This window comes from Rissa tridactyla, chromosome 12 (assembly GCF_028500815.1).
Source record: "Rissa tridactyla isolate bRisTri1 chromosome 12, bRisTri1.patW.cur.20221130, whole genome shotgun sequence".
NCBI lineage: Eukaryota > Metazoa > Chordata > Aves > Charadriiformes > Laridae > Rissa > Rissa tridactyla.
In genome coordinates this window covers 2671527-2743119 of record NC_071477.1, presented here as the reverse complement: position 1 = coordinate 2743119, position 71593 = coordinate 2671527, and positions in this window count along the sequence as shown.

The following is a 71593-nucleotide window of genomic DNA, read 5'->3' as shown; positions in this document are numbered from 1 at the left end:
AACTAGACATTGTGTCGAGAGCTAAAATTTACAGCTGCAAACCCTGAAAATGAGTAGAAATTAGATGTAGAGTTCAGTTTCATTGTTAGAGCTGGTCTGGCTTTGTTTTTTTTTTAAAAAAAGTACCTTTTACGAGTTTGCAAACACAGAGCTGTTTCTGCATTCATCCCTCATGCATAAATATGCAGTGAGGGGAACCGGGGCTGGAAATGCACTATATGGGGCAGAGACACCGAATGCCCGGGGCCGTTGGCGTGAAACCCATCGCGTGTTGCCTTGCATCCCATGCATAACGGCAACATGGAGGTATAGCTGGAGAAGTCGTGCTCTCCATGCTTAAATACGCTGGGGTGGCTTAATCACCTCCTCTTCTTCATCTCCTCATCTCCCCTCTCTTGAAGTCACCAGGGAGCGTGACCCAGCAGCCACGTGCATAGCACTGGGCTCTCCAAAGAGGCACCTTCAGCACCCATATCTCCTCCGCTCCCTTCTGTCTTCAGCTCCCCAACAGGTAACTGGGTTCCAGTTGACCCGAATGACACAGCCACCAGTTCCTGGTGCGGGTCCTGGTTGTCCTTCCTCTCCATCGACAGCCCCGCCGCATCCCCGAGACTCGCCCAGTCTCTGCCGCTCCCAGCTCTCCCCTTCAGCTCATCCGAGTAAGCTGCAAAGTGGCACAAATCCAACGTGATCAAATGCTTTCTTAGTGTCAGTCTTTTCTTTCAGAGGACAGAAAGGAAAGGGTACGCGGTGGGATATATTTATGAGCCTGTCAAGCTCACTGCTCTCACCAGAAAGTGCTCTCAGGTTTCCTTCCTCGCCGGGGAAGGGACAGAGCAAGTGCCGTGGAAGGGCAGCCGCCTCCATGGGGGCTGAGCTGTCATCTGCAAGGTGTCTTCCCGTTTGTAACGGGCATGGTGGCATCACGCAGAGTCCCCCCCAGCTGCCAGCCTGGCCCCAGCACTGGCAGGTTGCAAATCTGGGGGTTTTTTTCAGCAGAAAGTGTTTGGGGACACAACAAGCACCACTCTTACCTTGCGTTCAACCATGGCATCCAAGCAGTTTCTGCAGGGCAGGAGGAGATGGGTCTGAATTTTGTCCCATCAGCGTCTCTTTCCTACTTCCCAGAGGACAAACACACCATGAAACGTTTCCTATTTGCTTTCTTTTTTGATGTAAAGTGTCACATAAACTTGAGATAAGGTGAGCAGGGGACTGCCTTCACGCTGCGGTGGGAAGGTGGAACAGTTGGCGTTGGGCTGTATCTCCTAACACGGTGACTGTACATCCCCTCCTTGTAAACCAACATGTTTAAACCTGTTTAGAAGTGGGGGAAATACTGTTTGCCTCTTCTCGCCTGCGTGCCGATAGTTTGCCATGTTGCTTCCCTGCAGGAAAATGACTGAAGCAAATTAAAAGTGGTGCCTCTAAAACCGAAGGCCGGATCCTCATCGGCTGCACACCAGCACAATTCCTTTGACTTAAATGTACGTTTATAATGCTGAGGAGCCTCCAAAATGAGAGGACTGTAATTACAACAGCATTATAATGCCTCTTGCCATGTCAAATGGAGGGCTATTGACAGCGAGCAAATACCTGAGAAACACTGATAAGAATGAAGTGCAAGTCCAGTCCTCCGATGCGATTCCCCACGATCCGTGATTTATAAGCCCAAATTAGCTGCCTCATCTTCAGGAGGAATTGGCCGAGGGTGGTTTTTCTTGGAGTGCCGTGCCAGCAGGGTGCCAATATCATACGTGTTTCTGAGTTGTATCTGACCTGCCATTGATTTTCCAGGGTCACAGATGTCCTCCGAAAGATTTCCTTTAGTCTCAAGGAGAGCGGCATAATTTGCTGTTGTGTTGGTTGTCCTGCTTGCTCCTCATCCCAGGAAAAACAGCTGCTCCTTTAGGGCCATCACCAGGAGATGTCAAAGCCTTCCCCTGACCCATTTTGACCCATCATCTACTTTCCATATCCTCAGAGAAGGTGGAAGGAGTGGGGTTTTGAGCAGTTCTGTTGGGTTTTTTTTGATGAAGAGGTTGTGAGTGTGCTGGATCTCTCAGCTGGCTATGGTCTTGGGCACATTGATCTGACATTTCACAAGGAGGAGATCAGGAGATCACTCCTCTGGTCCATGATGGGAGCTCACAGTTCCTCCTCTCAGGTTACCAGCAATGTTGAATCTCCTCAGTCAATTATAGGGGCAGATGAGATCTTCTGAGACAATCAAATGAACAGTTTCTAGTTTGAATGAAGAGGGTGATGGCAGGAAATTTGTGATGAGTGGTGACCTTGGACGCTGAAATTTTCTTCTCTTTTCATCCAAAACTGTCTGAAATGCTTGGCCTTGGTTTACCCCTCAAGGTTTTTCTTTTTCCCTTCCATTTTTAAGAAAAAGGTCAGTCAAGCCTTAGTTCTTACAGGCCAGGGAAGTAATAGCTTGTCATTTGATAGAGGTTTATGAGCGAAGATTAGTGACCCTTTCTATATTGTACATGTGCTTAGGGGGAAAGGCAGGACTTCGTGCGATGGCAGCAAAAAGGCTCACATTCATTTCGACAGAGCTGGCACTCTGCTGTGAAGAGGGAAAAACCCAAAACAGATAAAAGAGACCCTAATCAGTTATTCAGCATGTGATCATGCTGAGAAGACAGTCTCTCAGAAACACAAAGAGCAAAATTCCAAGATTTATTAGTGTTATCATCCTTTCCCTAAAAGGATAACCGATGTACCCAAAGTCTCTGAATCAATATTTGTCCTTCTCAAGCAGGGTATGGTAAAGAAATATTCCCAAAAGCACTCACTTCTGAGATTTTGGTTTGTTGCATAGCATTTCAGTCAACTGCAGAACGTCTCTGATAATGATGACAAATAAGTATCAAGCCTACAGTGGTCTTATCATATAGAGGAAGTATAATAGTTATCCTTTGTGCTTGGTAACAAAAGCTCAGCCCCAGGTAGACTTGACCTTGTGATCTTTTAAATGTATGGCAAAGACTTTATCCACTAGATTTAGGTTAACAGCTTTGGGAATTTGCAGGTGTTAAATTAACCACAAGAGACAGTTTTCTAAGTGCAGCAGAAACACACGGAGCATGATAAGGAATAATAATTAAAAATTGAATTAAAGGGCTGTAGAGTTTAAGGAAAAGTATGTGGCTTTGCTCATAAAAATGTGGCACATAGTCAGGAAATAGGTCTGAAGTTGTGTGATACCCCGGGGCAGGAGTTCAGGTACAACTCGTTCAGCTTCATCAGACACCTGACCATGGCCCATCTGCCGAGGCAGAGACCTATTTCACCCAATAGGTGTGAAATCTGGGCACCCCATAAACCCCAGGGTCCCCCAGGTGCTGTGCGGGCAGCGGGCAGCTCCCTTGGGAAGAGGACTGGGCTCTCCAAGCGATATGGGCTCCATCCCGTAGGAAAATTTTGCTGCAGTTCAGGCAGATCCAAAGCTTTAACTCCCACGTCCTTCCTCAGAGTTGGGCATAGTCCCTGATGCCTCTTAGCCATTTACTTGTTGACCCATTGACCTGGTTTCTCGGTTCACTAAACATACGAGTAATCAAATGTTGTTTCAGCCCAAGCACAAAGACTATAGTATGTGAAAATCCCCCAAATCATTATTCATTTCTTTTTTTCGCCCACACAGCCTTCTCGTTTTCCAGGTGTGCCACTTCTTGCAAGCGTGCTCAGCAGGAGAGATGAGACATTTACGCAAGTTTGGCCAAGATTTAGGCTTAGAGATAGTGCCCAGTGCTGTCTGCTGAGCTGTAGCTCTCCAGATGTAATTATTGCTTTAGCAGGGTGCTGAGTAAGGCTGCACAGAGATCTTCTGGCTCTTGGCTCCTTGCTCGGTTCCTCCAAAGCCATCAGACTAAGGCACTCGCAGGAGGCTGGAGCCAGAGGCCAGGGTGGCTGTTAGCCCCCCACGCTGTTGAGGAGTGCGGGACAGGGCTACAGGGATGAAGTTCAGCATTTCTCCTCCTGATGGGCAGAACCATCTCTCAGGGTCGGTTATGGAAGCCATCCTCTGAGGTGCACAAAACTACAACGGACAAAATTGGAAAATGACCTGGTGGGAACGGTGCTTGGAGCTGCCAGGTCAGTCTCCAGCGTCCATGATTCACATAGCCCCAGTACCTAACAGTCTCCTGTTCTTGGCAATCACTCAGTAACGATATCGGAAGCTGCCTGGTTATTGAAGCCATAATTACTACATAATTCGCAGCCGTAGGATCTCATGGTAACCCTCTCCCTCGCAGAGGGGAAAAAAATAACCTGGTATTTTATTTACCCTGTCAACATGTGGAACTTGCCTTACAGTGTAATTACATGGTCAGCAGTTACATGGCTCTCTGGTTGATGGTGTCCTGTAAACAAAGACAGACCCACAAATGCCACCTGTGGGGATTCAGGCACTACCTAAGAGTGACAGGGTTTCTAAAGCCTCCTCGGTGTGTGCAATACGGCACCCACGACGCTGCGTGCCCAGCTCTCGCCTGTTGCTCCTGGAGGCGTGTGGAGCCCTTGTGCCGTGCAGACGACTTCTCCTTTCAACACCACCTAATCCGCGTGCTCTGTACCTCGGGTGTTCAGTTAGTGTCGCAGCATCAGCTTCAGGGCCCAAACTGAGATCAGCACCCCTCTCTCTAACACATCTACACCTATGCTGTAGAATTGTAGAATCATTTAAGTTGGAAAAGACCCTTAAGATCGTCAAGTCCAAAATTTTTGTGTGTATTACACACACAATTCACTCGCAGCCTCTGCCCCAGCAAGCCAACAGCCTACCTAGTTTATCCCATTTACTGATGGAGAACAGAGTGGCTCCCTCATGGCCCCCAGGAAACTCAGAGTAGAATTGGGATGGAGTTGACTTTCTAGAAGCCCAGTCTAACATCCTGACCCCCAAATCCAATCTTTTTCTCTGCTGGGATATTGCTTTCGGTGACTCTACTCCTTGCATTTGAAATGTGCTGTGTTGCACACCCTGGGGATGTGCAGCGGGTGGCAGGGGGAGGGCCGAGATAAATATGAAGAGCTTTCCTGCTTTGTTTATTTATACGACCTTAAAGACGATGTCCATGCATAATGTTGAACATGACGGAGAGAAGCTGACAGGGCAGTAAGTTCTGGCTACTGCTGAGCAAAAACAAAATTACATAAAAATATCAATTGTAAAATTACTCAAATCCATTAGCTTAATTAGCATCGTTAATCAAGGCAAAACATTTGATACGTCATGTACTTTCATGAGAGAAAAATGAGCCTTTGATGAAAACCCAGCAGGTTGCCCTGCTTTTGGATCTGCCGGTGGCTGTCGGGCCGTGGAGGTGATGCTCAGCGGGGCACGCTGGCACCACGACACCAACGCCGTCCTCCGAGCAGGTTCCCAGCTCAGCCGGGGACTGGCACCATATTTGCCCAAATCTGGCCAGGGTTTCAAATTGTCAGGTCCATCTGCAGGAGCGTAAAACTGCCAAATGGGCTACCCTCACGCAAAATCATCCCCTGGACTTGACTGGTTTTGAGACAAGGTTAGCAAGGATATAGCAAGGATACTAATAATTCTTGTAGTAATTACAGTAATAAATTCAAAGACTGCTACGTTGTCTTACTTGAGGAAGGGAGGTTCCCTGAGCTCTCGCTTTTGCTTCCTTGGGGAATCTCTGGGGAGAGCAATATTTCTCTACCGGTAAACCGTTCCAAGGAGAAACACAAGAGAGATCTTGATAGCATGCGACGGCACATCTGCAGGCAACCCATCCCCAAGATTACGTCTGTCTTGGAGGACACTCTACGCTCGCATCTTTCTTTTTCTCTCTCTTGATTCAGGCTGTTGCGGTCAATCGGGTCTCCAGTGTGCAGTTCAGGGAACCGGTGATTACTGCATGACTTTCTTCCCTTTGCATCAGGACTCGGTTGTTGCTGGTCCCCTCTCCCTGTGCCGTGGCACATCACTGAATCTTCTCTCAGGCTCCTTGTAACAGGACCCAGCTACAGAGGCTAAATGCTTTATTCCCAAGAAAAGCCTTAGAGATAAGATTCACCAGCTGTGGCAGCACAGCGCGGGTCTCAGTAAGAGAAATAAATGTCCCTTCGCTCCACGACTGTCTTTCCAGCACTTTATCTGCAATGAGCCCAAACACAGTCCTCAGCTATTTGTATTGCTAAATATAATAACAGGGAAGTCAGCAGTTTCTGAGGGATACACTTCCATAAAAAACAGTTCGATGGCATTTTCTGCATTAAACACGTTATTCATGGGCTTTTCTCATTTCTAATATCCAGTTTCTGCTGGGTGTACATGTGGCCGAAGCTTCCTTCAACACAGAAGACACCCAGGATGTCATTGAACTGCAAAAAACTTACTCCAGTGGAAGAGCTGGAGTTGGATTTATTAGTCTAATTTGAGGATACCCTGGACAGTAATTGTCTGCATAGTGATTGGGAAAGGAGGAACCGACTGAGAGCCTTGCTGGCTCATTGCTTGTTTGCCTTTTTATTTTCCTGCCCAGTAGATGGTCCAGATGGGCATGTGGGGAGCCAGTAAGGAAAGCTAGACTGGAGAAACCCAGGGGGTTTAAATAACTCTGTTTCAACCTTGCAGGCGAAAGACCCACACGCAGCCTGTCCTTCCAAGATGAGCTTTCCTGACCACCACCTTTTTCCGAGGCTGGAAGGCAATGCCGCTTTTCTCCCTTGCCTGTGCCCGCCCTGGGAAAGGACACGGCGTTGGGAAGGGTGAGGCTGGGCTCTGGCCTGGGTGCGGAGAAAAGGTCTGGGTCTCACCACGGAGATCCAAGAGCGGATCTGGAGGCTGCAGGTACACGCAGCCCTGCAAAGGGCATCCCATCGCCGGCATCTGAACCTGCATCTGCAAATCATTTCTGGCTGGCAGACGGCGGGGCTCGGAGACACAGATCAGTTCTGGCCCGTGCTTCGCACGTTGATGTAAACACTGCGATGATAAAGTCATCAAAAATGGGCATACTTGATTGTAAGCCTTAATTAACTATTAATTAAGTTTTATTAACCCACTAGTAAAACCGATTCTACCAAGCAGTGAATAAAAGGGCTGCAGTCAAAGCAGTTAATGTATCACTCATTTTTATGTGGAAAGAAGGCTCGTCCTTTTCTTGAGGTGGCCAGTATGTAGGGATTCCTCCCTGCTAAATCAGTCTGGCCATTTTCCTATATGCCACTGATAAGGAAGTATTTATGAATTTATTCCTAAATTCAAAGTAAACTTCAGGCCTTAATTTACTGTCGTAATTATATCACTGGCTCAATTAGTCCCCAATAAAAACGTTATGCTATTGTATCAAAGAAATGTAGTACCTTTGAAGTAAATGGATTCACTTGCAGGGTAAGAAATCTTCCCTTTTATTGTGTTTTCTCATCTGCTACTTACAGCCACCCTTGTCTTAAATTGCCCTTTTTATTCTGTTCCTTGCAAGCGTGGTTTCTACCTGAGCTCCGGATGCTCCCGCAGCGTGAAATACACCTCTCCAGCCTTGGGGCTCCATCGGGGAGCTTGGTGGTGGGAACTTTCTCTCGTTAAAGCTTTGCCAGTCTCATTTGCACGGCAATTTACACATGCTGCTCCGATCTTTGCTCTGCCACACCTAGGCTAGTGGGCCTGTAGGTTTTTTCCTCGACTTTCCTGCTTTGTTTCCTTCTTGCCGGTGATGGGACCGTGTTATGGGTTATGGGCTTTGAGGAAATATGGCTGCGCTTTTTGTCCTATGGATTTTCTCCTACTGCATTTGACAAACGCCGGCAGTGCCCCCGGGTACCTACCCAAACCAGCTAGACCAACATAGAAATATAGTCGCCAGGGTCCCTGCAGAGAAATATAGTCACCAGGGTCCCTGCAGGGAAATCACGGCGGCACCCCAGGCTCCCCCATCCACGCAGCGTTCGGGTCGGGCGAGGGGACAACGCGGAGCTGCAATGGATGCAAAGTCCTTGTCTCGGAGCATTCACCCTCCAGACAGGGCAGGAAAAATGGTCGAATTGGAGAAGCGATGCGTCGGAGGGATGAGGTAATAGCACAGCAAGGAGAATTTGGCAGGAAATCTATGAGCTGGCTAGACAGCACAGGACAGAGATCCGTCTAAGAAATGGGAACGCATTGCCGTGAGCAGGATTCTTGTGGACACGGAGCTCTTTCAGACATCATTTGGCATCACTGCCTGTCCTCACTTCGGCAAGCCTCCCGAGGCCTCTGGGTTTGATTTTCAGACTCAGGAACTAAAGAACCATCCAACTATTCATCCAAAAAGTTGTTCAAGGTACCTTTGATTGACTTCTGAATGCGCAATAGCAAGACCCCCTCCAGACCAGAATCAGGCTCAAAAAACACCGGTAAAATTAACACTTTCTGAGAACCTCCTCTGAGCTGGGTGACCTTGGAGGGACATGTCCTTGGGGCAGCCACCAGCCGGAGATTTGCTGCTTTCCACTTCTAGCCTAAAGAAGGAAGGTTTTGCAATAAATCCATTAAAAGATGATTCTCCCCCACAGAATCACATCTTAAGTCTGGCAGGTGCTGGCCGCAGAGCTGGCTGAGGTGACAAGTACCAAATTTTGCCTTATCTGCACCTTCTCTCTATCAAGCGCTTCTGCCCGCAGTTCGATGCCTTCCAGCTGCCGGCTGAATGACCAACGGCGGTGTCACCATCTTCCTCCAGCTCTCGGCAGGGAATGCCACAGGAACACCAAGCCACGCACCAAACCCAAATTCCTCGTGCTCTCTGGATAATCAATCCAGCCGTATTCCCAGCCTTGGCTGGGTTTCTTTTTTATCCGTCTCTGGAGCCGACACACCAACGGGTGTGGTAGGTCTGTTCTCCCAGTCATGCTAGTGGAGATCTCCAGCCAACTTCTGCTGTTCCAACAGAAGGTTACCCCTGAACTCCTGCAGAAAACGGGGCTCAAGTCCCAGATGTCCCTCTTTATCCCTATAAAGTCCATTAAAAATGATCCACAGGTTTGTCCACTGGCAGTGAAGTTATAATGAGGGAATAGCCCCATGCGCAAGCGCACGGTACATGAGGTTCATACTTCTATTTATCAAAACGAACATATTTGACATTAAACATTAAAAACTCTTATATTTTGAACCCAGAGAATATTCTTCACCTCCTTTTCGCGTCTTTAAGGTAAATGAGGTTATTGGAGCCCACCATTTTCCCCCACCTCACATAAAAAATGCTAGAACCCAAAGTCGAAAGAAAGTGAAATTTCTCTGCGTGTACTGTATTCTTAACGTCTGACTTATTTATTTCAGCTGACAGTCTCTGTGCCCAGGTCCACGGCTGTTCTCTGTGTGCAACCTGTATTTATCCAGGTGGCTTTGTGCCTATTAAAAAATGGAATGTAGCAAAATTAATGTATCTTTTACAGCAGGAGAGCTGAATTTATTGGTCTCACCACGGAAATTAATTTAGCACTCCCAGCTCTCCCTCGCTGGACAATAAAGACACGAAATGAAACTGCCACACAAAGTTTTGACAAAATTCACAGTCATACGAGAGAAAAGAGAAAAAAAAAAAAGGCCACGGGTAATTCACCACCAAAACTGAATCAGCCTTTTATGCCAGTGATGCACGAGCGATACCATGAAGGGAATTGCCACCCAGTGACCAAAAAAACCTGCCTGGGTGAGTAAACAGAAATGCGGGGTGGAAAACAAACAAGCTCCTAAACACATCTGTCTTATTTTTCTTCAGTTTGAAAAGTAAACCTGGGTAATGAAGTAGACACCGCGGCTTGTGCAAGGCAGCATCCTTCGGCCTCCGGCACCTGCCGCCGTGCTCTTCGCCTCCGTGAGGCCGAAGGATGCTGCACATGGCGGTCCAGTGGTGCTGGAAACCACAGCTCGGAGGAGGCAGAGGTTGTTCTGTCTCCCGTCTGGTCCCACACCAGGGTGAATTAAGCCAGCACGTTGTCCAGATCGATACAGAATTTACATGTCAGTCCCCACCTATCTGTCTGCACCCTTGTTTTAATGTTTCCTGAATATAAAAAAAATCAAATACCTACTGGGGAAAAAAAATCAACAACCAAACAACAAAAACTTTTTTGTATTGGGGTTGATTGGGCAGCGGGTGGTGAGAGATTTATCTTGGCAGTAAAGCTGGAAAAGGGCTATAAACCTTAGCGGAGTGCCTCTGCGCCTGGGTCCGAGGGAGGCTAATTGTTTGTTTGTTCTTCGTGTTTATGGTTTATCTGCGGCTCGGCTGACAGGAAACCTAAACCTGAAGGAAAAAGCACATCAATCGCCATTATCTGCCTTCTGTGCACGCACTAAAAATAAAGGCAGGCAAAGGGGCGGCTCACACACCCAACCCCTCGCGACGCCAGCCGGAGCGGGCCTTGCTGGGGGATGCACTGAGGATGCAGGGGAAGGAGGGAGGGAAGAACATGGACTCTCCAGCAGTGAGCCCAGCTCCCTGCCGAGCCCACCGCTGCGGCGGGGACATCGGCGTCCAACTCGGTTGGACAAGGGAAAAGACAACGGGTTTTTCCTGCAGTACCGCCCCCAAAATAGAGGACATATTGATGCAAAAGCAACGTGCAAGGGCCACGAGCTCTGAAATCCCCTTGGGATTTCTCACCGGTGGTTTCTTTTACCCAGAAAGGTGCTTGGGTGGTGGAGTGAGATCTATAGATCGGTGCTTTTAGAGCGTGATCAGCATTAGTGCCGCCAGAGCAGCGCCGCTCGCTGTCCCAGGCACATCCCAGCCCGTGTCTCCTTCCCTCCCTGCCCGCCCGTGGGCTCTCTCCTCCGTCTGCCGGCGGGTTTTGTGCTGCTGTGGCACAGCAAGCCCACCTGGATGGAACCACCCTCCAGGGGGTGGGCACCCTGCGAGAACGACCACGACGCCCCTGCCCCGTGGGGGTGGGAAGCAGGGGAGGGGGTTCCTGGGGAGGGCAAGGTCCTGGCAGGGGACCCAAACCTGGGGAGGGGGGACATGGCACAAATGCCTTCCCTAAAATGGTCGAGCCTCATCATCTGAGTAGGTTTTTATCCCTGCCAGAAGCACTCAGTCCCCAAACCACCAGTGGCAGTCCTGTGCCTCTTGCACTGCTGCGGAGATGCTCCGGTCGGGCTGGGACACCCTCCTCCCCTGCCAGGGCAGTGAGGACAGAGGTCTTTTACTGTGCCATAAAATTCCCTTTAGATACAGTTCTCTGCCTCAGTTTCCCTGGTGCTTCCTTCCCTTCCTTCCCGTGCTTCATCGCTGCTAACACGGCTGTAAATGCTGAGTGGGGGCCGGATCCCGGAGCAGGGATGTACACCGCCCCGCACACCGGAGACCCAGAGACACTGTAATAATAATTATTATTGATTTTCCAGTTTACTTTATGTTTTGTAGGGTGTTTTGCTGGAAATGACATAAATAGCTGTCTCTGTCCCTATCCCAGGCCACGACGCAGCGATGTATTTTTTCACCGTCCAAGGAAATAAAATGCAAAGTTCATTTCGCAACGGTTTAAAAGTTATATTAAGGCCCAGCGCTGGACGAAGCGGGAGCAACGTGCTCGTAACTAGATAACTCCGAAGCTGGAGAGACGGTTCGGGTAAGTGACAGCTGTGACATTTGGTTTACCCCAGCCCATGGGCTCGATGGCTGCGCCCGGGGTTGAGTTACAGCGACTCCGTGCCCACCGCGAGCATCCTGCAGCAGAACCAACCCCGGTTACACTGCCAGGGCCAGCAAACCGCTCCACAGCCTCTCCCGGCAGCCCACTAGCAAAACCTTCAAGAAGCGGCCTTTGGGGAGAGCGGTTTCCATGTAGGAATGCATTTACTGTATCTGGGCTAAATATAGGAGCAGAGCGCGCCGGGAGTGTGGTCTCTCGCCCCTGCGAATTGCAGGAGAGATTATTCATTTTCAATTTGTTGTACCTTCACGCTGGCAGGAATTACTTTAGCCAAACAGGATTTAATAAATGATCCGTTCATAAACAACTGATCATTTATCCGGCCCCGGTGCCGCTCGTATTCTGAATTTGCGAAGGGCAGGAGAGCCCACTTGCTGGCAGGAGGGGTAAGAAGCGCCTACAAGCCATTGGGAGCTTCCTCAACGTTGCTCGTTATACACCCAAAGTATTAAAAGGTCCGGGTGTGATAAGGAAAAGGAGGCTGTAAAACTCCATCCTTATCTCCCAGATGGAGGACCTGATCTCGCTTTTATTTATGCTGGTGTAAAGCAAAAGTAATTCCATCAGTGCTGCTGGTGCAAAGCCCGAGCGGGCGATCTCAGAAGCGTGCCCGGACTCTCGGCTGGTGTTTTCTACTTTTAAATCTATTAATTTGACAAAGATTTTCTTGAGCTGCTGGAACTGCAGCTCCAGCCTGCAGGGCTCGGAGCGAAGCGGGGGGAGAATGGAGCCACGTGTGCGTCTTTTCTGCATCTTCCACCGCCTCCACCTGCATTGTTCTGCTCGGTGTGGTGTTAAAGGCAGCCGACCGGGTTTCCCGGGGGGGGCAAACGCAGATGGGGTGGGCATGCAGAGCCCCCAGCATCCTGCGGGGAAGCCCGGGTGTGTGCCGGGGGCTACCTCTGCCAGCGGTGGGCAAGTGGCTGGGGCTGGAACCAAAGCCCCCGCGTGTGCCCCGGCACGGGCATTTTGCCTGCTGCTGGGCTCATTCTCCTCTCACACTTCTTTTCCCAGCCCCTGGTGACAGGAGGAAAACGAGTCCAGATTTGAAAAAAAAAATCGAAAAAAAAAATCATCTCCTTCACTTAATGCAAATAATTCTAATTATTAGTCATCGTTGTTATGCTAATTATTATTACCATTGCACAAAAGGATTGTAAATAGATAACATCACCTTTTCTTTTGCACCATGTAGTGGGTTTTTTTCTTTTTTTTCTTTTTTTTTGTTTTTTTTTTTTTTTTTCTCCAGCATTTCCTTGATGGCACCAATTAAGAGACCGCAAGACAAATATTCAGGAACGAGATTGCGGGTGGTAATTTTCTTGCCAATGAGGAAGGCAGAGCGGAGCCCGCAGCCTGCTGCTCTGCAGGTACCGCCACGCTGCAGTGCTGACAGCAGTAAAAACCTGTCTCTGACAGTAAACTAAGCATGTATGACCCGGAAGACATAGAGAGCAGATAAGGGCAGTAACACAGACTCCATTTAGTGCTATTAAAACGGTTAAGTAGACTTACGATCAGAGATGCCAGGCTGAAATTTGAGAAGCTCTGAAAGTGAGGAGTGGGAGATGGATGGCCCGTGAGCCAGGCTGGGACTCGGGTTCCCTCAGCACAGACGACTTGTCCCCCATTTCCAGGCTAGGAAATTTAAAACAGATAAGAATAATTGACTATGAGGGGGGTTTTTTTTGGGTTTTTTTTTTTTGTTGTTTGCACAGCAGCATTTCTGAGAATGTAGTGCAGAAGGGAGAATCGCCTTCCGCATCACTTTGTGGGACTCTGCCAGTCATTGCAGTACGAGAAAAGGCTTTTTCTGATTAAAATACCCAGAGATGCTCACAGGCACTGACCCACAGCATTGCTCAGGGCGGGACACCCCAGTATTTTAAATATTCCAGTTTGGATCTCGGCTGTCTGGGGGGGTCTGCAGTGAGCAGCTGGCGCAGGGCTCGGTCCTCACCCCCCCCCCCCCGGTGCTGGGACACGACTGTGACCCTTGTGACACCAGTGATGCTTGGGAGAGTCCTTGACTCTTCCCCTCACACCCTCTGGTGCCACCAAGCCGTGACACCCTCCCGGGACCACCAGGGCAAGGACCACCGAGTCCAACGTCCCAGCACGGCTATAGCCATGCTGCAAGAGCCACTTGGATGTGGTGTTTAGGGGAACGAACACCTCTTGTTTTATTACCATCTACGTGACAAATTGATTTATGGTAGATAGTGACAGAAAGCGCCTGACACAGAAAAAATATTTTTTTTAATCAAGGAATGATCGCCATAAAGAATGTACTATATCAGTCAAATATATCCAGCTGCAAATACCCTATATGGTAGCATTAAGAAGATGTAAACTCTCAGATCTATTATAAACAACTTTTTAAGGGAGCTGAGGCTTGGAGGATTTTGACACGGGAAAGGATGAGGAGTATCATAATTCCATATGTGTCCAGGCATTGTGGACATCTTAATGAAATTTCCAGGGTTTGTGGGAGCTTTTGATATACGCCCGTTACAGCTGTCAGGAGCAGCACAGGTCCCGAAATATTTATTGTTGCCTTTTTTTTGCCCATCTCCCGATTACTTTCCTTGTGCTCCGTAACACTGAGGTTCCTCGACGCCTGTCACCCCGTGCACAACCACCGTGTCCCCATCTGATGGCTTCTGTCCCTTCTCCCGTTCTCAGCCTTCCATCTCCGCAGGAAACTCCAAGGTACTTTCAGAAGAAACCTCATGTCCCACAACTCATCAGCCTCCTCTCCTCGCTCCTTGGGTCGTTGGTCCCGTTTTCCCACCCCTTCCCCCTGTTACTTTCCATCCCGCTCTGTGGATGCCCCGAACCTCAGCTCCTCTGTCGGGACAGCAAGGAGAAAAAGAAGGAATAACGTTCTCCAAAGGGGTAACTCAGTGGGTGGATTTTCGCCTTTCCACCAGCATCTCCCTCCTACTCCTTCCAGCTGCGGGACCGTGTCTCCCTGCCTGCCACCTGTCACCCTCCACCCGGTTACGGACGCGGCCGTCCATCCTTTGGTTCTTGTCCTTGAGGCATTGCCAGCCTGTGACCCGCCGGGCTGGCTCCAACTCTTCACGCTCTTCCCCGCGGCTGGGTGTTTCCCCGTCTCCCTGTGCGATAGCGAACATACATCGTCCACGGCTTCGCTCCTCGCCTTTTATCCTCCGCCCCGTCTTCTGGAGGTGCGCTCATCTTTTAAACTCCCCTTTATGCAGGTTTTGAAGACGGTCTGTAGAAAAAAAAAGCTGGGGCTAGTTTATACCAGGGGGGTTTGCTCAGCAAAAGTATAAGAGTAAATGAAGCCACTGGGTATCAGCCAGAATCAGGACTAAGGTTAGGAAAGAGGAGGAGGAAAACCAGGCTCTTGCTCGGAAATTTTGACTCAAGAAGTTCTTTTTTGACCTTTTGCCCCTTCTAATTTTGGAGAATTTGTGTCCAAAGGAAAACAAAACTATCCTAATTCCTGGGAACAATTCACAGGCATAAAAGAAATGGGACAGCTGCTGCCTCCCCACTTACAGTGGTGTTCTGTTTCTTTTTTGTCCTCTCTTTGCTTTATATTGAAAAGAGTGTGGGTGATAAACAAGCAAGACGAGAAAGAAAACTGCTTTACACCTTTTTCTTTTTTTTTGCTCTTTTCCGAAGTTTTTTTTAAAAACTTTTGGATCAGTGTGTTCCTACCGGTGCATTTTCCCTGTGCCCAGCTGACTTAGTGCTACCTCCCCGAAAAGCAAAGCAGGAATGGCCCCAGGAGGGAGGAGAGGTGACTCTCCCCAGACGTTATCTGGCAAAGGCAAGAGCTGTTTTGGGGATAAACAATGATGAATTGGCTCCAGCTTCTTGCCAAAGCATTAGGTAAGCATCGTAGGACAGTGCAAAGCAGCCCTGCCCATTCCGGGGCGCGTTCGTGCCCCTTCACCTCCCGAATGTGATGGTGCCCGAGGTGCCCTTTGCCGGCCGGGCTGCTTTATGGGTGGCGTTGGCTTGAACTGGACGCAGCCAAAGGGAGAGAGACGGGGAAGCGCCGGCGATGACGGGCAGGGCTCTGATCCTCCCCTCCAGGCTCCGGACCGGGTTCTGCAGTGTCTGTATGTCCTTCGTTTTCTGCAACCTGCACTCAGCCCTGCATTGCAGCAGCAGAGGAGTCCCCTGCTCTCGGCTCCCGGCGCCTGGCGTGGGGCTGCACCCACCCTCGGCTCGCTCGGCCGCGCAGGGGGAGGCAGGGAAAGGCCCCCCAGGACCCCCAGAACCCCCTCATGCTGGAGCAGGTCTCCCCAACCCACCTCCAAAGGCTGCCCAAGGGGGTTGGGAAGCCCCTTCATACCAGAACAACTTCCTCAAGCAAAGCAACCCCTGTTTTCTGCCAGAGCTAGAGAGAAACAGCCTCTGTCAATGTTTCAGGGCAGATCGTCTGCGTTCCTGCGTGCTGCTCTGGACAGACAGACTGACACACACTCGTTCGGCAGAGTCACATCAGCAATGCGATCCTGGGCTGACGTGATTTAAAACTGTCATCCTAGATTTGGGGGGGGGCGTTTCCTTCCGATGTCCTTCTTCCACGCACGCACCCCCCAAATGGAAGAGGGAAAGGAGCAGAGTCAAACCTTTGGCACAGCCTCTCACTCCGTTGTGGCTCGAAGTGGAAAATGTTGGGTGCCAAATTTTTTACTGCAGTGTAAATTAAAATGCCTGGACTAAGATGACAGACACATCGCACGGAGATCGGCACAGCCTCCTGCCTGTTAAGAGACGTGTTAGAATAAAGAGCAAATGATTCCCGAGAGCAGGGTCTGCTTGAGAGAGACAAAAAAAAAAAAAATTAAATAAGACACGAGCTGGGGGGAAGGAGCAGGCTCATGCCAAGGTCTCTCAAAGCCTTCGGACGGCTCGGAGGGGCTGGAGGAGCCTGGCGGCTCTCGGGCATGAATCCTGCCCATGCAGACACGCTGCAGATATTCGTCTCTCCAAGTGTGATTACACTCGGAAAAGTGACTTGCCATTACTACCCTTGTGGGATTCTGGGCTTACAGACTCTAGTTCATTTTCCAGGTTAAAAAAAAAAAAAAAAAAAAAAAAAAAAAAAAACAAAAAACCAAACCACAACAGAAAAGAAGGGGGTTAGTTTCTTTCTTTTTGTTTCTTTGGAATTATTTTTTTTTTTTTCTTTGCTTGCTTGTTTTCTGGCCGGCAGCTCAGTCAGCTCGCCCCAGGCGCTGGGGATGAAGAGGAGCCATAGCTCATCCCATCACGGGGACACGGTGATGGGATGGGTGGCAGCTCCTGCCCTGGCGTCACTGCTGTAGCGGCTGTGCCGTGCTAAAAGGGGCAAAACGTAGTAAGAGACATATTTTCTTCCTAAAGTCAGCAGATCTGAGGAGGAATGTGCAGGTTTGTGGGGTAGGAAGCTGTTGTGGTCACACCTTTAACTTTAACCTGCTGGGATTCTACAGCAGGATGCGTGGGGACCAGCTCACCCCGTGGTCCAGGGGGGTGGCAATGGCACAGGCCACCGTGGGCTCCTTCCTGAGCCTGGCAGCTGCTAAACCTGCATCAACGCTTAACCAGAGCAAACCAGGGCCCAGCAGGGAAAGGGCCTTTCCTTCAGACAGGGGAGGAGTGAACTGGAGTCCCCAGGGCTCCTGCCTAAGTGTATCGCGGAGTTTGTGCCATTGCGGGTCATTTCTGTGATTTGACACTCAGGTTGCTCATGGACGGTGCTTGACTCACAGGATAACAGAATGGCCGGAGTGGGAAGGGCCCTCTGGAGATCACCCAGGCCAACCCCCTGCCAGAGCAGGGTCACCCAGAGCAGGTGGCACAGGAACGCGTCCAGGCGGGGTTGGAATGTCTCCAGAGACGGAGACTCCACCACCTCCCTGGGCAGCCTGTGCCAGGGCTCTGCCACCCTCACAGCAAAGAAGTTCCTTCTCCTGTTGAGATGGAACTTCCCATGGTCAAGTTTGTGCCCGTTACCCCTTGTCCTGTTGCTGGGCACCACTGAGAAGAGCCTGGCCCCATCCTCCTGGCACCCACCCTTCAAGTATTTATAAGCGTTGATAAGATCCCCCCTCAGTCGTCTTTTTTCCAGACTGAAGAGACCCAAATCCCTCAGCCTTTCCTCATAAGAGAGGTGTTCTAGTCCCCTCATCATCTTGGTAGCCCTCTGCTGTCCCCTCTCCAGCAGTTCCCTGTCCTTCTTGAACCGAGGAGCCCAGAACTGGACCCAGTGCTCCAGACGTGGCCTCCCCAGGGCAGGGCAGAGAGGGAGGATGACCCCCCTCCGCCTGCTGGCCACACTCTTCTTGATGCCCCCCAGGATGCCATTGGCCTCTTGGCCACAAGGGCCCATTGCTGGCTCATGGTCATCCTGTTGCCCACCAGGACTCCCAGGTCTCTTTCAGCTGAGCTGCTCTCCAGCAGGTCACCCCCAACCCGTCCTGGTGCGGGGGGTTATTCCTCCCCAGGGGCAGCGCCCTGCACTTGCCCTTGTTGAATTTCATAAGGCTCCTCTCTGCCCAAATCTCCAACCTGTCTGGGTCTCTCTGTATGGTGGCACGGCCTTCCAGCCAGAAGGACTTTCCACGGATCAGTTCAGGTCCGTGAGCTCTGACCGATGCCTGCAGCTCCCAGCACCCCCAGAGCACCCGTGCTGGTCTGAGCGCGGGTCTCGTCCCCCCCCAGGGCTGAGGACCAGCCTCTGGCGCAGCGGCTCAGCATCCCTTCATCGCCATTGCTAGCCCGGGCATGGCTCCTGCCTGGCACATTTGGAAACAAAGTCCCGTCTTGCAGCACTGCCTGCCGGTGAAATTCAGGCAACGGGAGCAAAGCAATTTGGCAGGAGTCATTTTTGGCAACCAAATTGTGTGTTTTTTTCATAATTGCACGCAGCCTGCTCTGTGCTCACGGGGTGTGTGTATTTATTAACGCACACCTGACGTGGTCGCCGCTCCTCGCTGCCAGGCCCAGTCGCGGGGGGGTCGGCACCAGACACCGGTTTCTAGTTTTATTCTGGTATTATTTCCTCCGGTCGTGTGCGAGCGGCACTCGCTATTGAGGCTGCGGCCTCACACTCCCAGTGAACTGTAAAACCAATTTAAAAACGACATTTCAGGAATTAATGCAATGCCCACTGCAATCACACGTTGTTGGGCTGCTGAGAAGGCATATTCCAGCCTGGAATTTGTTACCTGGCCAGGCCATTCGTCACCGCACAAGGAGCAAAAACTTCCTCGCCTTGTAGCCCCTTTGTGCAAGGACAAGTTAGAAACGGGGCCAGCCAAAGGGCAGCTCCTGCCATCCTCTGCCAGGATGTGTTTTTAACCCTGCTCCCAATTCCTTGGAGTCCGTGCCATGCTGTGCTCTAGGTTTGCAGGTAAAGGGGTTTGGTTTTTTTAACAATAAGTGCAATAATCAGCCCTTTGGTACCACCTCTCTCTGCGACGCGGCTCGGCGGCGGGGGATCTCAAAGGATTTCCCAAAGGCGTCTGGATAATTTAGCTGCTGGATGAGGAAACGGAGGCGGGAGAACCCTGCCAGGCGCCGGGGCGCGGGGACGGAGCCGCGGGCCATGGTGTCCCGCGGGGCCGGGGCTCGGCACAAGGCTGGGTGCTGGGGTGCCGCTGCTGGCAGCCGCCCCGCTCCCAGGAGCTGGGTTTCAGAGGCAATTAGGTGCCTAATGATGCAGGCAGACACCTGGTGGCATTTGGACTGGGAATGAGGTGCTTTACATGCCTGGGCACTTCTGAAAATCTCGCTAGGCATCTACCTGCAGCTGTAAGCGCATGCAAAAAGCTGGAATATTTTCAAACTGCTGCTCTGGGCTCTACCAAAGGCCGTTTCGGCTGCAGATGTTGGTTTTCAGCCTGGGGGGAAGGGCTGGAGGGCACCGCTTACTCAAACAGCCCCTCGAAAAGATCACCCATCGCCCCCCCCTTCCCCCCGGCCACCATCCCCGGGGTCCCAAAGCTCAGCCACTGCAGACAAGAACTGTCACCACCTTCCAGCATTGCCTTTGGGTGAGTTGAAGAGTTTTTAAAGAAGGGTTTAGCACAGTCTCTGATCCCTTTGTACAACCACACCATACCTGCACCCGCACATGCTCGTACCTCTTACAGCCCCAGGCGTGAGGTCCGCGTCCCTTTGCAGGGTAATAATCCCTGCGGATGTGCAGGTGCAGGGGGGCGCTGGCTGGACGCTGTGTCTGTACCTCCTTCACGAGCTCATAAGCATCTCATTGGGTTTATAAATACTGTAGCCAGAAATTTTGCCATAAGCTCTCAGGAGGCTCAGCTGGAGTTTGGTTTGGATAACAAACACTTGTAGCTTGGGGGATCAAATGGCTCAGGAGCATGGGGGTGTTAAATAAACGCTCTGATGTTTCTCCACTTCCCATCTGCTCCCACATTCCAGCAACAGGCAGCACCTGGAACCCCCCACCCAGGCTTTGCAAAGGCTCTCAGGGCTTTGGACCCACACTCTGCCCCCGCGCTGAGCCCCCCGGCAGACCCTGCCTTGCTGGAGCTTCCCTCAGCCTCGGAATTTGCACACACCGTCAAGCTGGGAAGGCAATAATCCAGTTATTTATTATTAAAACCAATATTTCTAGGTGACTCCCTTAATAAGGAATTTATTTCGATGCTGTTTGGCAAAAGGTAGAAGTCACGCCTCCTGGTATATGGTTTATATTCCACGTTTGTGGAAAGCAGGCAGAGAAAACAAATGGCTTCAGTAACTGTAAAATAATCTATAAGGCAGAGTGCGTCTCCTCATCTTCTTTCAGAAGGTTTTATTCAGCTCAGGCTTTCTATATGATACAGTGATGAATGAAATACCTGGGAACAGTACAAAGTAGCGTTATTTATGGAGAACAGTAAAAGAGCATCCCGTTTCTCAGCATGCAATTTTGGTAACGGCAGAATTTTGAGATTAAAATGAGATTCCCCTCAGATCGTTTCAATTCATCCCAAACTTTAAAAAAAGGTCTCGTGCAGAAGTGGTGTCGGCTCGGTCTTCCCAGTGTTCCCCGTGTCTTTCCAACACCCATCCCTTGGTAAAGTCAAGGCCTGGCAGCCCAGGAGCACAGAGTGAGCACCCCAGTCATCTTCTCCACTATGCAAATATTCTCCTCAGTGAGCCCTAATCACCCGTAAAGTCATACCCCACCATCGCCTGGGACATTTAAAACCAAACTGAGCAAAGAACCGGCCTCTATCACAGCTCAGGAGTTTGGTGAGCCCAGGTACCTCCATCTCTGCGAACTGCTGCCGTAGCTTCAAAGATAACGTGACCCATCACAGCAAGGATGCTGCCTCGCGACGGGTACCTGCCTTCCAAAACATCTCCTCCTGGCTCCGAATTCAATAAGGCCTTCGCAAACATGCTGAAAGGTTGAGCTGGGTGGTGCCAGCTGGCTTTGGTGGCATGTGGTACCTCGCGGAATCAGGGCCCCCGCCTGGCAGGGCTTTATTTAGAAAATACCTCATGCTTGCGAAGCTTGGGAGGAAAAACCTCTTGTTGTTGTTGTTGTTGTTGTTGTTGTTGTTGTTTAAAACGGTTTGTTTGCTAGTAAATTCACAGTATGGCTGAGATAGCACATTTGTGTTGTTAGGTACAAAGATAACGGAGGATTAAAACGCTGACAAGTGTGTAGAGAGGAGGATGATTTGGTTTCCTCGTAGCGATGCGGCAGCAGCTGGAGTGAGCCCCGCAGCTGTGGCTGCTCCCAGGCAATTACTGCTTCCCTCCCAGCGCTCCTGACAAATGCTTCTGCTCTCCCGCTTTGAATTGTCAAACGCAAAAGTTGCCGTGAGAAGTGGTTTCCCTCCTTTGGCCCTTCCTTGAGCTTTTGTCTCATCAGCCTGGAGTGTTTTCACCGGGAAAAACCCGAGCGTTTTTGCGGTGTGAAGCTCCCCCGTTGTCCGGGCAGGAGGGTGAGACGAGTCTCGGCACTCGGTGCCTTTGTGCACTTCACAATTTTTCTCATAAAATATCCCAAATGCCTTTAATAATATCTTCAATTCAAGAGCTTCCCGCATCTGGGGTCGGGTCTGGTTTAGCGTGGTTTTACCGGTGTCCCCCCGGGGGTGCCAAGAGCCCACCACACGGGGCGAATGGGCTCCCCCTTGGGCCAACCATCGCCTTCCCTCTGCCACCCCCAACTCTTGTAAAAACAAACAGGGGCTCCCTAAGTGCAATTAGCATCTGAGGAATGCCGAGAGAGGGAGATTAATCATTCATAAACTAAACAAATACTGTTCTGATCCCATTAGCCAACAGACAGCGTCTCCCGTTAATTTACTTCTGTTTGAGGTGTATCTATTAACCCCTTTTAATCAGCTATTATTCTGGTTAAACTCTTAGCTGGGCTTGGTTATCAGAGGAAGGTACCCTTCTGACATGAGATCAAATTAAGATTATGGAAAACTTGTCAGGAATGAAGAGCCTTGCATTTGTAATTGAGTTATAACCTAATTAAAAAAAACGAGGTATGCTTCTGAGGCGGGCCCCGCGAGCCCTGCCTCTCCTCCCGAGCATCCTCTTCCCTCCGCCGAGGTCTCTCTGCTGAATTTTGTCAGCCTAAACTCAACCAGACAGGTGTCATCATCGTCTGCCTTAATGTGCTCACCCCCTGACACCCGCAGCTTTGCTCTGTGTCTTCCTTTGTACCTCCGGCAGAGCCGAAAATCTAATTTTTTTTTTAAATGTCAGGGAGGCACATAAAGTTAATATACTTACCAGTTTGCAGCCCTCCACTTAAAGTCAATTACTGGCGGCGGATATGTACGCCCCGGCAGCGCGGCTGCCCGCTGCGGGACGGGCTCGCCTTTGCCTCCTCATTTAGGCAGTGTGCCATCTAGGGAAAATTCAATATTTTAGGCTACTGGTAGCTGTGTATTAGATCTCCAGGTTTCTGAGGTCATCTTCAGCGAGTGGCTTGTTTCTGCACACAGCCGTGAGCGGGAGGCAGCTGGGGAGCTGGAGGAGGTGTGTGGGTGCCCTGGAGATACTGCCGGCATCCAGCATCGGGCCACCTGGGTGTAGGAGTGATGCTGGGTCAGATGGAGCAGGGCAGGAGAAGACGCTCTCCTGCCTTGGGATCGCTGCTCTGTATTTAATGCCATGAGTGAAGCCCAACGGAGCAAGGGTCCCAGCCTTGGGGACCCTTGAGCGCCTTGGGGTCTGAGAGCACCCTGGGCTCGCTGGCTTCACTCCAGGGTTTATATCAGTCATTCATCCCAAAAGCGAGAGGGGGTGCGAGGAAAAGGGCAGGCATTGCTCACCCAGCGCCCAAATTTTCACCTTTTGGGTGTATAACGCAAAGCAGAGCTGGCTTTGCCTCTGTGGGCAGCCCCAAAGGGGGGGTTGTGCTGGGGCTGAGCCCCCTGGGCACCCACGGAGGCAGGAGAGCTGCTGCGGAAACCAGCATCTTGACAAAATTGCTCCCTTCCTATTTTGAAAAACCAGAACAGCTCAAATGGATTTCGCTTTCCTCCAATTCAGACCAGAATTTTAAGAAAAGTTTGCAATTCGAGCCTGAATATCTTGGTGCCAATTATATCCGTTTTCACCCCGGTGTTTCCACACCTCCACACAATAACCCAAATAAAGGAAAAGGAGGAAAGTCTCACCTGAGCTGCCCGGCTCCCAATTAGCGAAAGGTAAATAACTATTTTCTCTCTCTCGCTTCTTGGGCTGTGATGGCTGATGAGAGTTGTGAGCCGAGAGCCCTCCCTCCTCGCTTCAGTGCATAAATACTGCATCTTCGGGGATTCGCTTTGGTTAATTTAGGAGCTGCTTGAACTTTGCTTAAAGGCGCCTGCGTGTTGCTATCCCTTGGAGTCGCCCAATGTATTTGTCATAGCTGAACCTGCAGTTCATTAGAGGTACAGAGTCAGCTAATTATTCCCAGAAAATGTAGTATAATTTTATGAATTATGCATAAAATATTAACTAATTGTGAAGTTGCCAGATATATATGTAGACTGCAGGGCAAATGCTTCCCCACTTGAGGGCTATATACACAAACACGACACAAATAATACCTATATTTAATCTAGCGTTGCAGGCAGGGTGGCCGCACACCGAGGACACGAGCACCTGGGGGGCAGCATGATGGAGATGTGGGGTCCCCTCCCAGTCCTCTGCCCACAGAGTGGGGCTGCCAGGCACAGCACTGCCCCAGGCTGGAGTTTGCAATGAAGACCCTATGGACGGAGCCTTGATCTCCAAGCCAAGAGAGGGTCCATGCCTTGGATGGGGCTCTGAGCAAAGTGATCTAGTTGAAGATATCCCTCCTCATTGCAGGGGGATTGGACTAGATGACCTTGAAAGGTCCCTTCCAACCCGAACTATTCTATGATTCTATGATTCATGCTGAGTTTCATGGATATTGGCCAAAACACTGCCTTTTTCCAGCAGAGAGGTTGCGGAGCATCCCTCCCCACTGTACGTAGGTCTCAGCCCGGGTGCGGAGCCCGGAGCTGGGCGCAGGAAGGACAAACCCCACCACAATCTCGGCCCCCGGGGAGGCGCTGGGGAAGCCCTCCCCTCCCGGGGACACGGCAGTGACGGCGCCCCAGGGCTTGATCCATGGACAGTCACTTCAAAGATGCAGATCAGCAGCAGCGGTCCTCCTCCTCTGACAGATATTCATTTCAGAGTTTGCCAGCATGCTTTGGAGACATAAAAATCAATAGAACAGAGGGAACAATAAAGTTTCATTGTTCGGTAATGAGGTAGACGGCATCTATCACAAACTCCCAAAGTGCTGCTCACTGCAAGATTCTTCTCCACTGTCTCCTCCCGGCCAGAGATAAAGAGCCTCCGGCGCTGGAGCCGGACCTCAGCTAAATAAGAGACGGGCTTAAGCTGGGAGAAATCTGAATTCTGGAAGACGAGTGTCCTTCCATGGCAGACTTTATTGCTTCCTCCTCTTGTGTGCAAGATAGTAGCAGCATCCCAGTACTCTCAATTCAAGCGCTGGAGATGGTTGCCGAGTCCTGATCTTGACCTCCAAAGGCCCCAGGAGTTCATGCAATCATTTAGTCTATTCACACCATGAGGATGTCCCCATCGTCGTTGCAGCAGGTGGCACGGTGGCGTGACAGTCAGCCTAGTGCCAAAGGACCGGCAGTGGTGGGAAGCTGTGGCTCTCTGGAGGGAAAGGAGGACACCAGAGGAGCCACCTCAAACCCTTCGGCTCCAGGGATGCTAATGCAAGTTATTAAATTTCTTGAAACTTTTGAGAAACAAGAGATGGGAGAAAAGGGCGATGTTCGAAGAGCGGTTATAGAAGGGCGGCTGGGGACGGGGAGGCTTGGAAAGGAGGAAAAGCCTGAGGCAGCTCAGCAGCGGGGCCGGAGCAGCCGCCTGCAAAGGGATGGTGCAGGAAATGCAACGAACAGACCCAAGAATGACAGGAGGAACCGAGAGAATGCAGAGATATCGACCAGACCCAAGAATGACAGCAGGAACCGAGTTTGTCCTGAGGTGCAAAACCCTGGGTGCTGGCACAGAGGACTCCACTCTACAGCATTTGGGGGCCCACCAAGCCGCCTGGGTGGTGTTTCGGAGCACGGGGGTGAGGCTGGGGACAGCAATGGGGGTCGGGGTCTCAGCTCCAACCCCTGTGCGTCCCCTCCCGTCTTCACCAGAGGCATCACCCAGAAGAACATTTCTTCCCTGCACCCACAGCAGCTTTTCAGAAGCAAGTTGTGCTTCATTTAGTGCTATTTTAACATAACTTTAAATCACCTGCTTTTTTTCTCTTTTTCTGCTGAAGAAGGGGAAAGGAGCCGCTGGCTGCGTGGAAGCGTTTATGCTTTATCCAAGAAAACCCTTTAAAAGCTGAGACAAGGCACATGCTGCAGCGTCCGGGGGAACCCAGGCTTGTCCCTTCCCCGTGCCCAAGTCCCTTGTGCTGTCACGCTAGCAGGAAGAAATCGGCAGTCACCCTTGCTGCGTATTCTGGCGGGGTTATTGTCAACTTATTATTTTTTGACTCAAAGCCAAAAATGAAGGGCATTTGCATCTTGCAATTTTGCTGTTTGCTTGTCTTGCTCGTGTTGCTGGAAATGACCTACAAGGAGCCGACAGCGGGCAGCTAGGACAGTACGGGAGTGGAAAAGAGATGAAGCTGAAAAGTTCATGTCTCACCCTAAAACATCGCACACGATTTACTTAGTGGGAAGGCAGCAATTAAAAAGCACACGGACGTTTCATTTATAGATTTATTCCGAATTTGCAGAGGTTTGTGTCATAGGAGAGCACAAATGGGAACTGGATTTCTCCCTAAAAAAAAAAAAAAATCTACAATTAAAATAAATATAGCAACCAGGTGCTAGACCTGTACATGGAGATGACTCTCATTAACATCCATGCACTCAATGCAGAGAAAGGAGCCACCTTTCTTGCCTTTCCTTTGTTTTGTCTTATACCCTGCCTTAACAACATCATTTTGCATCTTAAAGTCTGGGGATACTTTACTGGAGGGCAGGAGAATTTACATAGACGTGATAATGAAACTGCACAAATATAATTTACTGTAAGTGGCACTGAATTATACAACAAAGAAAAGGTGAGGATCTTTGTGAAATACTGCCTCGCACCAAAAAAAAAAAAAAAAAAAAAAAGTCCTGAGAATAATATCTTCTTAAAGACAGTTTTGCATAATTGCTCTGTACATCTGACAGGGCTGGAATATACTTTTTCTTTTAGGTGTCAAAGACTCGGCATTGACGGAAGGAGTGGTGCACTCTGCAGTCTTTGGTGCAATGCCTGGTGCATTACGCTCACGTTGCGAGCCACCTCCTCTGCGCTTATGAAATGGTTAATTTTCCAAGATAAGAAGAGTTGCTGTACAGCAATCAAATGGAAGCTAATGCACACCTAAGACTGCAGGCAGCAGCTCCCCAAGCTGCCGGCATGGCATGAAGAGTGGGGAAAAAAAAAAGAAAAAAAAAAAAAAGAAAAAAAAAGAAAAGAAACCTGAATTTTAGCTATATGAAGAAAATATTCTCCATCCACACACCTCTCTGTTCTGGTGACAATAAAGCTGGACACACGCATCTGTATTGGCCCATTCTCTTCCAGCCTGATCATAAGCACCGGAGCACCTACAAAAGAAAGAGGAAAAAAAAGCCCCGGCTTTGTCAGACGGGGGTCTCGCCTGCCTCCTTCCCAGGAATAATCTTATCAAAGTCCCTGGAGTGATTTGCCTGCATGCAGGCAGCAGGGCTTGATGGAGGAGGAGAGCAATAGGGACAGGCAGCCTGCAAATAACGTGGGTGCAGGACGTATCGAAAGACCCAGCCCTGACTCGCTGCCTGGTTGGGATGCAATGAGCCACCCGTACAGGTGCAGAACACCTATAACTTCGTTTACTTCATTGGCTTTAGATGCCCCCAGTGAAAGCAAAAGCAGAATCCAACAGTGTCGCAAACACCCAAACCCCCGTTACCAGCAAATCTCTCCTTGAAATGTTTTATCCCATCAAAGGTTCATTTCCAAGCCGCTAGGGTTGTCCCCTGGTGCCACGACCCTGCCACCAAAGCCAGTGATGTTGTGGTGACCTATATCTCAAGGTCGCAGTTTTATGAACTTGGCAAATGTGCTTGTTATTCCTCCTCTCTTAAACACACTTCTAGGTGAAACCCCTGGAAGAAAGCCTTACGCTGCAGCTGTCTTTTGGGCTTAATCTGGAGGATTTTTCCGGTTGGACCGCCTTTCTCAGGGTACAGTGTTCTTGTTGGGTGGCATCTTCCTGGGTCACACCATTCCAAGGCAGGTCCCATCCTCTGTTCCAGGATGAAAGCAACTGGGAGCAGCATGGAACGAGAGGCTGCTAAACAAGTCTCTCACACTTCATTATCATCAGGCAAAATACAATAAAAGAGAAATGTTCGTGCAGTTAGTAATTACTGAGCACAACATTCAGCTCAGCTGCTTGGGCAGATCCCCCCGGCCCACGTGGAGGCTCCAGCAGAGACACAAAGTGCTCTTAGTTCCCTTCTTCTCCCAACGACTCTCTGTACCCTCCGCCTCGTGATTATTTATTTCTGAGGTGAGCAATTATCAACTGTAGAGAGAAAGGTACTGCAGCGTGAAGCACGGCGGAGCTGCGAGGGGCGGGGGGGGACGCCTTTCGCCGGCTGCATGTGTGCATGTACCCTGCCAATGTCAACCGATGGCACCTGCGGCAAAAGCGGGTCTTCTAAGGGCAAGCGAGTCCCCAAAGGGGGAAAAAGTGAGGGAGAACAGGGGGTTTCTCTCTTTTAGATGCTAAAACTCCTTTAGAGTCAATGGGAGGCTAAAACTGCTGCTCCACTCAAGGGGCAGGGAAAGCCCTTTGGGATGCTGAAGCATTCCCGGCCCCTGGAGCGGAGCGGGAAGGCTGGAGATGGTTCACACTGGGTGTACGCAGCCACAGCTGCCCCCAAAGGGTGTCCCACCCCCCGGGCTGATGACAGCGTGGTCACACACGGGTCATTTTAAAGCAGAGCCTCTGCGAGTGCCTCTTCCAAAAATAGCGAGGCAGAGGGACAGCGCGAGGTGCTTTATCCGCCAGCGGTTCTGCGTGGGAGAGAAGTCCCCGGGTGGCTCCGTGGGGAAGCAGGATGGGGACTGGCTTTGCCGGCAGCCCCCGGACAACCATCACTGACTCAGCAACTTCAGGCAGCAGGAAAAAAAAAGAAAGATTCCAGGAGGTTAAATTGATCGCCAAGGAGGTCCTACAAACCTGACAGCCTCCCAGCGGCTCAACTTCATTTAAGTTATTTCAAGGCAATTCCAGGAGGGCAAAGAGGAGCGCGGCACGGGGAGCCACGGCCGCCAGCGCGCGACTGCTCTTAAAGAGCACCGGCGCATTTCCCAGGTCCTTTTCTTTTCTCCTTCTTCTTCAAGGGATAAAATTTCTTGCCAATCAAAGCTTTTTTTCCCCTCCCCCCTCCTTTTTAATGCATGGGTGGATGTCGAGTGGGGCAGGAGCTGGCCCGCAGCCGGAGCTCTGCGTTGGCCAAGCAGGAGCATCCCTGGACGAGCTGCCTTTCAGGAGGCTACAGAGTCCCCTCCCCGGAATACCAGGAGCGCGGCTATTAACTATGGCGCTGTTGGATACCAAACAAATTACCTGAGCGGCTGCTCTGGGGCACTTGGGCTGTGGAGGAAGCCGATGATGTACTATTTGCCAGATATTTTCATAGGGAGGAGATAAGAGAGGCTGGAGGAGAGGGAATCAATGCCTTTTTTAGATCTATGGTGCTTGAGGCATCTGTCAATGCTGGAGAGTAAATATTTACTTTCCAACATAAAGTCCGTATAATCACTTTTCTATCCGTCACTTACTGCTTCTGAGTGTTTCTCACTACAATGTTGATATTTGCATTAGCTACTTACACGGGCCATAAGATTCATACAGTTGTCAACCGCGTTTAGACTTCAGCTGAGAATCCCCGGGTCCTGTGCCGCAGCCGCCGCGATTGCTAACGGCAATTGAAAAGAGAAAGCTGAGATATTTCCCACAGCAAACAGCAGACGGAGATAAAGACGGGGCTACGGCATGAGGGTTATAATAATAGGCTCTCCCGTGCTCATTAGATTAAGAATCCCATCGGATCCACAGTGCACAGATACGGGCAAGAGACAGAGAGCCATACACGGTGAGGAAAACTTAAATTTGGAGAAAGGAAGGGCTATTAAGCCCATTTTATTGATGGAGTAACTGAGGCACCGAAGTAGAAAATGACCTTGCTCAAGGTCAGATGCAGAATTTTCTCAGAGGATGAGGAGCTGAACCCAGATCTAGAGACTGGGCCTCAGTAAAATGCCGCAGGACCATTTCTGCTCCTTGGACACCCAAAACTGGTAGGAATTCACTCGTGCAAATGTGTTAATGTAGATGGAGAGAAGAAGCAACGTTGTTTGACCTGGGCAATACCCGTTGCTTCCAAAACTCCGGTATGGATGGGGAGGAGGGAGCCACAGACAGCATCGGGCACGGCTGATGGCTGGGAGGTGACACTACTGGGACATACCGAATGAGCCAAACTAAAAGCTGCAGCAAAGTCCCCAAATACCATGCAAAAAGTCTGGAATAGCAACTGCCATCTCAACCACCAGAAGCGACTCGCGGTCTCTTTGCAGGTGGAGGGAGGCCCAAGAGCCGCTGGGGCAGCTGGAGCAGCGTGGTGGCACGGGCGCCCAGCCAGGCCCCCGGTCTGTGTGACACCGACTTTGTGCTCCTGCAGGATTTGTTCCCAGTGTTTGGAACAGACTGAGTGTCCCGCGGGGTCCAGCGTTTTTTCAGGACAGAGTGTTCCTGCGGCACAGCGCCGGCCTTTGCGCCAGCTGTGCGAGCCTCTGGTGCACGACGTGTCTCGAGGCATTTCTCCTCATTTTTTCCCAGCGTGGAGGGGAGGTGGAGGTTTGGGCTGGAGGGTGGGTGCTGCTGGGGAAGCCTCGGCGCGGCTCTGCCTTGCCTGGTGCCCCCCTGCCGGGCTCAGCGCCCAGGGAGCTCCTCAGCATCCCCCAAACCACGGGGCTGGGGACCCAGGGGAGACGAACCACGTCCATGCTAACGGACAAGATTAATTCTCAAACTTTTAAAAAAAAACCCCCACCAAAACCCCAGCCAAATGAACAAACAAACATGGTTTATGGCTTAAGGAGGCCCCAACAATAAGCTTTGCTGGGACATTAATCTCAGCTTGCCTCTTTCCTGGCCGCGCTCCTGCGTACGGAACGCCATGGGCCAGATCCCGGCAGAGTTATTCCTGCTCGCTCCCACCTTGCTTCACCAGCACTAACTCAAATGGATGGAGCTCTTCATACAAAAAGCTGCTTCTCGGTGTGCGGGTGGCAGGACGTGGCCAGCAGATCGGCGTTTGGTGCCTGCCCGCTGCTTTCCCCCCCTGCTCTTCCCTCTCTCCCCCCATCCTTCCCGCAGCGAGTGGTCAGCGTTCTCACCGCCCCGGCGTGTTGACATGCCTGAAATATCTCTGCTTCGCTTGCCTGTGCTCTTGGAAGTATTTTGCTGCTCTCTCACCTCTCCATGAGAGAGACACATTCATCTGTCAGCTTATCGGAGGAATTTCCAACAATCTGTGGCAACGTTACAAGTCTCAATCTTGCTGTAAGTACCTAAAGCCAATTAGCATACACGATGTTTGCTTCTCACATAGCGCACCAGTGGCCTAAGGGCTTTTTTTCTCTACATCATCTTTTTTTTTTTTTTCTTTATTTTTTGCAGGACTGATAGCAAATAGAAGCACACAGCAGCATCTGCCCTGTATAGATGGGGCATGAGAGAGGATCCATATGGATCGGCGAGGATTTATCTTCTAATGAATCCCTCAGTTGCTCCCGGCCCGGCACAGCCGGTGGTGGAGGGATGTGGGGAGCCGGGGGGGGTCCCAGTGGGAGAGGGATGTGGGGAGCCGGGGGAGCCCCAGTGGCAGAGGGATGCGGGGAATCAGAGGGGAGGTCCCGGTGGAGGGATGCGGGGTCCGGGAGGATCCTGGTGGCAGAGGGATGCTGTGAGCTGGGGGGGTCCCGGTGGTGGGGGGATGCAGGGGGCTGTGGAAAGGGTCCCGATGGCGAAGGAATGCGGGGGCCAAGGAGGGGTCCCAGTGCCATAGGGATGTGGGGGGTCGAGGGTTGTCCCGCTGTCCGGGGCCGGAGGGATGCAGGGTCTGGGGGGGGTCCCTCTACATGGGCCGGGGGGGATGTGGGGTCCGGGAGGGTCCTGCTCGCCGGGCCGGGGGGATGCGGGGTCTGGGGGGATCCCGCTGCCTGGGGCCGGAGGGATGCGGGGTCCGGGGGGGGGTCCCTCTACACGGGCCGGGGGGATGCGGGGTCCGGGGGGATCCCACTGCCCGGGGCCGGAGGGATGCGGGGTCCGGGGGGATCCCGCTGCCCGGGCCGGGGGGATGGGGGGTGCCGCTGGCGGGGGCCGGAGCGGCTGGAGCTGCTGTTTCCCACGAGTGCCCTCTCCTGGCAAAGGCCGCCCCGCCACGCGTGCCCCCCCCCCGCGCCGCTCGCCGGACGGGGATGCAAAACCCCGCGTTTCATGGCAGTGATGCTTCACAGGGCGCGGAGCTCGGTGCCAGAAATCCCCCCGGTGGTACTTCTCTCCAGCCATACCCTTAGCATTTATTTTGGGGCATAATTAATCCTTTTGGCATACCGGCTTTTTCCTGCCGAAACGCAGTTTTGGTAGCGTTGTCCTTGCCCGTGTGCCATTAGCGGGATGACGGCTGACAAACCTTGTCGTTGTCATGCCACATGCAGCGCGCCCTCTGTATCCTAAAGGAAAAGGGACACTTCCACACTCCTGGGTATTTTATTTGGGGCAGATCCATGCATTTGCCAAAGACTGGATTTAGAGGCTCAAAGTCGCCGCAGCAAAGCTGGCCTGTGGCCCTGACGGGGTGTTTCTTGTCCCCATGAGGATCGTTCTCCTCCTCATCTGCAAATGAAGCTCCGACACCAAGCGTTGCCCCTGGAGTTGGTTTCCCATGGACGGGGATCGCTCTCAGCGCAGATTCACAGGGGCAGATTGGAACACACCTCTGCACCTCTTCCCCGCACAAACCTCTCCCTTCCCACCTCTGCCATGGTCAGAGCACTCCAGGCTAAAGAACCCTTCGAAAAAAATCACTTTTCTTTGAAACTGGGGCATAAGCAGCTTTGCCGTCATTGTAGCAATAGTTATTCTTGCAAGCGATTAAAACAGCCAGCGAACCGATGGCTGGTGGGAAGGCAAAGGTCCTTCCCACCGCCAGATCCTGGCAGATGAACCAGTTAAGAGGAACTCAGACCAATTTATTTCTTGATAGATAATGATGGGAGTTCTCACCGGGGATGTGTAATTTTCTATTGATGAAAACCTGCCTTTTCTGATTTGCAGGGTTATCTGTCTCTCTCAACTTCAGGGCTCTTGCCAAATTCGCAGGCAGCCCTGCGAAAGCGCCGTGTCCCACAAGAGCCATGTATTTTAATATGAGGTAGTTTTCTTTGCCCTGGAACCAGGAGCGGTTCTCCATGCTGACAATCCATAAAAGACCTAATGACCCATCTGAGGAAAGTTAACCAGCACGGTGGCCATTCCGGGCAGAATATTTGTTTGGTTTCTTTGCACACACACCCCCCCCCCACCCCAGCTCGTGAGTCTAATTTCTGGAGAGGATCTTTGGGGGCGAGTTGGATCTTCAGGGATCTTTTAGCGACGAATAATTAAAAAGCAGGCTGAAGGGTGGCTTAGCCTTTAAATTTAAAAGCCCGATTTGTCCAGTCAAGCTTTGTTAAAGAGCTGCGGCGTGTTCTGGCAGCCTGTGACAGACTCCCCGTGTCCCACAAAGTGGATTTTCCAAGCAAAAACCCATTATTGCTTTCACCAAGAGCTTGCAAAAGTGACTGCTAATTTGAAGGAATTTTTGTCTTCTAACTTAATTGGCTCTGCTTATAATTTAGTGCCATATAAAAGAAAACTATTTACGCCCTGCTGTATTTTCATGATCTATAGTTAACATTTGTGTTTAGCTGGGAATTGCGATCCGGCTTCATTCAGTCCCCGAGAAATGGCTGGAAATATTTAAATGCAACAATAATCTGTCGAGGTCAGAGCCTTTCGGGGCTGCTGGGGACGAAATGGGACGGGGAGGATCTCCACCACCACCACCATTGCAAGGGGAGGACTGGATTTGCATGGGGGGGCCTGATCCTGGCCACCCCACGCGCAGCCAAGGTGGCTTCTGAGCGTGTAATTCCTCCCAAATCATCCCTCGGGGCTGCCAAGGGGGTTTGCCATCAAAACGATCTCCCACCGGCAGCCAAAAGCAAAGAGGTCGGTGTTGGGCAGGGTGTCGAAGCGCCGGCTGTCCCAGCTGAGAACCGAGGAGGTCGTCTCACGTGTGACCAGCATCCCAGAGCTCTGCATTTTGCAGCCAGATAAAAGGCTTTTGCATCAGTCCCCCAAGATCTTCCCCCCCTGCCTCTGAAATGGACTTAAAATCTGTTTGTCCAGGGGCTTGTGAGTTCTCCAGCCTTCAAGAGTCCTGTTACGCATTGAACATCTTCTCTTTTTTTTTCCTTCCCCCCCCCGCCCCCGCTTATTTTTTTTTTACCTTTTTTTTTTTTTTTTTTTTTTTTACCCTTGGAGTGCCCTAATTATACAGAGCATTGATTTTACAATGCATTCATGGATTGATTGTGCCGCCACGCTCCTCCCACAGGAAACAGCTTGCACACGAGCACTTTTTGATCTCTCCAAAGTATTCCCTAAGGTGAATCAATGGCTCTTGCATCTTGTCTCTTGCTTTAGTTTAGGGGAAGCTGAAGATGTCCGGCTGCTGAAAAGAGCTTCAGGAAAAATATCGGAAGGGAGAAAAAGAGAAGGAAAATGATTCACTTCTCCCCTTTCCCCCCCCCCCTCCCCCGGAAAAAAAAAATAGATTGTCTCATGTACAGCAAAATATGTTCTTGTTAACATAATGTTCCCATCCAGCTCAGCCAATAGCAATCTCGGAGAAAGCACGGGAACTTCCATATAATTATCTTTAATAAACTGGCCAAGATAAAAGTAATGATATCTTAAGACACAGAGTACGTAATAAAATATCTATCTATATAAAAGCATGAAATGACATGCTTAAAATGAGGAGAAAGAGGCAATTTACGTATTTTATAGCTTTGGCACCTCTGCAACAGAAATCCTGACTAGAGCGCTGTTAACCAGACCAAACTTTTTAAATCCAGCCATCTCTTTTAGACTGACTGGATGGCATCAGCTGCCGTTCCCAGCGACACCCCGTGAAGGGGGTAATGGATTAGACGCGGATTCAGGCTGAAGGCTCTAATCCCCGGCTGTTAATGATTCTACACGCCGCCAGCCCCAGCCCTGCTCCAGGGGGGTGGGGGGGGCTGGATCCAACCAGGGACCCCCAGTAACCTCCAGCCCTTTCTGCATGCGACGCAACCAGATTTAGCAACAAAGCCTTGACCTTGAGGAAATCTTCCCAAATTATGGATTAATTCCGAGTTAGCACCGAGACCCTCGCTGGATATATTAAAGGGGCGATTCCTGCTGCCAAAAGCTTTCTATAAAGGGTTTGATTTCCTCTTAGGTTAATACTGGCGAGTGCACTTCTGCCCATTAGGTTGCTCGGTATTAATTTCGATCTGTACAGGGTTCATTCTGGCGTGCTCTGCTGAGAGCTCTGCTGATTGCAGTGGTTAATTACCAGCCGAGCATCACCTCTTTAGAACGTGGCAGCAGAATGTGGCAGCCTCCGAGGGGTCCCGAGCCCCGCTTCGGACCCCAAAGCCCTCGAGGTCCATACACTGCCCCCGGCCTCTGCCAAAATTGAGTAGAAGTTTCGGTGCGTCCTTTTACTCAGCAGTTTCCAGAGGAAAAGCTGGTGGGATGGAGAGGGGAAGCGGCTCCTCGGGATTCAGCCGGCGGGCGGGGGATGCCAAATCGCAATTTTTAACCTGGGTCTGCCCAAGGTTACGATGCTCTGTTCCTCTCCCACCCCCCCCCCCACCCCCCTACTGCCACACAGCCACTAAACTCTGCATTGCAGCACCACCTTGGGTTTCTCTATCAGTTTTCAGGTGCACGAACACCCATCCTTGGAGCACCGCTGTGCAGGTGTGTCGGTGCATGCAGAACCGGCTGCTACGGCTAATACAGAGATATATATATGCATATGAAATATAAGAGCAGGTTCTCTCTTACCTGGTGAGCCGAAGGCTCTGATTGCTGGCTTATATGAAATATTTAGATCATGCACAAGAGATAACTCATAAGATATAATGTCGATGTACGATGGGAAGCTAGTCTTTATTATCGCAGGTGTAAATTTTCACACCTCTGTTATCAATTTTGCAATTATAACTGGGTTTCCCGGTAAAGTAATTTACTACTCACTACCGTATAGGATGAAGAAAATGATCATTTATCCGCCTTCAACTCAATTAAATATTCATCGTTCCCCCAAAAAAGGGGGAGAGAGGATTTAAATCACTTCCAAAGTGTTCTCCAGCATTTTTTTTAAGGATGAAGAAGTCTGCCTTGAAAAAAAAAGCACAGATTTGAGGTAGAAAAAAAGACAATGGGAGCGTAATACATTCAGGGATGCGGCACGGATTTGGCTCATCAGTCATTTGCGTTGTGGGAGTCCAAAACAGTAATAAAATCAACACAAATCCAGCTTTAACACTAGAAGAGGGGGTTGATCCTCAAGTCAGATGAAAGCAGCAGCATCCCGGCTCTGATGAAAGCGAGCGGGTTGTGCTTGGAGAGGGGGAGAACAACGGGGTTCCTTCTGGCTGGGGGTTTTCAGCGCGGATGCAGCTATTTCGCTGAGCAAACGCGGACCGTTCCTCATCTCACCTCCTTTGGGAACTTAGTATTTTGTGCAAGAAATTTGGGATTCCTTTGTTTGCAAGTAGGGAATTTTGGTGTATGTTTGTGTTTGGGGGTGTTTCACTTATTTTTCTTAATATGAGCCAGTGCTGGACTCGGGGAGAGCTGCCTCCTCCTTCCATGGGAGCTGGGTCTGTCTGTGGGCGCTCAAAGTCGAGCCACGAGCACGGTGGCGTCTCATCTCCACACCAGCACTGGCAGACAACTAATTTTTAAGGCTAAAAATAAATATCAGGTACTTTCCCAGCTGATCCCAGGGCTGACGCTGGATGCTATGGAAGAAGCCAAATCCACAACTGCAAAAGAAAACGTTGTCCCAGTCAGCGTTAATTACTCAGGAGTTTATTTCTCAGGACCTTCCTCCTCCTCTCCCGTTTTTTCCCCGTCCTGCCTCTGCCCTCTCAAACCCTCCATCATTAAATCTCTGATGTCTGGTGGCTCCAAACAACGCTCCGGTTGTTGGCTAATTCTCAGTGAGACTTTTATTCCAAAGGCTTCTCCGACAGCCTGATGATATAATAACAGCTTGCTCATTACCCCGAATATAAATAGTTGAAGTATCCCCTGAGAATGGACACAGCTGGTGGAACTTCCCGTATTAGCACCGCATTAATATTTATGGCAGCAGCGCGTAAGTATGCAAAATATTGGCATCTCTCCATGCCAAAGTTTACACATCTGGCATTACTGCCTCGGCCCCACCATCCCCGGCAGGTTAGGGAGCAAGGGGGGGACCTGCATCCTGGCTTAAATCGCTACAAAACAGCTCCAGAGCTCATCCAGCATCGTCTTCCCCGCAGCCGAGTCACCCGTTCATATTGGGGAGGGCTGGCAGCCCCTTCGCTGGTGCCCCCGCACTCCGTCCAGCCACCGGCATCCCGCTGATTTAGGGGGGGGTTTGTTTTGGCTTACGAAGTGAAATATTAAAGGACATGATGAGAACCAGCTAATTGTACATATAACCTTTAAGATGTCTCGGACAGGATTCCAGCCTTCACCTCGGGTTATAAAGAGAAAGTAATGGGGCCATAAAAACACATTTAAGTATGCCTTTAAAGTTTAAGGAGAGTTTAATTGCGGGCACCGGCATGCCTGGGAGGAGAGCCTCGCGCAGGTAGTGCTTCCCAGGAGAGGCCAGGCTCAGCGCGGAGCTCCCAGGCTCTGCCTGCCCCCAGGGGAATTGGTTTGCGCTAATAAATGTCCCAGCTGCAGGTCAGATTGTAAATGGAAGCGATATTTAATGGCCCGGATCCTCCGCTGGTGTAAACCGACCGCCTCCACCGCTCACGCTGGGCTCTGGCTTGGTGTGAACCCAGGTGTTGCTGACCTGTGTGCCTGACTTTGGGGAGGGCTCGAGAGCCTGACACGGGTTTATGGCGCTCCCAAGGACGGAGCAGCAGCAACGAGACGGCCCCGGGGAGGTCCGCAGCAGCACAAGGGACCCTCGGCATCAGTGTGTCCCACCAAGGCAGGCCCTGCAGCACCCAGCACCCAGCGTCGCTGGGAAAAGGAAAGCAGAAGAGAGGGACAGGGAGTTGGGTTTTTTTTTTAATTACGGTGTGACTTTTAGTCCTGCAGGTCAAGATGCAGATTAATGAGCGGCCACCTGCGGAGCCGGTTGGATGCCCCGGGAGGGCCATGCAGGGCAGGTGGGGGTCCCCGCGGGGATGCTGCAGGTACCACTGTGGTCAGAGCAAGGGGGAGGGCTGCCCCCAGCCCCCTCAAAGGCAGGAGATTCAGCAAAGCATCAAGAGGCAGGAGCTGAGCGGGATCAGGGAGAGCTGCACGCGCGTGAAGGTGCAGAGCAGAGATCAGGCAAACTGCTGATTTTTAAATTTTTTTTAATCTAGAAAAAGCTTTTTTTGAGGGGAAGTAGAGGAACAGAAAGCAGAATAAAATCCAGAACGTTTCTGATGACTATGCATCCATGAACACCCTCAGGCTCCGGTGTAACTCCCCCAGCCTGTGTTTGCAGGCTTGGGCGCAAGAAACTCCCAAGTGACAACTGTCCGATGGACCTCGAGGGCCCGACAGCTCGAAAGGACACCTAAATGGGGACACGCAGACCTCAATGACACGCCTAACGGAGCTGCAGGAGGGGCACCGCTGGCTGAATTACCCTCTCAGAGGCGGTGGCAGAAGGGCAGCGCTCCGGTTGTGTTCCCAAGCTGGTGTCCCACTCTGCTGCCGCAACACCGGGGACGCAGCTTCCAGCTTCCAGTTGCAACAGGCACTGACGGGGGGGTCACTCTGCAGCGGGACGCACCAAAGCCTCCGGTATTTGGGCTTTTCAGGAGAATCGGTATCAACTATTCAGCACGCTGAGGCCAAGTTGCAGCCATCTCCGCTCGGGTCTGTCTGCCGGCTGGGGTCTGCGAGGGGGCAGGGGAAGAGACATGCGATAGCGGCTTTGCTTCTCCATCAACCACTCAATCCTGCATCCCCCTCGGAGCCAATGTTGACGGAGAAATATCCAGCCTGCTGGCAAAGGCATAGGTAGCGCGGCGGTTCTCCACCTCGGAAAGGTGCCTGGGGAGATATTGCTTGAACAGCAAATATTTTGGGAGACCCCCTTGCAGGTGGGCGGAGATTTAGTCTGTGGAGCCACCGACTATGGCCAGCAGGTGGAGGGAGGTCATCCTCCCCCTCTGCTCTGCCCTGGGGAGGCCACGTCTGGAGCACTGGGTCCAGTTCTGGGCTCCCTGGTTCAAGAAGGACAGGAAACTGCTGGAGAGGGGACAGCAGAGGGCTACCAAGATGATGAGGGGACTAGAACACCTCTCTTATGAGGAAAGGCCGAGGGATTTGGGTCTCTTCAGTCTGGAAAAAAGACGACTGAGGGGGGACCTTATCAACGCTTACAAATACTTGAAGGGTGGGTGTCAGGAGGATGGGGCCAGGCTCTTCTCAGTGGTGTCCAGCAACAGGACAAGGGGCAACAGGCACAAACTTGACCATGGGAAGTTCCATCTCAACACGAGGAGGAGCTTCTTTGCTGTGAGGGTGGCAGAGCCCTGGCACAGGCTGCCCAGAGAGGTGGGGGAGTCTCCGTCTCTGGAGACATCCCAACCCCGCCTGGACGCGTTCCTGTGCCACCTGCTCTGGGTGACCCTGCTCTGGCAGGGGGTTGGCCTGGGTGATCTCCAGAGGGCCCTTCCCACCCCTACCATTCTGTGATCCTGTGATTCTGTGACTTTCCCAAGGCCCCTCAGGGCTCAGTGCGATGCCAGGGGTGGGGGTGCACAGGAACAGCAATGGGACCTGGGACCTGCTGCCAGTCCCAGGGATGTTAAAGGCAGCAGGGACCCCCTCCAGGATCCCCCATCCGCACTGGTGCTCTGGGTAAAAGTAATTGATAAAATATAATCGCTGTATCAATGCCTTCTTAGAAAAGATAAAGCATATTTCAAAGCTAATTTAGGCCTGCAGACAAATGGCTTAAAGAAGAGCTACTGTACTGAAAAATGTCCATGTCATTTTTTCCCCAAATCATAGTTTCAATGCACACAGCCTCAGCCTGACATTCTGAATTATGGCTTTTATTAAACATTAGTAATAGAGTGCACTTAAATCATGGTTTCCCTGTAAAAGAGAGATGTGTTCAACTCAGATCTGCACATTTTAATGCCATATTTCTTCCTTTTACTCTCCCCGCAAGATAAATTTACTTACTCCACAAAAATGTTTTGCTGAAAAGAATAATTCATCCTTCAGTGTCCATCTAATGTACCTTGTGAGTAATGTGAAACGATGCAAAAATTACAATGCACCGGCCATGTCTGGAATGCTTAGATGCCTCCGAGTTAGAGGTTATGCACACACAGTATTGAAATTAGATTTAACAACTATCATCTTTTACAATGTTGCTTTGATGATTTTTTCCCCCCCCTTTTATAGCTTTGATCAGATGCCTCCTGAATACATTGCCGGTTACAAACCTCGGAATTTGCTGCTCTGCAAGCCCTGCTCAGCCATGAGCCAGGTTGCCAATAGCCGCATTTATTTATTTATTTATTTTAAGTGTCAATATTTGTAGCCACAATTTGCTCCAGCAGGCAAAATTCAGATTTTTTTTTTTTTTTTTTTCTCCACGAGTAGATTAAAAAATAGGTCGTGGGGTAACCAGACAGCTATGGAAATAGCATCCTCTAAGTACCAGGTTTTGCCCTGCCGAGCCCCCAGGTTCTCAGCGAGCAAGGGCATACCTGTGCCTGACGGCTGGTTGCCCTGGGAGAGCTCAGCATCCTCAGCACAGGGGGAGCGGGCTCCGTCCCAGCGCGTGTGCCCACCCCGGGCCGCTAACGCGGGGCTCGCTCTTACCCAAACTCCGGGTCCAGCCTTCCCTTCCAGGTAGGCACGCACGCCAGCAGAGCCGGCCCCCGCAACATGACCTTTATTTAAAGGACAGCAACCGTAGCGGTGAATCGATGTCCCTCTGCCGGGAGCTCCGCATCGGAGCTGCATTGCAGTGTCAGCACCAGGATCATCCATCCACCAAAACCCACCGCCACCCGCTGACCCCTGGGCACAGGTGGGGCCGGCAGAGGGGGTTGGAGGTTATAAAGCCCCTCCAGATAGTGGGGCTGGTGGATTTGCTCAAAATCCTGATGCTGTTAACCCCGAGTTCGATTAGCAGGGAAAAGCCCCGGTATTTAGTAAGCGCTGCAAACCTTTTGCTTTCTATATTGGTAGCATGGTACGGACATTAACTAATTGTTCGCCCCAAACTACTCCAATGATGCTAAAAGAAGCAGCATCCCTCTCTTTTGCCGTGTCCCTGGGGGGTAGGAGCAAGCACCATCCCCAGCAGCGCTCCCCAGGGACCCCCCCAGCCCCAGAGCTCCCACTAAGGCACCGCAGGAATATTTGTGATTTATAGGATTTTTTTGCACTGGTACCTGGGAGTCCCAGCAGGGTTATGATCCCATTACAGAAAGCCTATAGGAAAACCGGTCTCGTAGATTGTTTGCAAGAGAGCTATAAAAATGTGACAAAGAGAAGCAACTTCATCTAGACCACACAGCAGTTTAGCGACGTGGAATTTCTAACGGCGTCTCTATGGGCTCTGGTAGCAATTCCGAGTCTCACGGAAAAGGGTTGTCTGAGTTAGCTGCTCTACAAAGCGTCCCCAAAGAGCACGTAAAAGGCTCCTCAATTTGACCTGCTGAACTGAAGTCTGGTGGGTTGTTATTAAGACCTAAAATTATCGCTGTGCTATTGCTGTTTGGTGGCCGCCAACAGGAAAATCGCTGGACGACAGACGTTGGCAGTGACTTTATCGGTAGCTTGGTGGCTTTGTCTGGCTTCACTGTAGTCCCTTCCAGTGAACTTCAGTTCCATTCAAATGTCCTCTCGAAGAGCATAAATGCTTCCAAAACAAGGTGGAAAAACCTTCAGCACATTAGCTAATAGCACAGCAGAGGAAGTGCCTGGCTGCGACTGTAACCTCAGTAGGCATCTTTACATGGGAGGATGTAAACTGTCTCTGAATTATTTATTGAACCAAAGACATCAAATTGGACAATTAACCTTGAAAACTTAATTTAAGCACCATAAAAGAAACATCTCCTGAAAAATGTGTCCTTAATAAAAGTCAGAAGAACAAACTGTCGCAGGTTCTGCCATGGGTCCATTGCAGGAACTGGGAATTTCTGCGGGTTTCTCCCTGTGGGGAGATTAGGGCTGGCGGAGATTTGGCAGGAAGGCAGCAGTTTGGAGAGCAGGGCAGGAGCATCGCCATCTGTGTCCTCCTCTGAAAGATGCTCCTCCGAAAGATGCTCCTCCGAAAGATGCTCGTCCAAAGGATGCTCCTCTGAAAGATGCTCCTCCGAAAGATGCTCCTCCGAAGGGTGCACCTCCAAAGGATGCTCCTCCTTCGCCCCGGCTGCAGAGGGAACCTGGGCAGCCTCAGGCTCTCTCTGCCCCACACAGCCCCAAACCCCACTGCTGTTTCCCAGTGCCTCGATTTCCCCTAGGAACGGAGGGAGATAACACGGGCACGCTGGAAAGGTAACAGAGCTGGGGGCTGGGAGGTGTCTTCACGGCCTTCTCTAAAACATTGGGTCAATGGAGTTGTTGAGAAGGGTTTTGCCAGGCACAGGACTTTCCTCAGCCTGGAAACTCCTCGTGTTTCAGTTTGGCAGCAAAAGGCAGGTTTTCCCCTCGCTTCCCTCGGCGGTGGATGAGCTCCTGCTCCCGCTCCGTGCCTGCTGCCCTGTGCTCTCCCAGCGCTGCTACGAGATGGAAGCTGCAGAAGGCTTCAGCTATTTGTTCTGTTTAATTTCCTCCACAAAGGTGTTTTATCCTCACTAATAAAAAGAGTGGAACTTGATCATTTCTAAAATATTGTCCCTTCTAAATCTTTATGGCTCAAAGTGGACTGAGATCATTAGAAGTTGCTTTATGTGCAGCTCAATCAGCTCCAAAGGGCCATCTCAGTCACCGCGCGCTTGCTGAGAGCAGATCCCTTTTCCCAGAGGCAAAAGGACAATACTTAATCACTTCCCCGCTTGTTAGGTGTTTTAACAAGTTGTATTAAGCTTCATCAGTCGGAGCTTTCATGCCAGATTAAAAATGATAGTTCACTTCTCCGTTATTATAGGACATCATTTGTTTTCTTTTATTTTGCTGGGCACTTGCATGCCGCTGTAATTTCACATGAAAATATATGACTGATGTCACCCCGAAGTAATTAGGTTTTAAAAGCCTTGATTGCAATAGACATGAACGTTACGGCTTTATGGTGCCAGTGCGTTGCCATCCATTTTATAGCTGTTGATTCTGCAAGTATTTCATAGATCTGTCAATAGGAATAAGTTAGCTGATGTTGACTGGAACTATTAATCAGAAGGAAGGAGAACACACATTCTTATTTCTGTGCCCAGCCTTGATAGCGCAGTAAAAGCCTCCCTACCCAACTTTGCAACACTCCAGGGCTGGTTCATCACCGAAACCAGGGAGTCGTGGGGAAACCCCGGGCTCCTTCAGGGCTATAAACAAATTGCTTTAACACACTGCGTTGAAGAGATCTGCTCTTTGCCGTTCATTTGAACACTTGCCATTGCATATGGAGATGGTACTTTAACGCACGGGGAAGCAAACATTTGACTGTTTCAGCCTTCAAATCATATTTTTATAGGGATTCATCAGATTCCAATGAGGGAGGGATGTAGCTGGAAAGGGCGCTCCTTAGGCAGAAAGCAGGGCAGAGCGAAGAGCTCACAGGTTTGCAGTTATTCATTGTAACTGGGCTTCATTTACACCTCAAATCTCAACTCCAGTCGCGTGGAATTAGGCCACTCCTGTCCAAAGGCGTTTCTGCAGTCGTGGGAACTATGGAAACCTCCTGGTGTGGTGACCGTCAGGGGACCAGAGAGAAATGCGGGGAGGAGAGCTCCCGGGCCGGCTGCAGGGGAGTGCAAAGCACCCACTGATCTCCGGGGGACCGGGAATTTGCCCGGCCAGCTAAATGCTGACTTAGGTCTTGGAAAGACTGCAGAACTTGGGAAACGAGGCAGGATTATTTAGGAGAGTTTGCGTGCGGCCCAGCAGCCTGGACCATTCCACAGAGCGATCAAAACCCCTTCGGCTTGGTCAGGAGAACTGCAACGAAGAGGAGTTCAGCTGCTTGTTTCACTTGTGACTTCAAGTTCCTCGTTTTAAAAAAGTTGGTCCCTTTCCCCAGAAGCAGAAAAGGTAGATGTTTGCTTTTAAAGAGCATTTCTCCCACCTCACCCTTTCTTCGGATGTCACCTCCCTCTTAAGGTGCTCCCCCAACCCCAGTGAAGGTGCCCCCGGGTGAGACAGACCCAGACCGTTGTCGTTGCTCGTTCTGCAATTCGTCCCCGGGAAATGGATGTGCTGGGACCTATCCCAGTACATAAGAACCTCATTTCTCCCTGGTTACAACAACCTTTTAATCAAATCTTGGGCAAATCTCCCAGGTAGCGAGAGTGCACCTTGCCGTGCCAAGAACAGAGAGTCCATTCCGGAGCTGGGGACTTTCTCCTACCCAGTTGACTCCAAAATGCCTTGGCTACAGCTACAAAAACCTTGGAGTCCAGCAAAGGGTGGGAAAGTGGAACTCTCCTCTGGAGCGCTGCGCTGTCATGGCTTTCCCAGTGCCCAGGTTGTCCCCCGAGGGCTCTCCCGGTGCCACCCTCGGGACGCCCGGCCATCCAGGAGGCACCAGGATAAAGTTTGCAGGTTCAGGTGCCAACTTCTGTGCATTAAAGAAAGTAGCGAGGAGACTTCTGTTTGCTCGTTATTTAGTGGGAAAAGGACTTTCCCGGCACTATTGCTTTCATGAAGGGAGCTCTGACTGCCCTGTAATTTGTAATAATTTGGTGGTCCCAAGGGTTTCGTCATGCATCCCCTGGCTTTTCCACCCAAAGTGCTGTCTGTCTTTCATCTGCCAATAGCCCCTGGAGAACATTTCTCTTGACTCCTGATTAAAATAGGAGCTGGTTTACACTTTCCTTTTTCTTTTTCTTTTTCTTTTTCTTTTTCTTTTTCTTTTTCTTTTTCTTTTTCTTTTTCTTTTTCTTTTTCTTTTTCTTTTTTTCTTTTTCTTTTTTTCTTTTTCTTTTTTCTTTTTCTTTTTCTTTTTTCTTTTTTCTTTTTTCTTCTTCTTGTTTTTCTTCTTCTTTTTCTTCTTCTTCTTCTTCTTTTTCTTTTTCTTCTTCTTTTTTTTTTTTTCCCCTCCCCCAGAAGAAAATTCTAGACAGGAAGAAAAAAGGTTGAATTGCCAGCAGATAAGCACAATTTCACTTGACCCCTGAGCTCTATCGGTCACTCCTAACAATGGGATGTACTCTTATCTCAGCACACCACTTAACACCCATTAATGCTTTGGGGAGTTCCTCCAGCTCTTTAAGATACCCATGTAAGGATTTATTTCAAACACTGGCTTTAGCGGCTGCAATCTGAAGTGCCGGACTGTCCTGGTCTGTACTCTGTTCACTGTAAAGCTTTAACCCAGTGGATTAAGGACCTGTAAAAAAAAAAAAAAAAAAATCACTTAGAGCAGATTTGCAGTTGGTTTGAATTGGTGAAGCTCCTGCAGTGTGCACTGGTGCCCACTGGTACCAGTTCCCTTACTGGAGGGCTTCGGCATCGCTCCATAAAGGCAGGGAGTGAAGGTTTCAGCTCCTCGGTGGGCATTAATTCATCCAGGTTCGTTGGCTTCTGGTTACATTGACTTGCATGAGAGGAGGGTCCGGCTCCTCGCTGAGCCTGGAGACAGATCTGGATTCTGGATGCAAATTCTGGAAGTCTTTGTTGGGAATTTGGAGTTTCTCCGAATTGTCTCAGTTTGTTTCATTCTGCTGGGATGGCATCTAAATTCAGGCTGTACTAAAAAGGAAAGCTTCTAAAATATAACTATCCTGGAACACCTGAAAATTGGATTAAATTAAATGTTGCTTCAAAAATCCTGTGTTTAGGAAGCTCCAGGGGAAAACTCAAGGATAAGACAAATGCACAGATTTTTTTCAAACCCTTATAAATTTGTTCGTTACTACCAGGCAGAATTTCAGAACTTCAGTGCAAGTTTGAAATGTTGATTTTGTAATAGAAAAAAAAACTTAAATAAAGAGATAAAATGGAGCACCGTTCCCGTATCCCTGGCTACAGTGATCCCCGCCACCATTTGGGCCGATACAGGACCTTCAACAGACCCTTCTCAGGGAAGACGGGCATCAGCTGAGAGCTCCAGCCCTGTTAGAGAAGCGTTCCCAGACCGACAGCAAGATTTACTGCTTTCTTGTGTGCTTAGAGGAATGGCAGAAAAGTTGGCTTATACCACCGAAAAGGAAAAATTAAACAGCGAAAATAAAAAGAATCATTTTTCTTATTGATTCTGCTGGAGCAGAAGAGGCTGAAAATTGCAGAAATGAGCTCATCTCTGCTCCGGCTGCATCTGTCCCGGGTGACTTGGTCCCTGGTCTCAGCCAAAATTCAGAAGAATCAGCTTGCCAGCTCTGCAAACACCAACCCCCTTCCTATTTCCAACCGGTCTTAAGTTTCTCGTGGGTTTTGATTGAATGCAACATCTGACTTCGGCAAAGTGTGTTTTCTTTCTAAAACGCTTTTAGCCCTGATTCATAACTGGTAGGAAAAAATAATCTATGGAATGAAATATGCTGAGGGTTTAAGCAAATATTTAGGCAAAAAGCAGCTGGTAAATCTCTAATGAAGGGCTGTATGTAGAGCTAACACATAATTCACTGCGTGCCAGCCAGAAGGGTCTAATCCACCTCCTCGGCTCCTAATTCCTCGTGACACCCCGGGAGATGGGGCTGCATTGTGTGCATCGGAGGTAGGCGGCAGGAGAGGGGATGCATCCATCAACCTTTTCCTGTCTGTCCTGGGCCCTGGAACAAGAAGGTTGATGCTCGTGATTATTTTCTCTGGCTCAGCTTCTCCTGCCCTGGTTTTAAGGACAGGCTGTTCCACGGGGGAACGCAGGTGTCACAGGTTTGAAAGGACGAACCGATCATCCTTAGCAGATGCCATCACTGCTAGATACACCCGTGCACTCCCATTCCTCTCCACACACAGGAGCTTAATAAAATCCCACATATCCTATAAAGAATCCCATTTTCCCCTTTACTTTAGTAACACTTTAAAATAATGGGACATTGATACGGCATTACAAAGCAATTCCCTAGGATGGATCCATGGCATAGCCGTTATTAATACCAAGTGAGTTCACCGTGATTTATGTTATCATGGTGATTTTGCATCTTGTTTATTACCTTCCAGAGATCACTTTGCAGTGATTTTTAAGGTGGCACGGAAATTACCATGTGAACCTTGTCTTCTAAATCAATGCAGTCTTTTCCTGCCTGATAATAAAGCTCTCTTATGGTTTTCAATGAGCAGATATTAGCTAATGCTTAATTACCGTGGAGGGGCATGTACTAAGCACAGGAGAGTCAACAGCATTAATAAAACTCTTAGAGTAAAAATAAATCAGGAGTTACAAGAAGGGGGATATTGAGGAATGAAATGTTCACCTCTGGTGTTGCCTCGGGGGGGGACCATTGTGAGACTTTGGGTACTCTTGTGTGAGGGCTCTGGAGCCATCAACAGCTCCAAAACTGCTCCAAAACAACTCCCTCATGGTGCAAAAGCTCCTGCCGAGCAACCCCACGCTGCAGCATGGCGATGCTTTTGCTTTGTCCTTCAGCCTTTCATGGCCAGCTCTCTCCTGTGAAAGTGTTGTTGACCCAGCCTGTTGCTGCCGAAAATCCCTCAGCACTGGGAGTGCTGCCCCCACCGTGGGGCTGCCGGCTGAGATCCTTCTTATTGATTCCTGACACAAATTCCCATTGATTTGCAAGGATCGAGCCGCAATTGGCACTGGAAGGTTTGCATAAAGGCATCAGCGGTGATAAACGGGGCAGGTTTTGCTCTGGCGACGTGGCAGCAGCTGATGCTGATGCCGGTGAGGCTTGTGGGCATCTCGGTTACGGGTCGGGTCTCCACCGCCCTGGGCACGCAGGTCCCTCGGCCACGCCGGCCGCAGGAGGAGGAGGCTGCAGCCAGCTCGGCTGGGCAAGAGCCGTGCTGGTCCCTCCATTCCCTGCCCGTGCAGTGACCCTTCAGCCCCCAAATCCTCTCCCCTTCATGGAGACAAGCCACCTTCTCCTCTGCTTCACTGCAGACCAGGAAATTATAGCTGCGATGCCCAGCATTAAACAAATCACAAGCTGGTCCTTTCAGGAGACTCCCACCTGCTTGGAAAGCAAGACTGGCTGCTCTCACCTTTCTCCCTGCTTTCTCATGAGGAGAAAAAAAAGGCACATTTTTCCAGCTTTTTCCTGCTAACGTGGTGGCTAAAAAATGCACGTTAATCTGAGAATGGGGACGCGGTCTCTTCGCCCATCATGGGATTCTCGGAAACGCCGTTTGGTGGTGGTTTGGGGCACAATAAACGGCAGTGATGGCTGTGTGCAAAAAGATACTCAGGTGTGGGATGGCAAAACCCACCTGCAGCCGGGTCCGTCCCAGATTCCGAGCAGGTACAGGCTGGTACAACAGCTACTTTCAGTGGTCGGAGCCAAGCTCCTGAGCCGCCGCCAGCCTGAGCATCCTTTTGCACATCATGTTTTGCAGCGGTGCTTAACCAAAGCTGAATTACAACCGGAGCTTTGAGGATGATTTACCAAAACATGCTGAACTCACAAAAATCCAGCACTAGCCATAAATACTCAGTGTAATCTTAAAAACGGGATGCTTAAACGTGACCAATGCTCAACAAAGAGCGCGCTCTAACTCTTGTCTGACACCCGCCTTACTTCCACTTCTCAGCAGGTTTATTTTCGTTCCCCAGAGCAGTTGCATATAAAATAGATCATTTCAGCGTTACTTCATAATACATTCTTATAACTGATACATTGTGTAAATAAAATGAAACATTAATAAAAATGGCTGGTGTCAACCTCCGGTTCTAATTTTAATCCTTACAGGGAGGTGTGGGGGGGGACACCTTCTTGGAGTTGATGCTAACAAGGCACTAAGAAAATGCGAGCACTCTAGGAGAAGGTAGCCACATGGCCAATAAATTGTCTTCCTTAAGCCAACTAGTTATTGTCTATAACGCTCATAAAGCTCTTCGCACAGAAGACCCTTCCCGATGAAAGAAACCATCAATCTCCGCTGCATTACTATTCATTTTCCACGCGCGCTGAGAGCAAATGTCATTCAAGGCATTACAGTTCTCTCAAACCATATTAAAATACATAGTCTGATGTTACATCTTTTTGAGCCTCTCTGTTCATAAATTGTTGCTGCTGATTGGAACATAAAACATATTTTATAACACCATAAAGCCCCAGAAGATACAAGATCACTCATGTTTGTCTTTATGGCTCAATGTGTAGGACTTTGAGACGCGAAAGCATTGTGTATTTCATAACAGAAATGGCCAGGGCCCCGTGGAGAGGAAGCCTCAGACATTTCCATAAAACATTATTACCATATTCTTTGATGACTGAAACACCACCCTGCACAGAACCGTGAGCCCTTAACTTACGGCCTGTAAACGGATGAGTTTTCCTAATAAATCAGCTTTGTTTAGCAGCAGAGTTATCCGACCCAGTGCTTGGCTGTAAAAGTTATCTCCAGGTATCAGCGCAGTGATGGCTTTTTCCCCTCCTCCCTTTCTCTTTTCTTCCTGATATGGTTAAGAAAACTGCCTTTCTAGGAATAAGCCCCCTGAGAAGTCAATGAGATGTTTCGACATATTAGGACATTAAATCGGCTTCTTGGTGATGTTCCGTGGCTCCATCAGACCTACTATTTCTGGATCCTCTTTGGGGAGCCGTGGCTATCACCTTCCAGCGTGCTGAGATGCTTCTGTGTGGCAGGGAAACTCCTGCCACCAGCGCCTGCAATCCCTGCCCCGTTCTGCCCTTATCGACCCCCAAAGCTTCGATGCAGAAGAGCTTTACACGCTCCTTAGCGCACCAGAGCAGTGCTGGGATGCTCCAGCAGCGAGCCCTGTGCTGGCAGGGTCACACACCAGGCTCCAGCTTGCCCAGGAGCCCCAGGCTGGGGGCAAAGGCTGGGTTTGGAGCCTTCAATGCTACAGCCAGCACAGCTGAGGCAGCACAAAAGGCTCCCTGAGCTGCCCCCAGCATCAACCAGCAAACGGCTCCATCATTACTGGGAGCAGGAGGGCAGCAACGCCCGGCAGTTTGCTTCGAAGTGGAACAGTTCATGCACCGTCCCCCGACCCGAGCTGGCTCTTGGCACAAGCAGCAACAGGAACGTGGGGTCTGGCCGTGCTGCAGAGGGGTGAGGCTTCCAAAAAAAATCACTGCAAGGGCGCAGGGCAGCACCAAACACCCACAACTCCAACCTGCTGCGTTTGAAACATGGCTTTATGGCATGAGAGTTGCAAGTGCTCTCTCCATGCCGCTGATGGTTGCTGCGAGGAGCCCAGTTCCCTTCCATACAGGCGCTGGTTAGTGCTGTGCTTTCTGGTAACCAAAGGACTACTCGGCTCCCAGGACTCGCTGCCATATTCTAACGCAGAATTGGCCTAAACCGTATGTTTTTCCTGGAGTCCCTTAATATTTCAAATAATTAAATGTCACCTGCATGTTCCTGCGCCCTCCCTGTCAGTGGCACCGGCTGCCTGTGCCGGCTCGCGGTCCCCAGCGTCCGTGCGGTGCCGCACTCCTAGTGCCAGCGCTCGGGATTCACGTGGGCAGTGCGTGTGCTTTACACAGACTTTCTGCTCCCGTTTAGCTTTAATTATTGGACACTTAGCCTAATACATTACTGGAAGTAGCTCCTGCTATTTTTAGCCGAGCAATTTTATATTTTGATGTTCCCCAGTCTCCAGATGAAGGAGGAGGAGGAAATCCAGGGAAAACTGGAAATCTATAAGGCTGCTAGCTTGGCTAAGGAACCTGCGGTTTGCTCCAGCAGCTGGTGAAACCAGAGGGGACGCTGCAGGAAGATGGGGGCTGCATCTCGGGGGGGCTGTCCATCCCCAGAGCATGTGAGGGGTGGCATTTGGGGTGGAAAGAAAAGAAAGACCACCAAAAATAGGGATGGAGGCTGCCCGAATAGATGCATTTGTCGATCGGGTTGACAAACCCTGAAAGTCTCCAAACACTTAAAGTCTCCAGAGAGCCAACCTCTCGGTACGAGAGCAGGGACGTGAGTTCACCCCGCTCTCAGGGAAAGGCCCAGGAGGTGATACTGTCCCGAATATTCAGAAATATCCAAACCCTGGGGCTGGCAGGCATGGCCACAACCTGCCCCGGCTCCAGTTTCCCGAGGGTCCCATCCCAGCAGCCCCAGGGGTGCAGCAGCTCGGGCAGGACACCCCCATCCCATGTGCCACGAAGCTAATGCCTTGGTATTCCTGCGGTTTCCTCTCGGCAGAAAGCCGTGCAGTATTTCCACCCATTTAAAGGTCTATAAGAGGTCTCATCAAAGCCAGGTATAGTTTATATTGCAGATGGCTGCTGACATGATATAATCCACACTAACAGGCAGGCTGTTAAAGGTCAGAGTCTCACTTCACTTCTGTTATTAGCTTTGATGTTGGGAAGATGCTGAATTCTCTCCGTGTCTTTTTCTTTTAGAGGGAGAAAAAAGACACTGTTTACTGTCAGGCTCTTCATCAACATAATTGGTGGCTTCTCTGGAATCGCCCCTTTGCTTTAAAAAGCGCTGTAAATCAGCTGTAGGAAGCCTGGTCTTTGAAAAATCCCCCGGCGGAAGAGGAACACGAGCCACAGTCTGCAGGATCGGCTCCATGTCTGTGCCAGATGTGTGCCGGAGGCGGGCAAGGCTGGAGCCTCTCTCACCCTGCGTCCCTCTGCGGGCAAAGCTGGAGGTCACAGCTTTGAGACGTGAGTGTGCCAGAGCCCCGGCAACTTTGGGGAGCCCCCCAGGAGCTGCCGGGGTGCTCCGGGTCTGGATGGGACCTTCGGATCCATTTGTCGCTTCCATCCACAGCAATGAGCTGCTCCCAGCATGTGCGTGCCAGGTTGTAGCGTGGCTGCTTCCAGCCCCGAACAGGCAGCACGATATAACTCTTGTCTGCTCCGGAGCCTCAGAGGTCCCTGAGAGAGCGGAGATCAGCCCTGGCCATCCTGTACGGCCAGACCCGCAGCTTTAATGCACACCAGTAAATATTGCTGGGAGTAGTCTCAGCAAAGTGAGGTGCAATAAATAGGTCAGGGCTTGCAGAGCTGCGGCTGCCATCCAGGGAGGGCATGCAGGGCTGCATCCTGCTCGTCTCCCCATCCTCCCCATCTCCCCATCCTCCCCATCTCCCCATCCTGCCCATCTCATCATCCTCCCCATCTCCCCATCCTCCCCATCTCCCCATCCTCCCCATCTCATCATCTTCCCCATCTCCCCATCCTCCCCATCTCCCCATCCTCCCCATCTCCCCATCCTGCCCATCTCATCATCTTCCCCATCTCCCCATCCTCCCCATCTCCCCATCCTCCCCATCTCCCCATCCTGCCCATCTCATCATCCTGCCCATCTCCCCATCCTGCCCATCTCCCCGTCCTTCCCCCCAAATCCCACCCAGCAGAACAGAGGAAGCAGCACAGTGGGAATCCCCAGCCCTTTCTGCTATCATCTTTCTAAATAGGACGCAAAAAGGAGGTTTTGTAGGTGAATACCTTATTCTGAAAAATACTGACATCAGCCCGACCTCCAGTTTGTTGGGCTGGAGTTTACCTGGTGCCAACTTCAGCTCCTGGAAAAACTTTTCAGCACCAAATCTCCAGCAAGAGACTCTGTCCCCATCACCGCAGTCCTTGGAAAGTCCCTGCCGACCTTGATCAAATCACTTCCCTATACGGACCCCAGCAGGTGCCGAATCCTGGGGCCTGGGCATCGTGGGACGAGGAGCCGGCTGATGCCACGCTCAGCTCTTTGATCTCAGCAATATTTAAGCTTTGCCTGAAGATGGCACTAAAGAATGGCTGGGGCGAGCGAGCGGCATCCCGGCCGCGGCTGCACTTGCAGTGCGATTAATACAGCACCATCTGGCCAATAATCACAGCTCGTATTCCCTATAAAAGATACGTGTCCATCTCGGCCGGGTTGGGGTTTGCTGGGGAGAAGACGGCAGAGGTCACTGTGTGCCCGGCACACTGCAGCCCCCAAAGCGCCAGGCAAGGGCTGGGCTCTCCCCTGCAAAACTCAGGCTCCCCGGTGTGGAACTGGCCTCTTGCTCTTCATCTTCATGTGTTTCATCCATCTTGCTCCTGACTTGGTGAAACCGTAGCGGCAGTTTCAGTCTGCCCACGTAAATGGCACCGCAGGGCTGGCAGGGTGCAGTTGAAGTGCTGAAGTGATCAGAAAGCTCTTGTATCGGGGCAGTGGGGGGGTGGTTATTCCTCCTCTCCTCTCCTCTCCTCTCCTCTCCTCTCCTCTCCTCTCCTCTCCTCTCCTCTCCTCTCCTCTCCTCTCCTCTCCTCTCCTCTCCTCTCCTCTCCTCTCCTCTCCTCTCCTCTCCTCTCCTTCCCCATCCCACTCTTGCAGCTCCATTAAAAACAACCCACCACACGAAGGAGTTACCAAACTGCCCAGCCTCGGCACAAGGAGCTGTGTCTACCTCCCGCACTACCTGACCATGAACCCTGGCTCCCAAAAACCCTGAATCCCCGGGCATTAATGCCAAACATCTCCAAAGGCTCCCCCCTCCCTGAAGCTGCCTGTGCAGAGATATTTCAAAAGCACTTTCCTGAGGGTTCGCAGCGGACTCCCTGGGCAGCCGGGGGGAGAATTCCTGAGCCAAGGACCAGGCTGTGCAAGGAGGGAATGGGGAAAAGCCGGAGATGAATTGATCTACGCCAGCAGGGAGCCCAGGGGGAGGCAGCATGGCCGGGCACAGGGCAGCCACCCGGCGGGTACCGCTCGGCTGGTGACGGGTGAGAGCGGCTCCGTGTTATCGCTCGCCATCGGATGGGGAATCGGCGTTGCTGGTACCGTGTCGCACCCTGCGCCTTTGCCTCCAGCCAAGGGGAGATAAAGGGCTCGGCGCAGGTGAGGGGTTTGGATGCGGAAAGATGAGCCCTCTTACATCAAAGCCGGGATGCAGGTCTGCTGGAAGTGCCCAGGAGAAGGATGCTTGCTCCGGCAGTCACCCCGGTCCCCCTGCATGGGAACCTCGGCTGCGGGCAGGAGGGCAACCTGCCGGGCTCAGCTCACCATGTGTTCACTGGAGAGCATGAAGAATTGACCTGAACCACCAGCTAATTCTTATGCCTGTGCCGAAACATGAACCTGAGAAACCACCATGCATAAACCCCAGCTCATTTTTAGTTACCGGCACTTTTCCTGACCATTTGGAAGGGCTCAGGAGAGTTTGGGTCCCAGCCCAGGATGGGCTGTGGCCGCTGTGCACCAGCAGCTCTCACCTCCATGCTGCGGGACGGACACGGGCTCCTGTTTGGGGAGAGGGGTGCATTACCGTTCCTCCCCTCTGGAGTTTAACCAGACGTCTCTGATGCATTATAAGAAAAAAAAGCATTTTTACAGCAAGAGTAATGAACCGTGATGGTGTTTAACATTGTTTCAAGCCTGTACACGTGGTCTTTCGAGTGAAAAGAGAATGTGAGGTATATCAGAGGGCTCCCCGAAGAGGATAAGATATGAAAGGAGAGGATAAACTGCGATGCCAAACACCCATATGGCAGCACAGTGTTTGTGTTGGAAGTGGAGCCGAGCCACAAAGTTCAAAGCTCCAAGCAGAGCTCCTCTGGAGTTCAAGGTCCCTCCAGCTTGATGGGGCGATTTTCTCCAATATAGCCGCAAACCATGACCTGGCACTGGCTCGTGCTCAGCAGGGCCGGCCATCGCTTCCAGCGTGACCCACCACTGAGCTATAAAGTTCATATTTGAGCCGCTCCGGCATTTTAGCTCCTCACATTTCCTAAGCCATTTCTATGTGACGTGGCCGAAGTTAACGGCGTTAGGATGTGGATTTGGGCTGCCAGCCCGCGCGGGTCTGAATTCCTGGCTTTCCCTAAATCATGTCATCTGCCTGAGCATCCTTCACCAGCTTCCTAACATATCCCATCCGTCTTGGCCATTGGAAACCCTTTGGATCTCCCTTTTGTTTACAATGAGTAATGGGCAGGAGTTAACAGAGGTTCCAGAGGAAAAGGTCAGTGTAGTTCAAGCAGCATTAGGAAGACGCTCTCAGCCCCGCTTTGATCTGCGGGGGATTTCAGCGGTCAATAAGGCAGCGCGGGGAGCAGCAGCGTCGCCCAGATGCCCCCTTGGTGGAGCCGCTCCAACCGCCCCAGTCCCGGTCCCGGCCCCGCCAGGCTGCAATTCCTGCTGGTCCCTCGGGGTTTATGGCCGGGGAGGGCGTGAATCACCCGGCCCCGTGTCTGGCGGTGCCATGCACGGCGTCCCGGGCGGCCGCCGCAGCCTCCCCGCGCCTTTGTAATTGCTGAGGCAGACTCTTTGCCGCTGCCACGTCCGTGGCAAGCCAGTAAAAGTTTACAAAGGGCTAGAGCTCAATCGTGAGCTTGTGAAAACACGGGTCCGGGGCTCCCTGCCTCGACGGTTCAAAGTCTGAAGTGTACCCTGTCGATTTACGCATTTATTTATTTTACGGCTGCGCCATGGACGGGAGCCATTTCCCAGAGATCGCCCTTCCAAGAACGCAGGGTGAAAGCCCCTGAGCCAGAGGGAGCGGGCAGGACTTTTGCTTTTTAACCTTCAAACGCCTTGGGTTTATGGAGCCTGCCCGAGTACGGCCAATTAATACATCGGGGGCAGGATGATCTGCTCGGAGCAGGGCTGGAATAAGGCAGCTCCATCACCCAGGGCTGAGGGGCTGGGTGTCTGCTGGTGGGGGTAATGTTTGCTCCCAACAAGGACCTTTTCCCCAACATTATTCCAGCATAAACTCTAGGACGAATTTAAAGATGCGTTTGTCATCCGAAATAACGCCATGTACGGAAGCTCATGTCATATTCGTGATGGTCTTTTTCTGGTTTATCCTACTCCGCTTTGAAATAAAATCACCTAAATTTAAAAAAAAAAAAAAAAAAAAAAGGGGGGGGCTGCAATTGTAGTATCGCTGTTTCTGTACGACTTTTGGAGAACAATCGCGTGAGTTCACCCAGCAATAGTCGTCACGTTCGCTGCGGACAGGAGACCCGACCCCAGCTGTTGAAACGCCGATGCTTTAAGTAACATTTCACACTGCGGGGACCAGGATTGCAATGGAAAAACAATTCTCGCTCAACAACTTCCTCTCCACGCCTCTACCTGCCGGTCCCTCCCTCACGCTCACCTTTCTCCTGCTCCCTGCCCTCGCACAGCCCCTGTCCCCAGCCGCCGGTCCCTTTGCTGTCCCCTTCTCCTCGACATCTCCCCCTCGTCTCAGCCCACCATCTCTGACGAGCATCTCTTCCCTGCCCAGTCTCCTTCCCTTCTCTCTGCCTCCCTGCTCGGCTCTTGCCTCTAACAGCAGGATGCGTTTGGAAGACGGCTTTTACTGAATAAACCGTATAAATGAAGTCGCTCAGTATCATGCGTGTCTCCTGGTTCCCCAGCAGGTTTCCAGATTAGGGGGAGGAGTGGGGGGGGGTGAAAAAAGAAAAGAAATCAAAAGGAACCAGATGCTCAGGGGATTGATTATTCCTGCATGATCCTAGGGATAAATAAAGTGTTTGGGAAGTTCTTAAAACACATTGAGATGCTGGGATCTGAGTTATAAAAAGCAGAGGGCAGGAAAAGATACGGGTCCAGGCTTCCCAGCTGCCAGGAAATGGCGTTAGGCTGGGTTTCCTCGGGACCAGAGCAGTGGAGAAGGTCTGATGGGTGCCCATCACCCTTGGGCCGTGAGGTCTCCATGGGTGCCTCCAGGTGAATCGTTTTTGGGAGAGGTCAGGGCAGGAACAGACCACAGCTCTGGCATTTTCCGTCGGGTCCCATGCGAAGGACAGGCACAGCCTGCCCCGAGTCGGGCAGGAACAGCCTCTTTCCATCCTCTCTTAATCCACTCACACCCTCTCGATCTGGTTTAAATAAGTAGGTGGGTTTCTCCCAAGCCCCAAGCAGGGACGCACATGCTCCAGGGTGCGGGGGAAGCTTTGGAAATGGGGTCATGAAAGGATATGGTTGGGAGAAGCCGCTCGGCAGCCAAAATCCAGGGCTGCGCGCCCGCCTGGGGCTCACATGGGGTGGCCGCATTGCTGTCAGCTGCCCAGCATGGCATCTCCTCCCTCCGCAGGGAGCAAGGGGTCCTGCACAGCCTGCAAAGCCCAGTGTCACCCCACGGGGTGAACCAGCCTGGGCATGATGCTCTGAGATGGCAGCAGGGACCGGACCGCGCACATCTCTGCTGGGGCTGACCTGCCCCAACATCCCCCCACCATCCCCCCACCATCCCCACAGCATCCCCCCTTCTTCCCCCCGTAATACCCACAGCATCCCCCCAGCATCCCTCCAGCATCCCTCCAGCATCCCCCAGCATCCCCCCAGCATCCCTCCAGCATCCCCCCGGCATCCCACCGCCACCGCCAAGGGCTGAGGGTCCCTGAGCAGCACCCAGCTGCGGGTGGCCATGGAGGCCAAGCCAGGAGAGGCAGGACAGCCCCCCCACAGTGACACGGCGCAGCCCCCCCCAGCACGGAAGCGTATGCGGCAGCGACAGAAAGGCAGGCGGATCAGAGATCCAAGGACATGGGGTTGCTGGAGGAGATAAGCACTGGAAAAGGCTGTCAGCCAGAGAGTTAGTATTTATCTGGACGTAAGACAAAACTATAGGGGAAAAAAGCGACAAGGTAAATGCTGTTTCCGTTAACTGCAAATTCCCTTTATTAGGTTTTCCTTGGTTTTGCTCTTGGACTCGAAGTCGTTGTTGCCTTCGGTGCCTTTTCGGTTCTTATCTCACTTCTAAATGTTAAACTCCTTGAGTCAACTGATTCTAATATTTTAGACTGTTGTTTCGCTGATTGATCAGAGCAATACGAGCCAAAAGGAGGTGTTATTTGTAAAAGTTTGTTTGAAGCCCTTAAAGGAAAAAAAAACATTTCTGAAAACATGAATGAGATAAGTTTTTGAAAAAATACCTGTAGGATGAAGGAGCTGAAATGAGAGTGTCATTTTCCTAAAGGAGTTTGATAATCAAAAGCTCTGAATCGAATAACCTTATGGCCCCAAAAGATTCACGCAAATCTTTCTATGCTATTACTAAGTGTTAGCATTTCTACTATATACACTGTTGTGCAAAATGCACTCCTGCCACCAGCCCCTTCACTTATATGAACCTTTTTGTTGTGCTTTCATTTTGTTACTTGTTTATTTAAAACCACTTCTCTGTGTTGCCTTTACATTTCTTGCCTGCATTAAAAACACCTATTTAAAAAGTCTGTGTCTCGAAGAGGAACGATCTCAACGATAAAACATCCTGCATTCCCTCGTCTCTCTCCCAGTGACTTCTTCTGCAGGTTTTACAATCCCTTTATGCTTCCTCACCCTCTTTTGCAAAGGCTGGTTTGCCCTGCTGTATTTATGCAGGATATAAATACCACAAAGGAGATATTGATATTGTTTGTTTACAGGACGCCTAACACATTTACAGCTAGGGTCCAGAGGTTCTCCCATAGTACAACTAAGAGAAACGCAGGTTATTTTTAGTGCAAAATTCCCATATGGCTTTATAACAGAGATATTTCTGGTGTGCAATATTTGCTTTCAATGATAACGACTCCAGCTCTGATGATAAAACCCCAAATCTTGCAACAAGTGTTGTTTCTTTTTTTTTTTTTTTCTTTTCCACTACTCCTGGAGCTGCGTTATTGTGCAATTATCTCAGCTTTCATTTATTGTGATTTTTTATACCTTATGGCTGCCAGGAAGAGCTTGAAATGGTGAACCCTGGTGTTCCAGAGGTTCAAAGGTATGGGGAAGCGGGAGATCCGGAGGCAGAGCTCGCGTGTCCGAGCCATGGCACGGGGACCCTCTCTGTGGTCCTGGGCGGGGTTGGGGGTCTGTCACGCCACGGGGGGGCTCCTGCCTCCAAACCAGGGAGGAATTGGCCATTGGGGTCCGGGCTGGTGCTCCAGGGGCTGGCTCTTGTCCCAGCCGTACCCTCTGAGTGCAATGAGATGCCCGCTCTCATGTCCAAAATTAGTGAGTTCTGCCAGGACGTTGTGAAACAGAGATTATTTTTTTTTCCTAAAATACCCCTCGGGGCGGGGGGGGGAGTGCCTGAGGGGGGGGGGTTGCAGGGTGCCCATAACACACGCACATGGGTGAGGAAGGTGCACATAACAGGAGCAGACAGCTACGGCTTCCCAAAGCATCCCCACACATTGCACAGCAAAACCCATTTGAACCCCCCCGAGAGGCGTCCCCCGAGCCCGGGACGGCCCCGACGTGCTCCTGTCCCCCCGTCCCCCCCCAGTGCCAGCGCGGGGACCCCCTGCCCTGCCGCCTTCGCGGCGTGACCTGTCAAAAGCAGGGTCAGCCGCCGGTCAGCCCCAAAGAGAGAAAACAGCCATCGCCTCCCGCTTATCAGCGCTGGCGGCGGGCGGAGGGACACCCCGGGGCGGGCGCGGGACGGGGCTGCGGGGACAGCCCGGGGGGGGGTCACCTCTGGGTTACCGCCTAATGGCTGCTCTGGTGGGGGAACAAGATTTCCAGGCAGATTAATCCCCTTTGGTGCCCACCTCCCGCATCGTTACAGCTTTGGTATAAAGCCAATATACGCTACGAAATGGCAAGTACCCGCCCTGCTCAAAAAAGGTGCTTTTCCAGCCAGAATTAGGCACATTTCCATGCCTGACCCAGGAGAGAGTGAAGCTTTGCTGATGCACAGGACGACCCCTAAACAAGGCTCCGGATCCTCCTCAATATTTATTCTCACGCACCTTGCAGCCTGTGTCTATTTATATATTTAAGGCTTAAAAGAACGAAGCATTTAATCACGTGCTTAACATCAAGGCCACCAGTAGTTCCCCTGACATTGATGAAATCACTCTCGTGCGGAGCACTGAGCGTGTCACAGCAGAGCCCTTCCCAGGCCCCCCCTCAGAGACATTTTGGGGCAAATGGGCACAATTTCAGGAGAAACAACCCCGTCAAGCAATTCCCTCTGAGTAGCAAAATCTCTCACAGCCAGGGAAACACAGAAAACTTGGTACCACCCAGCGCTGGGGTGAAGCAGCCGCCTCAAGACAATAGCCAACGCTCAGTATTTGGGGGGATTTTTCATTTTTCCTGGTTTCTGGTTTAATTTTCCCATCTCGGACACACTTCTGTTAATTCTCCAAGCCGGTGGGCGAGCCGTCCCCACAGCGCTTGCCTCTGGAAGAGGGTGTGCGTGTCTGGAGCTCCCCGGGAACGCGCGTCCCTCCTGCAGTGAGGGCTGCGGCGCCCGCGCTCCCGCCGGCTCTATTTTTCTTCAGCCCGGCTGATCCAATCTGGGAATAAAAACAGAGGGAAACAGATGGTCCATTGTACACCCTGCTCCTGCTCGCACCAGCTCCCAAGAACCCGGCGCTGGGGCCAGCTCCTGCCTCTGATTTTCCATGTTTCGGGTTAAATGCGTGCGCTAAGAGGAATTTGGGCAGGACAGCTTGTGTTCCTGAGGTGGGGGCACCCTGCGTTGGGATGGTTTTCCTGCTAGTCCTGAAGAAACTGGGGAGGAAGAAGATCCCCGGTGTCCTGGAGCCAGCAGCCCCAGGCGTGCCTGCAGGTACCCTTTTTGTCGCCCCTATTAGTTGCTGGGTGACATCTCAGGTGCTGCATCAGTAGGAAAATTCTTGAGCATGAGACGTTATTTGACATCAGTGGGTTACGTCTATCACAAAAAAGGGACAGTTTTTACAGCTGCAAAGAAAGGCGCTTCATGAAGAGGTTTCCAAACTGTGCATTACCATCTTCCGTTCGCAATTTTTATTGCATTGTGTAATTTACCGATACCGACAGCAGCTTCGGTATCAAACCCTGTCTCCACTGAAACCAGCTCCAAGGAAGATTCTGTTCCACTTTCTGCCTAGCGAGCGATGGTCGTACCCAGCCCAGCAAACACCAGACACACGCCGCTGGTAGGTCCTAACCCTGCTCCCATTTTCCAGGCTTTCTGCCTACCTTAGGAGAGAAGCAAAAGCAGAAGGCTGACCCCAAGCATGATGAATTCCTGCTGAGCTTTTTTCCCATTAACTTCAGTAAGGGCTTAATCCGGCAGTTTTCAGAAGCTGGGTGGCTGGTGGGGATTTTTGATGGAGTCAGGGGAGAGAAGACAGGGTGTTAACATGTATTTCTGATTAATTATAGTGTTCTCAAGAGTAAGTGAATAATAGTACTGGTCAGAGCCAGGCATCACACGGGTCTCAGCCCTGCAGGGTAAATGGTGTCTGAATTGTGAGTAATGTTGACCTGGCAGAGGCCAGATAAGATACGGATTTTTCACGTCCAGGACTGGACAGAATTCCACATATTGATAACTAAATGCACCAAAATATAGGCAGCGCTTAGCACGCAACTCTGCCTGGCTCTCTGAAGTTGTCTTCAGCCGGGCTAGAGAGCAGAAATGCTGAATAGGGCAGGTAATCGCGTATGCAAACGATTAGCCGGGAGGTTAAACGGCTTCAATAACTTCCAGCTTCGCTCCCTGTCCGGAACAAAGAGCATCTTTTCCTGCTAATCTGGGTGAGAGCCGGAGGCCAAATCCTGCCGCCTCCGGGAGGGATTTGTGCAGGGAGCCTGGCAGCTCCCCACCTGAATCACGCCCCGGTGCCACCAGATAAAACAACAACTAAACAAGTGTTGGTGCTAAACTAACGTAACGACAGACATCTGGAGAGGATGGTGTCCTTCCTGCATCCCGGCTGGATTTGGTGGCCGAACGCTCACCATGCTAAGCCAGCACCTTTTATAAATAGCTCCTAAATTTGCTGACAGCTCTCGAAGCTATACTAGAGCTGCCCAGAACAACCTAAAAGTTCACACAATTGTTTTTTAAAGCGTAATAATCTGCCTAAAATCGCCTGTGCTTGTTCTTCAGCATCTTGCAAACATGGAGATAACCCATTGCTCCAAAAGTACGCAGGAGGAATGCAACAAAATGAATAGTTTGACTTTCCTGGTTTTATTCCGGTATATAATTTGTATCTATATAGATATATAAATCATCTGGTTGTCTATTATTGACCTGTTCAGATGTTTCTCAATGGAAAGTGTTCAAAATTTCCGGTTTATGAGCTGTTTTTGAAAGGGAGGTGACTTTTTGACACTGATTTGCAATGAAAAATGGTTTGAATACTTCAAGTTTCCTACAGAATATAAACTCCACCTTCCAGCCAGGTCTGGGAATGAGGGGTAATTTTCCTCCTACTCCAGGTTTTCTCACCTATTCAAAGAAAAACTGACAAATGTCGTGATACACACTTGAGTCTTCTGCATTTTTGCCAGGGTAAGTAAGTGATGGAGAAATTGTCTCGTCCATTCCAATGGCACTAGCGGAGATGCTGACAAATGAGCCGTGTTTAACTACAGCCTTATGTCAGGAATCTGACGAAATCGGGGCAACCGAGCATTTCCCTGGGAAAAACTCTTAGCACCCACAAAGGGGTGGCAACCAGGTCCTGCACTGTCCCCAGCAATTCCCCCCAACCACGTGGGTCCTATTTACAAAAAGACGCACTCACAGGTGGGCAGAGTTATACCAACCTTAAATATTTCAGCAAAGCACATTCACTCCCCTTCTTACAAGGTGCCAGAGAGGGAGGTTTCTTATTAAAAGGCGATAAAAATACAAAACCAAACACAAGCTTGGGGTCACCCCTCCTATTCAGCCAGCTTTGCAGATGCCCCAGCTCTGCGCTGGCTTTTGAAACACATCGACGTTGTGTCCATCTGCCCAAAACCTGAGCGTTGTAGGAGCTTTCCTGTCACGTTAACAGCTTTTGCTGCTTGGTGTTGCATGAACGGGGCAGGTCACATCTCTCCATTTCTTTTTAGACTTCACAAAGTCAGCAAGGTTGCGTCTATTTAGTATTAAACACTATCTTTTGCAAACACGACTTAGAAGCCTGTTTAAAAAACACACAGGCTTTCCAGCCCGGCACAGCAGCGATACGCAGACCCACATCAAATGCTTCTTTTATGAATCACGAAATAGATGCTGTCTTGCGTATGAGTATGTGTAAACTGGGAGTTATGACTAAAAGCAGCATCTGACCCCCTCGCGTTCCCCGTTGGACGCATCTTGGCATGCCTCCTTGAAGATGCCCGCGGTCTGCGCTTTGCCTTGTCACTGGGAGATATGGCATACAGATGGAATGATCATATTGGCCTCGAAAGGAAAATATTTAACCCAGAGATGTCAATGGAATATAGAAATGATGGTTAAAATCCCAGAAGCCTGCCTTGTTTTTGTCTTTTTCCTTTCATCTAGCACTTTGGGTCATGCCATCACTTATACGCTTCAGCCCAAACAGGCAATTGCTGAGTTAAGAACCTGGAGTTCAAAGTGAACCATAAACCTTCGTCTATAAGATAAATCATACAAATTACTTTACAGAAATAAATAGAACATTTGGGAGAGAGGTTATCTTCTTGCCTTCAGTTTACATCTCTAATGACTGTAAGTTCACAAATGCATTCTGTCAAGAATATAAACATTGCTTTTATTATACCAAAGACAGATATTTATTACCAACTTTTACAGTATGGCCAGCCGGCTTAGAGGAAAACCCTGGAATCCGGGCAAGAATGTAGAAACCTTGTAGTGATTGTTATGAAATTTGTGGGCACCTTTTTAAGTGCGATGAACGCTACTCGGAGAAACCTCACCGCTCGGGTTAAACTGCAGAAATTAGGTTTGTAAACCGGTGGACGGGGCTGAGCTTTGCTAAGTTTTTCTTGTGCGAGTGGTGCTGACAGGCAGAAATAGGTGCTCTCGCACAAACACGCCCAGGTGGGACTTTTCAAAAACTTTTGAACTCATCTCTCCCACATTTCTCAACGATTATATTATTGTAACCTTGCACAGGGGTTGTGTTTTGGGGCACAGTCCTCACTCTCCTGCCCTCGCTGCCAGGGGAGTTTCATTTGGGTTGGTCTCTCGGTCCTTTTTGCTATGGCACAGTGAAATAGGGGGGGAAATTGTTATTAGATTAATAAAAAGGCTTTTGCTGAAACTGGATGTTAGAGAGGCTGGGGAGACACGGTGCCAAGACCAAAGGGTGCTTGATCCCCACATCCCAGCATGGACATTGGTCCCAATTCCTTCCTTAAACAGCCGTTTCATCCTGCTCTGCCCAGACCAGCGCCCAGACCAGGTCATGGTCCCCAGTGGAAAAAAAAACTGTTTCCTTGCTCTTTGACACGCTCCTCCTGCAGAGCAGGGGAACAGCTCGTGCAGGGTCTAGCTCAGGTACCTCGGCTGAGGCTCCTGGCATGCAGGGGATGGGGATAAATAACATTTTCCTTGCATGGGTCCAGGAGCACGGCGGTGCCGTGATGCTGTCTGACAATCTGCCCTCTCTTCCTCCCTCTGGCTTTAGGATAAGCCTGGCTGGGGGGAGGTTGGGACTGTGGGGATATCGTGTCTCGGGGAGCTGTGACATCGAGTGTTTTCCCTACTTGATGGACTCAGGGAGCTTCTGGGGAAACGAGAGACCGGATCTGGGTGCAAAAGGAGGAGAGAAGAACCTCCCCGGGCCCCAGAGGCAGCTACATACAGCAGGCGAGAGCCGCTTGGGCTCTGGTCCATCTCATCTCGCTGACTCCTCCAAAACAAGTCCCTCTGAGCCCAAGCTAAGGTTAATTAGTAAAGCAAATGTGGGCACATTTCCATTCTCGGTGCCTGGGCTGTTTTCCATAAACCCACGGGTATTTCCCAGCTCCGCCAAATCAGCGCCTCTCAGGAGCCCGCTTCTCCCCCAGCAAAAGCGCCTGTTTTGGAGCAAGAGAAGAGAAAAGGCTCACACCAAAAACATTACGCACGACGTATCGCTGGGCTACATGTGTTCGGCGATTGCAACAGTCATGAATAAGGTATGAGAAATTGGACATGATATTGCATTTCCTGCTCACGCATCTGTCGGATAAGCTGTTTGGAGCCCGCCGCTCCAGCCAGAGATTGTTGCTTTTCTACATCGTGGTAGTCGCAGTGTCTCTGGCCGGTTGGGCTACGTTATGTCTGGTAAGGGAAGGAAGGGAAAGAAAAGACAAAAAAAAAAAAGGGGGTGGGCACGTTGAAGACAAAAAGCATTTAAGCCCGGACACGTCTGTGAGCATGTGTGTGACACATTCACGGGCTGCTTTGTCAGGCGCAGGGATGTAAAATCTGTGCCCCCAGTCGCGCTCAGCAAATCAAAGGGTGGAAGGAAGAAGAAATTCCTCGGCTCTGGCTACGCCTGCGGATCTTGCCCAAATGTTGCTGGCGTGCCGCTTCCCCTCCCGGCAGCGGGGCCCGGAGGAGCCGCAGGGAAATCTGCCGCCCAGACCAGCTCCCACTGCGGATTCCACGGCTCCAGTGCCCCCCGAATCCGCACCGCGGGAACACGGGGTCGGCACGGAGCGGAGGGAGGACGGGAGGGCTGTGAGGAGGTCCCCAGGGCTGGTGAGAGCGAATTCATCACCAGCCAGCAGAGCCCTGGGCTTCTCCCCCCAGCCCAGCATCCGTCCGGGAGGCAGATGGCGGTGGAGGGGAGGGGAAGGACCGTCAGGGTTTGGGCACAGGTGAGTTTTGGGGTGAGTGGGGATGTGAGGGGGCAGCAGGAGGGAGCAGGGCTCCATCTCCGGCAAAGCGTCAGTGAACGGTGGCAGCCCCCGCTGTCCCCTGCGTCCCCAGTGCCACCACAGCCAGACCTCCTGGCTCCATGGGGACATGTCAGGGCTGTCAGCCCCTCTCTGTCTCCCCTTGCGCCTTTTTGCTTCGCACCCAAGGGCTGCAATACAGCTGAGAATCTCACCTCTGCCGTATAAACCCAGGGGACAGTTTAAAAACCTTTCCGGGCGCAGGGACAGCTCTGCTCCCTCACAGCAATGCACCAGAGAGTGTTTTGATAAACTGATCGCATCCACAGCTCAAGTGGATGGGGGTTTCTGGAGAAAGTCCAGGGATTTTCTACTCTGTTTGACATCTCCCACACAGACTCCTCCCTTTCTTTCCAAACAGAAGTGTTATTTTCTTTTCCTTACCTTTTTTTTTTTTTCCAGAGGGAATCAAGATATGGAGTAGGAAGGAACACAAACAAACAAACAAAAAGCCAAGAGAAATTATTTTTGCATTGAATCATGCAGGAAAAGGCACACTCCTTTCAAATGCAACCGAACAGCCAAGGAAATTGTGAAAAAAATGGGATTTAATGGGAAAATGCATGGAACGAAACCGATTGTGTTTCATCAGAGCCGTTTTGCGGGGACGCCTGTGACTTCTCCATCATCCCCGCTCCTGTGCCGCCGGCACCGAGCGCGCGGACCACGGGCATGGCCGGAGCCCAGTCCTCATCTCCATCCTCCAGACCGCCCTTTGGGGAGAGCTGACCATGCTCTCACCGTAAACAGCGCATTAACCTTACATTCGTATAGGGATTGATTAACATTTCAGTTGAAACGGTGTCTCTGGGCTCTTCGTTACGTGACTGCTCAGTCGGAAGCGCCAATAAACATTTTGCATTTTAGCAAAGAACCGAGAGTGGGAGCACGTTAACGGCATCCCTGATCCGTTCCCCTGATCCCGAACCCCTGTTCCTTGGGAGACCCAGACATCTCCAGCTATTTTCCCCCCCGTCCTCTGTTGCACTTGGAGCCATCCTCTCAAGGGCTCCTCTCTCACTCTGGCCTTTCCAGAATGATAAATTAATTATGACTTGCATTAAAACCAGTGCATCTTAATATAAGGTCTGTCATAATCACAGATGAATGAGGTATCTGGATGAACACAGTGAAAACGTCTCTTCGCTGAAGCCATTTATAACAGACAAGTATGCCAGGATCAGACCAGCCGTAATAAACAGGCCAGGGCAACAGTGATTAGGCATGAAATTGAACGATGGGCAATGTTTTAATGCAACGGTTTATACAAGAAGTGGTATAAAAAAATATCTCGCAAGCATGTTACCTGAATGATAAATGAAAACGGAGCCTCAAATAATAATAACAATGTAAAATAATTTGTGAAGCCTTTTCTAAGCAGCACCCTGGTTAGATTCCAAAGAAAATACATGCAAAAAATATTCAAAATCCCATGCGTTACATTGACTTTGGCCAGCTCCCAGCTCTTGGGTATAAAGCTTTCTCCCAAAGTTTTGCAAGTAAAAGGAGTTCTTTGAATGAGGGCCCGATCCTGCCAGCTGCTGAGCACCCTCTGTTCTCACTGAGGTCATTGGCATCTACGGTTTGTAGGATAGATCTAACGCAGAGGTCAAAAACTACCCTCCAATAGTGAAATCCATCATATCAAACACACCAAAAAATGAAAAAATGAAACTTTCAGGATCCACCCCTTAGTCGCGTAATGCCTTTTTTTTTTTTTTTCAAATGAAAAATATCAGAGATTTGGATACTTAAGTCACTGCTGGAAACTGTTCCTGCATCTGAAAGACTGGCCGTGAGGCTCGCGGAACTGCTGGACGGCCGCTCTCAAGGCTGGGGCCAAACCCTCCTTGCTCCACTCGTGGGAGCAGCCTGATGCTTGGAAGCCGCTTCTGGAAATGCTCCTGCACACGAGCAGCCCTTTGGGCTCCGCGCACGGGGCAGGATTGGGCTCTGAGCCCTTAATCCCCGCGGTAAGAAGTGGAACACTGCACACAAGATGTAGCAACAAAACAGATTTAGTTCAAGGTTAGTCTCAAGAACCCTTATCTGATCACTGACAGTAATTTATCACGCAGAACCCATCATTAGTGTCAAGCTGTTTTATTACCCACTAACTTAACACTGTTTTACCAAGAGTCAAGTGTGATGTCACTCATGTTAAAGTAATTTACAGCTAATAGATATGAGGTAGGAGTCAACGTTGGCTTGCTGAGTTCCTTTCATACTCGGTGTAGCTCCTTTCATTTTGCCCGGTAAGCAAATGAGAGAGCAAAGGGAGGCGGTAATCAAGGGGAACCCAGCCACACGCGTGTGTACCCATGCACGCACGCGGGAGCTTTCCAATTTCCCAGCATCTTTTCACTCCAAATGCAAGAATTTGTCCAAATACATGAGCTCTGACATTGCAGAGCTGAAATGGCCTGCAAGATTTAAGAGACAATAACTAATAAAATGGTTTGTGGGACAAGAAATGTGTCATGTTTTGGTCATGCGGCAGCTCCAGCCCCGCAGCAGAGAGGAAATCCCTCCTGCAGTCACACCATGTACCCCCAAAACCTACAAAATCTGTCTCACCGGGAAAGAGTAACCTTGGGCTGATTTGTCCTTTTCAGCAGTCTCAGTTTTCAGGGTGAGAGTTCCCTTCAGTTGAAACATGAAGAGAAGTTACAGAAACCTCGATAACGGGTTTTCTTACAAAAAATGGAGATGGTTGCCTACGGACATTGTTTTCCTTCCCTGCCTTCCCCGTCTCTCCAGCCAATTCTGTTCAGTCTTAAGGTCAACCCCAGTGCAGGCTGTGTTTATAAGAGAATACATTTCCCATTTCCAAGCACTTGCCGTCTCCTCTAATGAATCCTCCTGCTGACGTCTCCAGGATCCATATTCTTAGCCCACTAGACACTCAGAGATAATCCTGACTAATGTGTATATATTCCAAGAGGTTTATTGTGCAGAATTGTACATTTGGGATAAGGGAAAGGGCATCCTATATCAGTTCACCTCTCCAATTTTATACCCATTAAAAACTTTTTAAATCACTACATCTGCTCTTATTTCCCCTGGAAGTTCCTAAACTCCAGGCTATTTGCATGGAGACTTCAAATGGAGGTGTGACCCGTCAAGACACTGCAGTAAAGCCAGAGAAGGTCTCTCGGGATTAAATTTTAACAGTTCTTGGGATCTCAGGTAAATATCTTGCTCTGACAACACACCTGGACTGTAAATCATTGGAGCATCACTTTTGTCAGCCCTGTCAATAACTGTCCTGGTCTGTAAATTCCGTTTGATCAAACAACTCTTGGAAACACACGATTTCAATGGTGACCTCAGCTTCAACCCGCAGCGCCGATTGTATGCAGATCGGCCAACGTCCCCTGGAAGGAAGACCCCGACATTTGGCTGCGGGAAGGGGCCGGCTGACCAGATGTGGGGCCGAAGGTTTGGAAAAGCCGGTCAATGGCTAAAGTCTACCTAGAGATTGGCCTGGGTACAGTCAGATGGGAGATACACACTCATAATTTTCTTCCCTTCCATGGGGAACTGAATAAAGGCTTGCCAGGACTTCTGCTTCTGCATATCTTTGCTCGCTTAAAATCATTCCAGCGGTTCCTTGTAACACATGGCTTTGCTCAGCTTGTTCCTGCGAAATCTCAGGAGTGAGTGGGGGATTGCAAGTGGCCCGTTGCCGCGTCCTCCCCCGCGCGCTGCTTTGACCACAGGACTGGTGGGTCTCCACCACGCCAGGAGAAGGCAGCTGGGCAGGACCAACTATGGTCCACGTCTAAAAGTGATGTGGTGCAAAGCTCAGGGTCTGGCTTAACTTGGGATTTGCAAGTCCAGAGAAGTAGGAGAAAGTTCTTCCCTCCTTCTCCCCAACGGTAGAGCATTAAACCATGGAAGCCACCACCAGAGAGAGAAAGAGATGCTTTGCTCCCCACTCTGGCCAAACCAGCTGCCTCTCCACCTCTCCTTCTCCACACCGCCTTCCCAACTAATTGGAGCCATGTTTTCATGCCAAAGCAGATGAAAAATGCAGCCAGCGAGGGCTGAGAGGTTGCTGAGAAGGTGAAAAATGAGGCTAGGAGAGGTCAGAGATGCAGCCGAAGAGACGGAGAGAAGTGGGAAGGGGAGTTTCATGAGGTGGAGGAGAAGATCTGCTGACCCAAACCAAGGCAGTTCAGATATGGTAGAGAAGCTGTGAAAGGAAAGCACAGCCTGCAAATGCAGTGAGCAAATGGAGGAAAAATATTGGGCATAGGGGTATTAAAATTAAGCGTAGCAAAGCCATGCAGGGAACATTAAATTTAGTACTAGTAGGTAGGAAAGGCTGCCCCACTCACGTGTCACATCCTTGCAGTACCTTGCTTATGAGAGGCCATAGTGCCGTTTCTCCCTCATGGAAGATTATTTTTTGACCCTCAAAATACATGAGGAGAGAGGTGCAAAATGAAAATTAGCCCATAATGCAGAAAGTGTCCCAAATTCATCCCTAGGGCACCTGCGCTAACTTCAGTGGAAGACTTCCACCAGAGATCGACTCAGAGCTGCATTTACCAGCGCACGTCTGTGTAATGCTGGGCGTTTGAGGCACTAACTTCACACCAAGTCTGCAACGGGAAAAACAAGTGCTTCTAGTTATAGATAGCAAAATTAAGCAGACAACGAACATTAATATCGCAGCTGACTTTGGGCAGAAATTTTATCGGATGTGAAAGTCTGTCCCTGTTATTGCAGAGTTAAGTAAAACTCCAGTAAGTAGAATGAGAGGGAATCGTGTTTTGGGACCGTGCCCCCTTCTGGGCCTTCAGAATCAAATCTGTGCAGTCTCCTGATTAAAAAAACAGACTTCTGCAGTTCTTCAGACCTTGGAAGAAGGAACCATCTTCCATGCAGCCAGATTCTCAAGTGGTTGGATTTACAATGTGCTTAACATATTACTATTTATTTTTTAAATCCAAAATTTCTCCCCTCCATCTACTCCCAGAAGGTGTGTCTCTGTTCCTTGGGTAATTTTGGAAGACATGCCTCCAAAAGAGACCCAGGTTCAGGAGCTGTAGACCATCCAAAAGCTATAAAACAAATACTAGGGTGAGTGAATGCTCTCTCATTTGCCAGATGTGGGGTTTAATGGTGTATTGGGGGGGGAAAAAAAAAAGTCTTTCCATCAAGAAGGCTGGTTGGCACAGCATCCAACCGGGAAGCAGGGGCAGAGCACCAGTTGGACAACAGCTTCTTGGTCTCCCACTTTTCCCCCAGGTAAATGAATTCAGTAATGCTTCCTAAAAGTCATGGCACTCCTAAAGAATAACGAACCTGTGGGTCTCCATATTTACCAGGTGGATTTTTCTTTTTTAGTCATTGAGATCTCGCCGTTTCCAGTTTCTTCTCCACAGCCCACATAGCGAGGCGCTCTGTTTATGAGAACACTGCTGTTGATATTAGATCTCATGACTCCGGAGTCTGAAGCTTTAAGGAAAAACACCCAATATCACGGGTTTTGAAACAAAAAAAAATGAGCTCATACCCCAGAGGTGTCCAGCTGGGAGATCCCACCGTATGGGAACGCTCTGCAAAGTTCTCCAAGTGACTTGGGCACCAGCATCCCATCTCCCAACATCTAGCAGTAACATAATGGTCCCAATTTCCTTCTCTGGCACGGGAAGAGCAAGATCCTTTGCACGTTTCTCCCAATCAAGCAACAACCACGTTACATCATGGCTTTGGTGGCCGAAGCTCCTCGCTTTCCTCCCTCCCCCACCCCAGGAACAATGGCTAACTGTTCTTTTTCCATCTATAAATTTGTCTGAGTTAACAGTTCCCAAGATCTGGCAGCAAGCTGGAGCTGGGAGTGAGCTGAGAGATAGGAGAGTGACAGTCTGAAATGAAACACAGAGCTGCTGGGCCTGCAGCCGTCAGACAGGAGCCTGGCTCCCTCCCTTAAAGATTAGCGAGACTCCTTCGCTGGAGCCCTCCGCATTCCCCAAAATCCTAGCAACAAAGTGCTGTCTCTCAGCCGCCAATGAATCATGTGAATTTAACCTTTCACCTGGCCACAAGGAGGTTAATATACCAAAATAGCCCCTTTTTTTTCCTTTTTTCGCTTTCCCCCTTTATTGCCCATAATGGCAGCGGGGAGCATGGTGGAAACCCTGCATAGCTGGAAAAGCTCTGGACGTGGTTTCACCT